Genomic DNA, 72,089 nt, shown 5'->3' on the forward strand with positions numbered 1-72,089 from the left:
GGTGATAGAAGGAGCTGTGCTCTCTGCCTTCCCTGGCTTCCAGAAGCCCACCATCTGCTCCCAGAGCCTTGAGGCCTGGCCTCTGAGAACAAGGCTGTGAGGGCAGGGGCTGGGGATGGCGTCTAGGACAGGGATGCCCAAGTTTTGGGTACTCACAGTTGTGAAAACATAAAAAGTATGGGAATTGATGATTGGCCAGCTTTTTAAAAATAAATAAATAAATAAATAAATAAATAAATAAATAAAAAGTAAATAGGGGAAAAAAGTTGGTATCCACCTCAAAAAGATCATATCCCTTTTCCTGAAGAGCAATTCATAACATACTGGTTATTTCATAATAAAAAGGTAGGCAAAGAAGAAAATGCAAGGCACTTGTACCTTGGGAAGAAAGCCCTTTCTGGTACTTGTGTATTCCTGTACTTTGGTTGGCATACCATAGGTGGCCCACAGTGTTCAGTGACTTAATGAACGATTGGATGGATCCACATTACTCTTGAAAAAAATAACAATCTCAAAACAATGATTTCCTGCCACTGCATACTGGCTGGTACAGTTTCAGGCAATATAATAGAATTTGGTTAATAATAATGGGAATTATAAATAAAACAAAAAAAATTCTGCTAAAATACTGCCAGATATCCAGTTGTATGATTGAGTTTGGTAGCTCTGACAAGGAGTTCTTACTTTCTCTAAAATCTAAAATCTTTCTTCTCTGCCTTTACTCACTTACAAATGATGTCTGATGCCTGAAATTCCACTGTTAAATCTTTTTTTAAAATATTTTTTTAAAGTTTATTTTATTTATTTTGAGAAAGAGTGAGAGAGGGAGAACCATGGGGCCTGAACTCACAAACTGAGAAATCATGAGCTAAGCCGATATCAAGAGTCGGATGCTTACCCAAGTGAGCCACCAAGGTGCCCCTCACTGTGAAATCCTTGTTCCTTTAAACCTAGTTTTACAACGATGTTTAAGTGCAAATGTCCTTATACAAGTCAACATGGGCACTTAATGCTTTTCTCAAAAATAAATTTAATTAAGATTATTTCAGTGGATTTCGGTTTGCCCTTGGAGCAATAGGGTAAGGAAGAGGCCTCAGGATATGATTATGGAGCTGTTGCCAGATTTTTCCTCATGTACACTAAGTTACTAACATTTTGAGAAGGTTGGTATCTGGTGGAGAGGAGAAAGATGGGCTGAGGGCGGTAGGAGCTGAGGGACAAGGGCAGAGGACTGAAGACAGTCACATACCTGATGGAGACTGAGAGCAGAACATGGTGACAACGTCCACATGTGCCAAATCAAAAAATGAATACTTTTTAGATCATTTGGCACTTTTGATAAGCCACATGAACTGTCCCCTCACTTGGGTGGTTTAAATCACAATTGATTTTAAAATCTGAATACAAGAAATAGCTGTGTCACTTTACTGGAGAAAACAGAGACTTTCTGAAGTTATAGGACAGACAAATCAGACTATTTCTAACTGTGTGACAGGTTCAAAATAATTGTCTTAGAAATTTTAATATGTTCATGGATCTCATTCTAAATGGAGACATCATAAAATTACTTTTCCAAAGTTTTAGTCAATACATTGTTTTGAAATTTCTTTTCTTTTTTTTTCATTTGCGCGGATGTTTACAAGCAAATTGGCTTCTTGACAGATTTGTGCACAGATATGTAGAATCCATGGATTTCTTCTCCTGGTAGTGTGTCTGAGCTTTGTCCACTTCAAGAAGTTGATGATGCATTCTATTTTCCAAGGCTTTTATTTTGGATACCAAACTAAATATCTTGGGGGTAACCTCTTTTTAACTCTCACAAACTATTTAAATATTAATCTCTATTTGGGTCTAATGTCTATTCATGAAGTTTTAATTAATTAATTAATTAATTAAGTCACTCAATGTTTATTTTTGAGAGAGAGTGAGGAGGGAAGGGGCAGAGAGAGAGAGGCAGACAGAGTATCTGAAGCAGACCTGCACTGTCAGCTCAGAGCCTGATGTGGGGCTCGAACCCATGAACATGGAGATCGTGACCTGAGTCGAAGTCGGATGCTTAACCAACTGATCCATCTAGGTGCCTGTTTCATGGAGTTTTACTTCATTCTTTAGTTAGATCCTTCTATCACAAATTGGAAGCATTATCAAGAATAAAATGAATATGAAATTAAAATGAAAGATGAGAACAAATACTTACACGTGTCTAAAACTTTCAGATATATTAAACTTACCACAAAAATAAAGTGAAGAGCTAAACAGATACAAAGAAATAATGCTTTACACGTAAATGTCACATGTGCTAAATGGGAAGAGCACTGGATTTGGAGAGTCATATTAGAAAACTATGAATTGGGACGCCTCGGTGGCTCAGTCGGTTGAGAATCCGACTTCGGCTTAGGTCATGATCTCACAGTTCGTGAGTTCAAGCCCCGCGTCGGGCTCTGTGCTGACAGCTCAGAGCCTGGAACCTGCTTTGGATTCTGTGTCTCCCTTTCTCTCTGCTCTTCCCCTGCTCACACTCTGTCTCTCTCTCAAAAATAAATAAAGATTAAAAAAAATGAAAACAAAAGAAAACTATGAATTAGGTAACTTACATGTTGTGTGCTGATGGATAATCACAATATACCTTAAATTTACTTTCTATAAAAGGGCGGGGCAAATCATACCTCACACAAGTGGAGAACACGAATTTTAATGTCTTCCACAGGAGAAAAAGGATATTTTATGATACCAGTAAATAGAAAGTTTAATGTTTAATCTTGTCTTGTACCTCTTATCAGGTTCTTTCCATGGGTCATAAGGGGGCAGGCAACCACTCAGATGTAACTGACTTCATTCTTATAGGCTTCAGGGTCTGTCCAGAACTCCACATTCTCTTCTTCCTCCTATTCCTGCTGGTCTATGGCATGGTCCTTTTGGGTAACATTAGTATGATGGCAATCATTGTGACAGACTCCCAGCTGACTACACCAATGTTTCTTTTGAGGCAATCTCTCCTTCATTGACTTCTCCTACTCCACTGTTATTGCCCCGAAAGCCATGGTCAACTTCCTGTCTGAGAAAAAGACTATCTCTTTTGTAGGTTTTGTGGCTCAGCTGTTTCTTTATGCATTTTTCATGGTTACAGAACCTTTTCTCCTGGCAGTCATGGAATATGACCGCTTCATTGCCATAGGCAACCCTCTTCTTTACAGTGTGCACATGTCAAGACACCTTTGCACTCAGCTGGTGGCTGGTTCCTATCTCTGTGGCTGACTCAGTTCCATCCTCCAAGTCAGCACAACATTCTCAGTGTCTTTCTGTGCTTCCCGAGTCATTGATCACTTCTGTGATTCTTACCAAATTGAGAAGATCTCCTGCTCTAATCTCTCTGTCAATAAGATGGTGTCTCTTAGTTTGGCTGCCTTCATTATTTTGCCTACCATAGTTGTTATTGTAGTATCTTACATGTACATTTGACCACAGTCTTGAAAACCCCTTCCAGTGGAGGGAGAAAGAAAGCCTTCTCCACCTGCAGCTCCCATTTGGGAGTGGTAAGTTTGCTCTATGGGACTGTCTCCTTTGTGTATCTCACACCTCCAAGCAATCCTGAACTGTGTAAAGTGGCCTCAGTATTTTACATATTGGTCACACTCATGTTAAATCCTCTGATCTACTCTTTAAGAAACAAGGATGTCAAGCAAGCTTTGGGAAAAATCCTATGGAAGAAAAAAATCTTTACACTAATTCTACTTTCTTGTGATTTTCTCATTAATGCTCCCCCTTTCATTGTTTCATTCTGATTTGCTTTTCATATGGGGTTAAGCATGAGCCACGTATGAGTCCTTTAAGTTGATTATCCCACAATGAATTATTTTCACTGAAGGAATAGTACATCCATTATTTACTTTTCCCTAAAAGCAGTGTTACGTCTTCAGCATCAATGCAATTTGTAGCCATTCTACAAACAGAAATAAACTTCTCACTCTTTCTAGGTATAACTTTATGCTAGTGGGTAAAGGAGGATACAATTTAGTAAGATGAAAAATTACTTTGGTGGAAAGTTGAGCAGTCTCAGACACTCATGGTAACTTCTCGTATCTATCAGTGATCAATGTCCAATGTGTCCAACATTGTATTCACTACCCATTACCATGTAAGTAAAGGTAAGTTACATCACCTTTAAAAATACAAAATTTTCCCTTCTCCACCTTATTGTAATCTATTTCCCTTGATATTCGGAGTTAATAATCTCAATCTATTCCATAATCCACTTCTTTGGCTAGTGGCATTTGGAATCTAAAATCAGTATGCATCTTAACTACTACTTTTAATTCAACTGAAATACATTATGTCTCTTGGTAAGAGTATTCCTCCAATAGGTACTAAAATTCTCTAAGCCAATAAATATTACAGCCCTAGACATAGGAATCTGATATTTTTAAATGGGTCTTCTGGTATAAATGAGAGATACCACCCATATCTTTACTCCTTGTTCCTCAAAACAGTATATTCTGGCAAAAATTATTATCAGTGTGAAAACATTAAACTGGTCGTATAATCAGAGAAAATAATTCAAAAATAATGGATAACTTGATAATCTTATAATGATTTGTCTCTTAGCTGAATAGTGGTAATTCAACAGATGATTCTGTTTTATAAAGGTATTTATTTTGAGTAATCAGGTACTTGAAAAGACAAGGCATCTGGAAAGCAAGCCTGATTTTTTTTCTAAGTCAATTTTTCATAGAGAACTCTCAAAGAAGCCACAGACGTGTGTTATTGGGCCAGCCATGTGACAGAGCAGGTGTGTTGGGAGAGTGAATAACCTGTTAATGGAAATTGCATATGATTTCAGGCTCTGTTAGTTTTCCAGTTCCACTAATAAAATGTGTGATTTGGAGTACTTCTGGAAATGCCCACTTTATGATTCAGCTTAAAATGCCCAGTTTTTGGGGCGCCTGGGTGGCTTGGTCGGTTGAGCGTCCGACTTCGGCTCAGGTCATGATCTCGCGGTCCATGAGTTCGAGCCCCACGTTGGGCTCTGTGCTGACAGCTCAGAGCCTGGAGCCTGTTTCGGATTCTGTGTCTCCCTCTCTCTCTGTCCCTCCCCTGTTCATGCTCTGTCTCAAAAATAAATAAACGTTAAAAAAAAAATTAAAATAAATAAATAAATAAAATAAAATGCCCAGTTTAGGTGAGCAGCTCAGGTTCCAGGGTTGTCTAGTGCATTATGAGCAGGCATTCAGAGTCCACTAGAACTCTTTTGAAAACCACACCTTTTCACAACATAGTATTTGATTTTTTTACATTTATTTATTGAGAGAGAGAGAGAAAGAGAGCGAGCAAGCACGTGAGCAGGGGAAGGGCAGAAAGAATGAGAGAGAGAAATCCCAAGCAGGCTCTGCACTATCAGCAGACAGAATGCTGTAGTGCTGCTTGAACCCACGAACTGTGAGATCATGACCTCAGCCAAAACCAAGAGTCAGATGCTTAACCGACGGAGCCACCCAGGTGCCCCATTTTTTGAGGAAGAAAAACCTTTGTTTCAAAATGTAGGATTATTTTTATTTAAAATCTTATTGGAGCATATCATTGACTCTAGGCATATTGATCTACTATAAAATGTTGTAGCTCCATTGGATTTACTAGACCAGGAAAGCCAAGCAGCAGAGTCTGGACCATGTGGCAAGCTTATTTAAAAAAAAAAAAATCCGGGAAGGTCAAGTGCTTTTTGTCAAAACCTCTTAGAAAAGAACATATGAAACAGTTTGCTTTCAGTTTGAAAGGCCAGCAATACAGGTTCAATACTATGTCCTACCTCAGGAGAACATCAGCTCTCTAGCCCTTTGTCATAACTTAGTTGGCAGGGATCTTGATCACCTCTCCTTTCCATGAGATATCATACTGTTCCCTTACATTGCTACCATTAAGTTGACTGGATGTAGGGATAAAGGAGTAGCAACTACTATAGAGTTATTGGTAAGACATTTGCATGGCAGATGGTGGGAAATAAATCCAGCTAAAATTCAGAAGTCTTTTACGTCAATGAAATTTCAGGTGTGGGGCATATCAAGATATCCCTTCTGAGGTACAGGATATTTTGTTGCATCCAGTCCCTCTTAAAACCAGAAAAGAGGCACAACACCTAATGGGCCTTTTGGAATTTTGGAGAAAGCTTATTCCTCATTTGGGTTCGTTACACGGGCCCATTTATGGAGGGACTTGAAAAGCTGTTAGTTTGGAGTGGGCCAGGAACAGGAGAAGGCTGGGCAACAGGTGCAGGCTGCTTGTGCAAGCTGCTCTACCATTGGGAACACATGATCCAGCAGATCCAGTGGTGCTTGAAAGGTCATGGCAGCTAGAGATTCTGTTTGGAACCTTTGGCAGGTCTGTATAGTTGAGCCACAGCATAGGTCTTTAGGGTTTTGAAGCAAAGCCTGCCATATTCTGCAGATAACTACTTTCCTTTTGAGAAATAGCTCTTGGTGTGTTACTGGACCTTGGTAGAGACTGAACATTACCATGCAACCTCAGGTGACAACCATGAGCTGGGTATTTGTCTGACTTGCCAGGCCATAAATTTGGGTGTGCTCCATCATCAAATGGAGGCAGTATATATGTGATCAGGCTCAAGCAGGCCCTGAAGGCACAAGAAAATAACCCGAAGAAGCAGCCAAACACCCATGTTTCCCATTTCTGCTACACTGCCTTCCTCTCCCAGGCTGCTCCTATGGCTTCATGGGGAGTTCTCTGTGGTCAACTGACAGAGGAAAAGAAGTCTTGGGCCTGCTTTAGAGATGTTTCTGCATGATATGCAAGGACCACCTGAAAGTGGATGGCTGTAGTTCTCCAGCCCCTTTCTGGGACAGTCCCGAAGGACAGTAGCAAACAAGGATCTTCCCAGTGGGAAGAACTTCAAACAGTGCATCTGTTTGTTCACTTTTCTTAGAAGAAGTGGCCATACATGCAATGATATACAGATTCATGGTCTGTGTTCAATGGTTTCTGTAAATGGCTTGGCACTTAGAAGGAACATAATTGGAAAGTTTGTGACAAGGAAATTTTGGGAAGAGTTATGTAGAAAGATCTCTCTGAATGGGCAAAAAATGTGAAGATATTTGTGTTCCATGGGAATGCTCACCTTAGGATGACCTCAGCAGAGGAAGATATTAATAATCAAGTGGAGAAGATATAGCCCATTCTGTGGACATTAATCAGCATCTTTCCCTAGCCACCCTGTCATTGCCTAATGATTTCAGGAACAAAGTGGCCATGGTGGCAAGGATAGAGTTTATGCATGGGCTCGGTAACATGGACTTCCACTCACCAGGCTGACCTATTAGGGCCACTGCTGAATGCTTAATCTGCTAGTAGCAGAGACTAAGACTGAGTTCCCAGTACGGTCCTTTCCCTGAGGTAGTCAACCAGCTACCTAGCAGCAGGTTGGTGGTAACAATGGACCGTTTCCATCAAGGAAGGGGCAGGGTTTTGTTCTAACTGAAATACACATTCTAGATATGAATTCACCTTCCTTGAGTGTAAAGCTTCTGCCCATACTACCATTCATGGAGAAAGAGAATACTTTATTTACCATCATGGCATTACATACAGCATTGCTTCTGATTAGTGAATTCACTTCATAGCAAAACGAGGTTAGCAACATGCCCATACTCATGGAATTCTCTGGTCTTAACATGTTTCCCACCGTCTTGAAGCAGCTGTCCTGCTAAAATGGTGGAATGGCCTTTGGAAGACCTATTTATATCACCAACTAGGTGACAATATCTTGCAGGGCTGGGGCATTGTTCTCCAGAAGGCTGTATATGGCATAAATCAGCATCCAATGAATATCACTGTTTCTTCCCTAGCTAGGATTCATGGGTCCAGAAATCAAATGTGTGGAAATGAGAGTGGCATTGCTCATTATTACCCCTAGGCACTTACCTGCCAATTTTTTGCTTCCTCTGCCTGAAGTTATATGATATGCTGGCCTAGAGGTCTCCAATGATTGGATGATTTGGGGTTACCGTGGCCTTGGACCTTGGCAGAAGTTTGATTGGGTCCAGGGTTCTACAACAGAAACCATTCCATTGTGTGGGTGCTTGGGCCTCCTGGAATGCTATAGATTTCTGGCCGTGACACTCCCAGTTTATTCCCTCCTTCTGGCCTGGTGAGGTCCCTCAGCTGCACAGTCTTTGGGCCAGAGCCCCTTTTCTATATCTACCAGAGCCACTGGGGAGAGGGGCTGATGTGCTGTGATTCTGAGTTGGGGGAGAGAGGTATCCATGAGGATTGGGGCTTGCTTGATAGATGACCTAATCCAGACTCCTTATAGATGATCAGGTACCAGGGGGCTTCTGGAACCCAGGACACCCAGGGGTTTCTCATCCCAGGATTCACCTGCCCAACCCATCCCACCCCCAACTCTGAGATCCTGCCTGAGATCGGGCTTCTTCTGGGAAGTGTGGGTCTTGGCAGCTGCTTCTTAGGCCTGAATGCGCCATTCGCCCAGCTGCTCTTGATGCTCAATGCTTCCCAGCTCATGCTCTGCCTGCCCCTCCATCAGGACCTGTGCTTCCACCTCACACTCCTGAAGCCGCACAGTACATCCTGCAGGCTCCAACTACACCCTGTTTGCCTTCCTGGGAAGCCCTGAATTCCACCAGCTCTACCTGTGCTCTGGTTCTGGCCTGCGGGAGTCCTCCATCACATGTTTTTAATTTATTTTTATTTTTATTAAAAAATTTTTTAATGTGTATTCATTTTTTTGAGAGAGGGAAGAGAGAGAGGGGGAGAGAGCGAGTGCACAAGTCAGGGAGGGCAGATAGAGAGGGAGACACAGAATCCGACGCAGGTTTTAGGCTCTGAGCTGTCAACACAGAGTCTGACCTGGGGTTCAAACCAATGAACTGTGAGATCACGACCTGAGATGACATTTAACTAACTGAGCCACCCAGGTATTCTTTAATTTTTTTATTAATGTAAATAATCTTAAGATGATTTTGATTTTTGCATCATAGCCACATTTAAGCTTTGTACTACCAAAATTAAAGCTAAAATGAAAACAAAAAATATTATTCCTATGGTTTTATTTATTCTTTTTGATAGGTCTTTGATATTGATTCCTTGTATAGAAATGCTAACCTACGAATTAATATGATAAAGCTAATGGCACACCAGAACATAATTTTAAAAGAAGTGCCAGAAAACTTTCAGAGCCCCAGTTATTCTTGACTGTGGATTTACAAACACATACATCGGCTATGAAGTAGTTCTCTCTCCGAACATCAATAACCATAAGCAAATCACATAGACTAAAGTTGTTTTTGTCGTTCCTTTGTCAAAAGAAAATTATTACATTTGTCGGTTATTCCATGTATCTTCAGATATATATTTTTTCCCTTGTAGTTATAATTCTTGAAAGATTATTTTGGATTCAATTGGGTGAATATTCATCTTGAAAGTTATTTATGAAGAAATCTTTTCTTCAATTATACAATGAACTATTATAGCTCAGAATGGAACAGTACAAGCAAAATACTCAACGTGTTCATACGTTGATAAATAACTGAAAAAGTACTACCCATAAGTATGATATGCAATTCTAGGTAGTGCCCTACTTACCTATATTAAAAAAAAAAACATCAGAGGAAGGGATAGCATACTTATCAATTTATTGATTTATAGGTCAGTGCAAGCAAGGAAACTTTGATGAAAATGTAATGGGAGCCTTATATACCCGCTCCTTGCAACTCCCCCCGCCCCTGGTGTGACTGTGCAGACTCTAAAATCAAGTACAATTCCAAAGTACAATGAAAAGGAGACAGAGACAGAGAAACAGAGGGAAAGAGAGGTTTGCTAATTTGAAAACAAGTCAGTGAACTATAACTGAGGAAATAGTACAAAGTTAATCTTTGGTCCCTCCAACACACTGGATACTGACCAATAACATAGACCAATATAAACACACCACAGTTCTTGTGAGGGAAGCTTTAGTCTGTTAAGGGAGCTTTTTTTTTTCTTAAACAGGTTTCATTTATATTGTATTAAATTTGTACAACACATTGTGTTTGCCACAATGCTGCACAGTGTGGATTTTGGGCTAAGTCGTGTCACCAACACCCACAAGAGCTCTTGAAGGAGTATTTGATGAATTCATCTAGCTGTCAGCCCACGGTCTGTCTTCACAGTCACACAGTATGTTCACTGAAGGAACAGTCCCTCAGAGTAGCCACACAGAGTAACAGGTACAATCCCCTCAAATGCTCTCAATCTCACACCCCCTGACTGAAGTTCACTGAAAATCAAGTTAATTGGAAAGCCACTGTCAATGGGTAGTACATTTTATTGGTTGAGAAAATGCTCAGAAGAATCTTACAGTACCAGAGACCAGGAATAGTTTGTCACTTTTTCAATGATCTTAGGAATTTCCAGACACACAATCTCCATTATTCAACTTCATTTAAACAAACAAACGTGGATGGAACTGGAGAGTGTTACGCTAAGTGAAATAAGTCAGTCAGAGAAGGATAAATATATGTTTTTACTCATATGTGGATCTTGAGAAACTTAACAGAAGACCAGGGGAGGGGAAGGGGAAAAAAGTTACAAACAGAGAGGGAGGGAGACAAACCATAAGAGACTCTTAAATACGGAGAGCAAACTGAGGGTGGATGGGGGGTGGGGGAGAGGGGAAAGTGGGTGATGAGCATTGCAGAGGGCACTTGTTGGGTTGAGCAGCGGGTGTTGTATGGAAGCCAATTTGACAATAAATTGTATTAAAAAATAAACAAACAATTCATGAGCATTTCCTCCTTATTTTGTTGTGAATACATGTCTTTATGTTAATGCAACGTAAGATGTATTGACTTTCTGTCGTAATATCTAAATATTGGCTTTTGTTGTTATCACTGTTTTCCAGTGTTGTTGAGGTAGGTTTGACGTGTAACACTGTATACATTTAAGGTGCCCAGAATGATGACTTGGTATGTGTACATTATGAAACGATTTACCACAATAAGATGAGTTAAAAAAAAATCCATCACCTCGCACAGTTACTTAAAAAAATGTGTGTGTGTGTGTGTGTGTGTGTGTGTGTGTGCGTGTGGTAAGAATCTATAAGATCTATTCCATTAGTAACGTTCAGGTATATGGTAGCATAGTGTTAATTATAGGCACTTACTGTATAGTAAGTTCCCAGAACTTACTCATAACTAGAAGTTTTCACCCTTGAAGTTTGACTATCCTCAACCGTTTCCCCACCTTTCAGCCCCTGGCAACCATCATTCTATTCTGTTTATGTTTGGCTTTTTAAAATGCCACCTATAAGTGAGGCCATATAGTATTTGTCTTTCTCTGCCTGACTTATTTCTCATAGCATAATGTCTCCACAGTTCACCCCTGTTGTCACAAATGGCAGGGTTTCCTTCTTCTTAGTGGCTGAATGATAGTCCTTTGTATATATGGGTCACGTTTTCTTTATCCGTTCATGTGGTGATGGACACATAGATCCAAGAGAACCACAAGGGAGAGATATTCAGGAGCTGGGGAGGGTTTCTGAAGAACCTACAGAAACCCATTAGTGAAATAGTCATTTTTTCAAGATTTACGAGGTGTGTGAGCGGTTTGGGTAGATCATAATAACAGTATCCATCAAATGAGAATTTCTCTGCTCTCCTTTTGCCTTCCTACACTCTAGTTATGGAAGGCTAGCAAGATGGAAGAGAAGAATTCCTACACAACGAAAGAGAGAATTGAAACCCAGTTCTGTTCTGCTACTGTAGGTGACTTTTGTTCAGCAAGCTCAATGTAGGTGAAGTGTTATAAGTTGTGACACAGGTATTTATCCATTTCTTTGGTGAATTTTACATCATGATATGACATCTATTCTGATATGTGGTGTATATTGTATGTGTATTTCCAGCTAAAATGTCCATGACACTAGCTTCATACACCACTCCCTTTCTTTAATCTGTAGATCTATAGTTGCCTATCAGTACCATCATGGTGAAATCTGCCAGGGACCTTCTAATTCTACAACTTCTACTAGCCTTTTAAATAAGTAATACTTGAGATGCTACACTATTAAAACAATAGTATCTTATGTAAAAGTTTTTCCTATTCAAAACATAAAATACATATTACACATAAAAGCTTATTTTCCAGAGATATCTACTTTTAGCACTAGTGTGTCTTCATATATCTGTATAAATATTATTTTTCATTAAATTTTTTTTTAATATTTAGTTTTGAGAGAGAAAGAATGTGAGTGGGGAAGGAGCAGAGAGAGAGGAAAACAGAATCTGAGGCAGGCTCCAGGCTCTGAGCTGTCAGCACAGAGCCTGATGTGGGGCTCAAAGTCACAAACTGCGAGATCGTGACCTGAACTGAAATTGGATGCTTAACCAACTGAGCCATCCAGGTGCCCCTTATTTTTCCTTTAAGGGGAAAATTAATAGAAAGGGGAAAAACACATATAGAGACAAGTTTTAAATTCAATTTTTACCTATTTATTAATTTTATTTAGTGGTTACATTGTTTTTTTATCATTCATTTTCTATGACTTATCATTGGCCTTTTACTTCAAGTGTGGGTTAACCTGCAAAATTTCAACATAATTTTTAGGATCTTTAATTATATAAACATTTGGTGAACTCATTGTGTGCCAGAGACGGTGTTTATGCTGTTTCAAAATCTCCATCTTAAAATTTATATTCATAGCAATGCAGGGTCTTTGTCACATCAGATTTTGATCCTAAATGTGATAGAGTAGAGCTACATTTTTTTCCTTTTAAGCTAAGTTAGTGTCATTCATTCTGTTATCTGGAGATTTTTTTTTTTTTGTAACCAACATATTCATGTAGGCATTTAGATATGCATGCTGCTCAGAAAAGTGGACACATCAGAATAAGTTACTCCTAACGTTTACTTGCAAAGTTTCCATTCTCAAAAAATGTCTCACTGATTTTATTCCAGAACTCTGTATAATAAATCTTTTTTTAAGTTTTATTTTATTTATTTATTTTTGGATTTTTGTTTTTTTAATATGAAATTTATGTATAATAAATCTTAAATCTGGTTATATTTGGAACAGATCCAAAACTAAAGAAAAAAATTCTGCCTTTTTTTCCTGAAGATATTTGAAGTTCTACTCCATTGCAGATGTACAGTAAGCTTTTTCACAAGCACGAATTTTTATTACGTTCTTTAGCTGTAAGTAGGCTACCACCTCATCTGCTTATTTAGTTTCAGTATGAGATTTAGATTGGGGAAGAAATGTCTTCAAACTTGGATAACCAATGTAGCAGTAAAAATAGTTAAGAAGGGATGGATCTGGTGGTGATTTTCCAGTAAAAAATGAAAAAAGTATTGATGAAATTTAACATAGAGCACAGAGAAAGTTTAAATATCACCATTATCAGCTTTCATTAGAAAACAGAATTAATCTTGTCTATTCTGAAAAGCTTAACTGTTGTAAATATATAATTAGTGCCTGTTATCATCACCGTAGTTATTACAAATTGAATATTTGGATCAAGAGGTTAAGAATATTGTTTCTGAAGCTAGAATTCCTGGGTTAGCATGGGCTCCTCCCATTGATATTAAATTGTTGTACATATCAGTTTTATCACCTCTGCAACGACAAAAATAGTACCAAAGAAGTTGAGACTAGTAATAACATTATTTTGAGATTAAAATATGCAGTCTATAAAAGAGCTTAGAAAAATGCCTTACACAAACTGAGTTTTCAGTACATTTAACATAAAATTTTTTCACTGCTGTTGCTGCACATTACTCCAAAAGCCTTTTTTAGAATAGGGAGACATAAATGAATTCAATAAAAAAACAATAAATGAGTATTTATGATGCACTCCAATTTGTGGTAGGTGCTAAAGGCCTTGCAAAGCAATGAATTCCATCCTAAGGAAGCTCAAAATCCAGTTGGGAATGAAAAAATTATACACATGAAGCAATCAAAGTATAGATAGGTACTATAATATGTGGAATAACTATAACTATATTTAAAGAGTATGAAAAAGTGGTACTGAAATTGGTTACTGAAGCAAGACAGTCGTATATAGTGCACAGATCTGAAGTGGGTCTTAGATGTTGGTAGGATTTAGACCTAGACTCAAGGAGAAAGAACCAGGGATAATTGAAGTCAGGGTGCTAAGCCTAGACAGAGCAAGATGAGTGGATTCAAAGTGAGGCAGCCCATTGATTTCATGAGGTTTTAATTTGGAGAGTAATAAAAAGCCAGATTTGTTAAATAAAAATTGGGAACTAACAAAATTTCTTAAGAAAGGAGGGACATGGGAATGTTAATTCAGATGGTGGAGTAATAGGAGGACCTCATGCTTGCCTTGTCCCTCAAACACAGCTAGATAAATATTGAATCATTCTGAACATCCATGAAATCGACCTGAAGACTGATAGAACAAACTGCACAATTAGAGGGAGAAAAGAGGCTACCTCATGGCAGGTAGGAGGTGCAGAGACATGATTTGGGGAGGAAAGAATCACCTGCATCTCCTGCATAAGGGAGAGAGCCCTGATCAGGGAGAGTGGAAAGAGAGGAGGGAAGGAGGGAGAGAGAGAGAGAAAGAGAGAGACAGAGAGAGAGAGAGAGAGAGGGAGAGAGAGGAAGGAGGGAGAGAGAGTGAGGGAGAGAGAGTGAGAGAGAGAGAGGGAGAGAGAGATAGAAGGGCACAGAGCATTGCATAAGAAAAATGCTTCCCTTAAACCATTAACAAAGAAAATGAGAGGAGCTGATAATCACAAATTTTTATAAACAGCAGAGCTCAAAGTCTGAAGTTTTAGAAACATGCGCCAATGCCAAGGTGGAGCCTGACAGGCAAAGAAGTGCTCCTGTGGAGAAGGAGGGCAGAGGCCTGGGAGTGGACAGCATGATCTGAGAATCCCCTGGGGTTGCACTGTAAGACAGTTTCCTTTCTTGGAGTACATCTGGGAGAAGTGACAATGCCTCTCAGGGGTCAAAAGAGATGGCAGGCACCATTGAGTTGCTCCATTCACTGACTGCTGAGGGCAACTAACCTGGACGCTGGACTTTTTGTTGCACTTTGCCACAAACTGCAAACCCGTATGTGGTCATGTGACTGCCCTTCTAGGACAAACTGGCACAGAGGATCAGCATGGTTCTGTGGCATGCTGGCTCCCTAAAATTTGGAGTTTTGAAACCTAGTTGGTGTGCCTGAGAGAAAACACAGGAGCATTGGGCCACTTGGTGGGCAGATGGCTCAGACACAGACATGGTGAAGACGGGGATCTGATGGAAGCCTGGGACACAAGAAGCAAGAATGTTTGCTCTTCTTAAGGGCTTCCTAAACTGGCAGGCCTGAACTCCCCTCTCTAGGGACAAGAGAGAAAACTGACGCCACTTTTACCCCTGCCCATCATCATGGAAGGACTTCGGTGAGTAGCACAGAGCTAACAGTGGAGACTTGAGCCACTTACACCAAGCCCCACCACCCTGCACTCTGCAGGTGCTTCTGAACTAGGGCAAATATGCCTGATAATCAAAGCAGCAGCAAGCTTCCTCCCCAGAAGACTGGCACAGACACTCTGAACCCACCAAGTCTACTGGCCATAGAGTGCTGCAAAGCTTCAGCTCTAGGGGGAATAGGATCTGGTCTGTTTTAGCAAGCAGACCAAAACACACCTAGTTAACACCTGCCACACAGTGGATAAAGTTCAAATAGCCCCCAAGGCAGGCAAGGAGAAACTCTGTGGAGGATTGATCTGAGAGAAAGAACAGCCAAAACACATCAGCAGAGTGAACATAGCATATGCCACAAAAACTTCCTGAAGCACCAGACACTGGCCAGTATATGATCTTTTTTTAAAAAATTATTTATTTATTTATAGAGAGGGAGAGAGACCAAGAGGGAGCTAGAAAGAGAGAGAGAGAGAGAGAGAGCACGAGCATGGCACAGAGAGTGGGAAAGAAAGTCCCAAGGAGGCTCTGTGCTGTCAGCCCAACATGGGGCTTAATCTCATGACTGCAAGATCATGACCTGAGCAGAAATCGAGAGTCAAACACTTAATAAACTGAACCACCCAGACACCCCAACCTCTTCTTAATATAGCCATTACTAACAGGAGCAGGAAACATAACAGGCTTTTCTAACACACAGAAGACAGAAGACAGAGATCTAGGCAAAATGCCAAGATGGAAGAACTCATCCCAACTGAAAGAACAAGAAGAGGTCACAGCCAGGGATCTGCTCAAAACAGATATAAGTAATATGCCAGAACATGAATTTAAAACAACAATCATAAGGATACCAGCTGGGCTTGAGAAAAGCATACAAGACACCAGGAGGTCCTTTATTGCAGAGATAGAAGAACTAAAAACTAGTCAGGCTGAAATAAAAAAATGCTATAACAGAGGCAAAACAGACTGGAGGTAATGAGCACAAGGATGGAAGAAGCAGAGGAATTAATTAGTGATATAGAAGATAAAATTATGGAAAATAATGAAGCTGAAACAAGAGGGAAAGAATATTGGATCATAAATGTAGACTTGGGGAACTCAGAGACTCTATAAAGCACAATAACATTCATATTTTAGGAGTCTCAGAAGAAGAGAAGGAAAAGGGGCAGAAAGTTTATTTGAGCAAATTAGACCTGAAAAGTTCCCTAACCTGGGGAAAGAAATAGACATCCAAATCCAGGAGGCACAGAGAACTTCTATCAAAATTAACAAAAACAGGCCAACACCAAGACATATTGTAGTAAAACTTGCAAAATACAGAGATAAGGAAAGAATCTTAAAAGTAGCAAGGGAAAAGAAATCCCTAATCTATACATGAAGACAAATCAGCTTAGCAACAGATCTCTCCACAGAAACTTGGCAGGCGAGAAAGGAGTGACATGATATATTCAATGTGCTGAATGGGAAAAAATATGCAGCCAAGAATACTTTATCCATCAAGGTTGTCATTCAGAGTAGAAGGAGAGATAAAGAGTGTCCCAGACAAACAAAAACTAAAGGAGTTTGTGACTACTAAACCAGCTCTGCAAGAAATATTAAAGGGGACTCTGAGTGAGTAAGAAAGACCAAAAGCAACAAAGACTAGAAAAGAAGATAGAAAATCTCCAGAAACACCGACTTTATAGGTAATGCATTGGTACTAAATTCATATCTATCAATCATAACTCTAAATGTAAATGCAATAAATGCTCTGATCAAAAGACATAGGGTACCAGAATAGATTAAAAAAAAAACAAGACCAATCCATATGCTGCCTACAAGAGACTCGTTTTAGACCCAATGACACCAGCAGTTTGAAAGTGAGGAGATGGAGAACAACCTATCATGCTAATGGATGTCAAAAGAAAGCCAGAGTGGCAGTACTTCTACCAAATGAACAAGATTTTAAACCAAATACTGTAACTAGAGATGAAGAAGTGCACTACATCATAATAAAGGGATCTACCCAACAAGAATACCTATTATAAATATTTATGCCAACAACTTGGGAGCACCCCAATATATAAAATAACCAACATAAACACATTGATAACAAAACAATATTAGCAGGGTACTTTAACACCACATTTACATCAATTGACACATCTTCTAAGCAGGAAGCCAACAAGGAATCAGTTGCTTTGCATGACACACTGGACTGGATGGACTTAATAGATATATTCAGAACATTTCAATTTAAGGCAGCAGAATACACATTCTCTTCAAGTGCACATGGGACATTCTCCAGACTAGATCACACACTGGGTCACAAATCAGGCCTCAACAAGTACAAAATGATTGAGATCATACCATGCATCTTTTCCAACCACAATGTTATGAAGCTTGAAGTCAACCATAGGAAAAAATTGGGAAAGCCCTAAAATACATGGAGGTTAAAGAACATCCTACTAAAGAATGAATGGATTAACCAGGAAATTAAAAAAGAAATTAAAAAGTACATGGAAACAAATTATATGAACACATGGTAGTCCAGAACCTTTGTGATGCAGCAAAGGTGGTCATATGAGGGAATCATACAGTAATACAGGTCTATCTCAAAAAGCAAAAAAAGTCTCATACACAGTGTAACCCTACACCTAAAGGAACTAGAAAATCAAATAAAGTCTAAACCAAGCAGGAGAAGGGAAACAATAAAGATTAGAGCAGAAATAAATGATATAGAAACAAACAAACAAAACCCCCACCAAAACAGATCAATGGAACTAAAAGCTGATTCTTTGAAAAAATTAATAAAATTGATGAACCCCTAGTCAGACTTATTAAAAAAAATAAAAAGAAAAAAAGGCAGAAATCATCCAAATAAGTAAAATCACAGAGAGGAGAGATCACAACTAACACCACAGAAATATAAATAATTATGAGAGAATATTATGAAAAATTATATGCTTAATAAACTGGGCAATATGGAAGAAATGGATAAATTCATAGAAACATATAAGCTACCAAAATTGAAACAGGAAGAAATGGAAAATTTGAACAGACCCTAACCAGCAATGACATGGAATCAGTAATCAAAAATCTCCCAACAAACAAAAGTCCAATGCCAGATGGCTTCCCAGGGGAAATTCTACAAAACATTTAAAAAAGAGTTAATATCTATTCTTCTCAAGCGCTTCCAAAACATAGGAAAACTTCCAAACTCCTTCTATGAGGCCAGCATTACCTTGATTCTAAAACCAGGCAAAGATCCACTACAAGGAGAATTACAGGCCAATGTCCCTGATGAAAATGGATGTAAAAATTCTCAACAAGATACTAGCAAACGAGGGGCGCCTGGGTGGCGCAGTCGGTTAAGCGTCCAACTTCAGCCAGGTCACGATCTCGCGGTCCGTGAGTTCGAGCCCCGCGTCGGGCTCTGGGCTGATGGCTCAGAGCCTGGAGCCTGTTTCCGATTCTGTGTCTCCCTCTCTCTCTGCCCCTCCCCCGTTCATGCTCTGTCTCTCTCTGTCCCAAAAATAAAATAAACGTTGAAAAAAAATTAAAAAAAAAAAGATACTAGCAAACGAAATCCAATAGTACATTTAAAGAATTATTCACCACAATCAAGTGGGATTTATTCCTGGGCTGCCAGGGTCATTCAGTATTCACAGATCAATCAACATAATACACCACATTAATACAAGAAAGGATAAGAACCATATAATCTTCTCAATAGATTCAGAAAAAGCATTTGGCAAAATACAGCATCCATCCTCAACAATGTAGGGCTAGATGGAACAAACCTCAACATCATAAAGGCCATATACAAAAGATCCACAGATAATATTATCCTCAATAGGGAAAAACTAAGAGCTTTCCCTCTCAGGTCAGGAACAAGACAGGGATGTCCACTCTCATCTCATATCTTATTCAACACAGTACTGGATGTCCTAGCCTCATCAAACAGACAGCAAAAAGACATAAAAGGCATCCAAATCAGCAAGGAAGAAGTCAAACTTTCATATGTTCATGATACTCTACGTAGAAAACCTGAAAGACTCCACCAAAAAATTACTAGAACTGATATATGAATTCAGCACAGTCACAGGATATGAAATCAAAGTCCAGACGTCTGTTGCATTTCTATATACCAATAATGAAGCAGCAATAATGAAGAGAAATCAAGGAATTGATAGCATTTACAATTGCACAAAAACCAAAAGATACATAGGGAAAACCTAACCAAAGAAGTAAAAAGTATGTAGTTTGAAAACTATAAAACGCTTATGAAGGATATTGATGATGACTCAAAAAAAATGGAAAAACATTCCATGCTCATAATTGGAAGAATAAATATTGTTAAGATGTCTATACTACTCAAAGCAATCTACACATTTAAGGCAATCCCTATCAAAATACCACTAGCATTTTTCATAGAGCTAGAACAAAGAATCCTAAAATTTCATGGAACCACAAAAGACCCCAAATAGCCAAAGCAATCTTGAAAGAGAAAAGCAAAGCTGGAGTCATTACAATTCCAGACTTCAAGCTATATTACAAAGCTGTAGTCATCAAGACCGTGTGGTGCTGGCACAGAAACAGACACATAGGTCAATGGAACAGAATACAAAACTCAGAAATAGACCCACAACTATATTGTCAACTAATCTTTGACAAAGCAGGAAAGAATATCCAGTGGAAAAAAGACAGTCTCTTCAACAAATGGTGCTGGGAGAACTGGACAGCAATGTGCCGAAGAAAGAACCTGGACCTCTTTCGTACACCATACACAAAAATAAATTCAACATAGTTGAAAGACCTAAATATGAGACAGGAAGCCATTAAAATCCTTCAGGAAAACACAGGCAACACCCTCTTTGACATTGGCTGTAGCAACTTCTTACTAGACACATCTCTGGAGGCAGTGGAAACAAAAGCAAAAATGAACTATTGGAAGTTCATCCAGATAAAAATCTGCACAGTGAAGGACACAATCAACAAAACTAAAAGGCAACTGATGGAACGGGAGAATATATTTTCAGATGACATATTAGATAAGGGGCTGTATCCAAAGTCTATAAAGAACTTATGAAACTGAACACCCAAAAAAATAATCCAGTTAAGAGATGAGCAGAAGACACGAATAGACACTTTTCCAAAGAACACATCCAGATGGCTAACAGACACAAGAAAAGATGCTCAAAGTCACTCATATTCAGGGAAACACAAATCAAAACCACAATAAGGTACCACCTCACACCTGTCAGAATGTCCAAAATTAATAACACAAGGAACAACAGATATTGGTGAGTATGTGGAGAAAGGGAAACCCTCTTACACTGCTGGTGGGGATGTAAATGGGTGCAGCTACTGTGGAAAACAGTATGGAGGTTCCTCAGAAAGTTAAAAATAGGACTAGTCTATGATCCAGCAATTGCACTACTAGGTATTTACCCAAAAGATACAAAAATACTGATTGGAAGGGGCATGGGCACCTCAATTTTTATAGCTGCATTATCTACAATAGTCTAATCATGGAAACAGCCCAAATGTCCATTGATTGATGAATGGATAAAGAAGATGTGGTATGTGCACACACACACACACACACACACACACACACACACATAGCAGAATATTACGCAATTACTCAGCTATAAAAAGAATGAAATCTTGCCATTTACAATGAAGTGGATTGAGCTACAGTATTATGCCAAGTAGAATAAGTCAGCCAGAGAAAGACAAATACCATATGATTTCACTCATAATTGGAATTCAAGAAGCAAAACAAATGAACAAAGGGAAAAAAGGAGTGGCAAACCAAGAAACAGACTCTTAACTATAGAGAACAAATTGATGGTTACCAGAGGGGAAGGGGGCAGAGGATGCATGAAATAAGTAATGGGGATCAAGGAATGCACTTGTGATGAGCACTGGGTGATGTATGGAAGTGTTGAATCACTATATTGTACACCTGCAACTAATATTATACTGTATGGCAACTAAGTGGAAATTAAATAAAAAGTTAAAAAAACAAAAAAAGAAAAGAGTGAAAAAATTAAAAGAACATTTTAGAAAGACAAATTTGGAAGGTTAAATAATACGAATGTTCAAGAGAATAAGATAATTATGTAGGATAATTTTTTTTGGTTGTATCCAAGTTGAGGTGCAGGTTTCCAAGTATCAATTATCACTGTAGCAGTATACTTTTAAAAATTATACTGCTGAACTTGATTAGCAGTGTTGAACTTGATTATTTTAAGTAGTGGATTACAAATATTTTCTCATAAGCAGGAAAAAACCTCTCTGACCTCAGCTGCAGCAACTTCTTACTTGACACACCCCCAAAGGCAAGGGAACTAAAAGGAAAAATGAACTATTGGGACCTCATGAAGATAAAAATCTTCTGCACTGCAAAGGAAGCAATCAACAAAACTAAAAGGCAACCAATGGAATGGGAAAGATATTTGCACATGACATACGGACAAAGGGCTAGTATCCAAAATCTATAAACAACTCACCAAACTCCACACCCAAAAAACAAATAATCCAGTGAAGAAATGGGCAGAAAACATGAATAGACACTTCTCTAAAGAAGACATCCGGATGGCCAACAGGCACATGAAAAGATGCTCAACGTCGCTCCTCATCAGGGAAATACAAATCAAAAGCACACTGAGATACCACCTCACGCCAGTCAGAGTGGCTAAAATGAACAAATCAGATGCTGGCAAGGATGTGGAGAAATGGGAACCCTCTTGCACTGTTGGTGGGAATGCAAACTGGTGCAGCCACTCTGGAAAACAGTGTGGAGGTTCCTCAAAAAATTAGAAATAGATCCCTATTTCTATGACCCTATGACCCAGCAATAACACTGCTAGGAATCTACTCTAAGGATACAGGAGTACTGATGCATAGGGGCACTTGTACCTCAGTGTTCATAGCAGCATTTTCAACAATAGTCAAATTATGGAAAGAGCCTAAATGTCCATCAACTGATGAATGGATAGAGAAATTGTGGCTTATATACACAATGGAATACTATGTGGAAATGAGAAAGAATGAAATATGGCCTTTTGTAGCAACGTGGATGGAACTGGAGAGTGTTATGCTAAGTGAAATGAGCCATATAGAGAAAGACAGATACCATATGTTTTCACTCTTATGTGGATCCTGAGAAACTTAACAGAAGGCCATGGGGGAGGGAAAGGAAAAAAAAAAAGGTTAGAGAGGGAGGGAGCCATACTATAAGAGACTCTTAATAACTGAGAACAAACTGAGGGTTGATGGGGGGTGGGAGGGAGGGGAGGGTGGGTGATGGGCATTGAGGAGGGCACCTGTTGGGAGGAGCACTGGGTGTTGTATGGAAACCAATCTGACAATAAATTTCATATTAAAAAAGAAAACATATTTTCTCATATAATAGAAAATATTGTGTTATTAGTTACAGTAATTTAATAAATAGGCTAGGAGCTCATTAAAAGTTGTTACCATTAGTAATTTTGAATTTTATCACATAATGTATCTGTATTTTAATGAGATATTTTAGACTTTGTGAAAAAAGGCTGGATTTACAGGGATTTAACAAGTATATATTTCTTATATTGATTAACAAATCTTCATAAACCTGTAGGGAAGCTTTCTCAAGCAACCTTGAATTATTTATGTCCAAAAATTATATCAATGAAGACTTAGAAGGCTATATGATATAAGTCCATATGTCTAAAAACATGAGGAACTCACTAATATTAGTGTCCCCAAATATATTTGAATTGGTTTTTATAACAGAAATATAGGCTAAAGCCAACAGTCTAAAATATAAAAAAAAGTTAAATATAAAATACTGCAAACTTGGGGGAAATAGTTGAACAGACAGAAGAAGGGGTAGCAAAAATCCACAGAACAAGAACAGGGAACATTAGGCTTAGGAGCAATTCACATAAGGCCAAAACAGAACAAAGCAAAACAAGTTTCTTTTGCCTGCAAGATTATTAAAAGGCAATATGCTAAAAAAAACCTTCAGTCTTATATGCCTTAAAAGAGTTATAAATCACAAGTAATTAGGAGTGATATTTCAAGGGGATAGATTATATGCAGCCTGATCTCAAATACTGGCAATGGATTATTTGACAGACCCCACCAAGATAGCAATCATTTAGTTGCTATTGAAGGAAGATCTAAATAAAAAAATAAGAACATTGAGTCCAGAAATGAGAAAACTATAGGGCAATAGTGTATTTGTCTTTTTAAATTTTGAAAGGATGTCATTTAGAGGATCAAATGGAGGGATGCCTGGGTGGCTCAGTCAGTTAAGCATCCGACTTCAACTCGGGTCATGATCTCACAGCCCCGCATCGGGCTCTGTGCTGACAGCTCAGAGCCTGGAGCCTGCTTCAGATTCTGTCTCCCTCTCTCTCAGCCCCTCCCCCTCCTGCAATCTGTCTTCTCTCAAAAATAAGTAAACATTTGAGAAATTTTAGAGGATCAAGTGGAGATATTCAGTGTTACTTTAGAAAACAGAATTTTGGGTAGAGGCTTTGAAAGGTGGGGAGAAGTTACAAAGAATAAAACAATCAGGTGTGTAGACATTACAGAAGAGCAAACTGTAGCTTAATATAAAGAAGAAAACTTTCTAACAAGGAGTCTTGTCCAAAATAACTTTGTAATTGTCCCGAGAGTATTCAACAAGTGCTCATCATGTAGTTCTCATGGGATGGCCCTGGAGTTTGCTCTTGTTACAAAATTATAATTGACTTATTTTCAGTCCTCTCTCAGAGGGACTTCTTCCTCCAAAAACTTGGTGTCTTTATTTTAAAACTTTATGCTGCAATTCTCTGAAATAGTTTCATGGGATTGGAAAACACTGTGACTACCATCGATTCTGGTTAGTGATATTTTTGTAGGTCATCAGGGACTGGGGAGTCTTGTTACTGGTCTTAAATTTCCATTTGCCCCATCGTCATTCTAAGGCTGGCAAAACATGTCAGCATGGAGGCAGAGATTTTCATGGCGTTTGATTTCATAGATTCATTGGCTCTTATTTCAATTTTGGTAGAGAAATACCTATAATTCTCCAAGAGAAAGATTCCTAGTCTATCATTTTCACTCAGTGTTCAGGAAGACAGATACAACAGGTTTTCAAACAAAATTATATAAAAGAAAGAGCAAACTTTAATAATAGGTAATGGGAAGTTATGGACCTATGGGCAATGCCACTAACAAAGAACATAGTCATGCCATGCTTAAGGAGGTTGTTATTTTATTGGGGATTAAACAATGTTTGAGATGTTTACTTTTGGGCATTGTCATTGATAGTTTTATTCTTAAAATACATCTTCTTTCCTAGACTGAAAGAAGAAGAATTTGAATCTCTGCAGTGTCACATGAAAAAGTTCACAAGATAGAAAAGAAATATAAGTTCAGGTAAGAATAATTATAAAGCAATCTTATCTATTTTTGTCACATAAAATAGCCATGGACATTTTCTACATGCTTAAAAGATATTTTTTTGAGTATCAGAATGTGGTATGCCATATATTAAAGATTATCAAGGTGAGAAGAAACCCCCGTGATTTATATTCCATTGCTTGAGGAAAAAAGCATGGCTAAATCAGACTGGCAATATGATAACTGATTTTTAAATACAGTATTAGTGACATATATTCTATTTTCTCTTGTTCTTTCTCCTTTCCACTGCTTAGAAGACCTCACAGTCATAAAAATCCACCATTATCACTGTTTTGAGTATTTCATACCTAATATTAACTATTTTTAATTCATTTATGAACAGAGATGAATCTTTCATCATCCATATTCTCTAATTTTGTATAAAAGCAATAAACAATATTATCTTACTATATTTTATTACTCTAGGTTAGACTCATCACCTTTTCCTTAAAGGTACATTGACAACATTTTCTGAACCAAAAATCGTGACGCAATTTGGTCCGAATATAATATGGAGCATTTAATGTGAGGATTGTCCATACTAAGGTTGCTGTGGTCATAGACGCTCATAGCTAAAACTTTTATTATCCTTAGTTTGGCATTAAAAAAATGTGTTCTTGGGGTACCTGGTTGGCTCAGTTGGTTAAGCATCTGATTTCGGCTCAGGTCATGATATCACGGTCGTGAGTTCAAGCCCGGCTTTGGGCTGCATGCTGACAGCTCAGAGCCTGAAGCCTGCTTTGGATTCTGTATCTCCCTCTCTCTACCCTTCCTCCACTTGACTCTGTCTCTCTCTCTCAAAACTAAATAATAAAACGTTAAAAAATGTGTTATTTCAAAAGCTAGCAGTGAATTTATTATTGAGCATTTAGTAATGCATTAAATGTAGTTATAATGCTGTAATAAATATTTCATATCTAGTATCATTTCATGCCATAAATTAGTATTGCATTCATTTCTCTTTATCTTCATAGTCAGTGATAAGCACAATACTTGGCACAGAATTGATGCTCAAAAATATTGAATAAACACATTAATGGATAATAATCAGACAGATGAAAATGCATATCTTTGAACTATTAATAGCTTCCTTTTATTGATATAGCATCAAAAAAGCAACACCTGATTTGGTATATGAACTTAAGAGTTTTTCTCTCCTGATCTATCTCCTTCTCTAACCCCTTCTCCTTTTTTTTTATTTATTTATTGTTATTTATTTATTATTTCTCATTAAATTTTTTTTACATTTGTTTAGTTTTTTTTTTTCGTTTTTTTATTTATTTTTGGGACAGAGAGAGACAGAGCATGAACGGGGGAGGGGCAGAGAGAGAGAGGGAGACACAGAATCGGAAACAGGCTCCAGGCTCTGAGCCATCAGCCCAGAGCCCGACGCGGAGCTCGAACCCATGGACCGTGAGATCGTGACCTGGCTGAAGTCGGACGCTTAACCGACTGCGCCACCCAGGCACCCCGTGTTTAGTTTTGAGAAACAGAGTGAGACAAAGCGTGAGCGGGGGAGGGGAAGAGAGAGAAGGAGACACAGAATCTGAGGCGGGCTCCAGGGTCTGAGCAAGCCCTCAGCACAGAGTCTGATGCGGGGCTCGAACCCACTAACTGTGAGTTCATGACTGGAGTCGAAGTTGGAAGCTCAACCGACTGAGCCACCCAGGTGCCCCCCCTTCTCCTTTTCAAATAAGCCCAAAGGACAAGATCTATGAAGCTTGTGCCTCCTTGCAGAAAGAAGATTTATGTATGAAAAAATTTTAGCATGTCTTTAAAGGGCTTCCTATTTTCTTTAACAATCATCTTTTTCCCATTCCAACCAAACCAGTAAACGATGACTGATGCTTGAAACTGCTCTATTCAGCTTTATGCCTAAAAAAAAGGCTTTATTCTATTACTTCTAGAATAAAATATAATCATTCTCATGTATGTTAACCTGTAAACCTAATTTATTCCCCCACTTCCTAACAAAACCATATTACTATGCAATTACTTGAATGGGTTTCAAATATATAGCTGGTGAGTGGAGTGAGGAGAGAGAATAGTAATATATTTCATTAATATTTCCCCCCCTTGTTTTGAATCTATATGAAATAATTTCGTGTCCTTCTTTGACAAAGTTGTTGGGAGAGGCAACAAATGAAAGAAACAACATCATGAAAGCTTTTGGATCTGAGGGATTTTTGTGGACAATTGAAAAACAAAAAGGTAAACTTCTTACAATTGAAGAAGGATAGAAAGTCAAGGAGCAACTGAGTACTCTCTAATTTTGATTGCTCCTAAATCATCCATTTTAAATTTACTAAAGACATTTTGTGGATTATTTGCTGGTTTTCATTATTCACACCTCTCCTAGAAAACATGAATGACACCTGGTTTAAATGCCACCAAAGAGGAAAAGATGTGTGAGGGAGGTCATTCTTAATTGACAGTGAGTGTATTGTTTCATAGAAAAATAACAAAAAAATGTTTCAAATGAACTAAAGTTGCCTTGGTTGCTTAGCAAGTCACCCAAAACCAAACAGATTAATTTAGATGCTGCTAGAAAATCAAAATTTATTTTGAAAGCTCCTGAGCTTTTACTATCAGGTTAAGAGTTTAATAAAACTTGCTATCTAATCTATTTTTTTTTATACAAGCAGGCTTTTGGTTTGTTCCTCACCTTGAAGTTTCTAATTTTCTTTCAAGTTCAGAAGTTGGAGATGACATGGATTTATTGACAGACTTATTTGAGAAAAACAGTATCGATAAACTTTACAGGATAAAAATTATGAAGGCATCGATCACATTTTACTTTCTCATGTAAATAAAATTAGATGATTTCCAGAAGTTGAAGTCTGATTTTATTTTTAAAGATCTCAAGTAAGACAATTAAGTCTTTAGTAACTTACTTGCTGTTGTAAGAGCTCTTTTTGAAAGAAAGTTCATATTATCTTGAAATGAACTTTTAGCTTCCTTTTCTTTCATTAATTATTTTTATTACTGTGTTGAAACAAAGTATTATTACAAAAAATAAATATAAAATTATAAATCAAATTTAACGAAGTGTCTTTTTCTTAGTATGAAGAGTTAGACTTTACTATTTTTGAAATAACAAATGACATCTCACAAACCACCCATATGACAAGGTAGTTAGATATAAGGAAATATCAAATTTTGTTGTGTTGAAATTAACAGTAAACTTGAATAATACATATTTCACTTGGAGTTCAAATTCTTGTTTGAACCTTAACCAGTTGTGTTACCTTAACCAGTTGTATTACCTTAGGCAAGTCTAGTATCTTTCTTTAATTTACTCATGTGTGTAAACTTAATGGTGTCATAGATTTGAGAGTATTCTGTCAACTATGAGGTCTTTATAATGTGAGTGTTATGCGTGATGAGAGAGAAATAGCGGAAACTTTATTTGTTGACTTTCTGTTATACTTTTAAGCAGAAATTTGCCATGGGTGACAAGGGAGGAGACAACCACTCAGAAGTGACTGACTTCATTCTTGTAGGCATCAGGGTCCGTCCAGAGCTCCACAGTCTCCTCTTCCTACTATTCCTGGTTGTTTATGGGATGGTCCTTCTGGGGAACCTTAGTATGATTGGCATCATTGTGACCGATCCCCGGCTGAACACACCAATGTATTTCTTCCTAGGCAATCTCTCCATCATTGACCTCTCCTACTCCACTGTTATTGTACCCAAAGCCATGGTCAACATCCTATCTCAGAAAAAGACCATATCCTTTGCAGGCTGTGTGACTCAGCTATTTCTTTATGCACTTTTCATGGTCACCGAGGCCTTTGTCCTGGCAGCCATGGCCTATGACCGCTTCATCGCCATCTGCAATCCACTCCTCTACACTGTCCGCATGTCAAGAAGCCTCTGTATCCAGTTGGTGGCTGGTTCCTATCTCTGTGGCTGGGTCAGTTCCATCCTTCAAATCAGTGTAACATTCTCAATGTCTTTCTGTGCTTCCCGAGTCATTGATCACTTCTACTGTGATTCAAACCCCATCGAGAAGATCTCTTGTTCCAATATCTTTATGAATAAGATGGTGTCGTTCAGTCTGGCTGTCCTCATTATTTTGCCCACAATAGTTGTTATTGTGGTATCTTACATGTATATTGTGTCTGCAGTTTTAAAAATCCGCTCCAGTGAAGGGAGGAAGAAAGCCTTCTCCACTTGCAGCTCACACCTGGGAGTTGTAAGTTTGCTCTATGGAACTGTTTCCTTTGTCTATCTCACACCTCCAAATAACCCTGAACTTCGTAAAGTGGCTTCAGTATGTTACATTTTGTTCACACCTATGCTGAACCCTTTAATCTATTCTCTGAGAAATAAAGATGTTAAAGATGCCATGAAAAAAGTCATATGGAAGAAAAAAGTTTTACTTTAAATCTGCTTCCACTTGTTTTACTGTTTCTTGCCCCAGTTGATTTTGTCTGCTTGATCTTCCAGACTCAAGCGTTTAAAGCTAGGGTTAATTTAAAAAATAAACACCCCCACTAAAGAAAAACCCACCTTTAACTGTTTTTATTCCGCAGCATTAATAAATAATATCCTATAAGGAAAGCTCCAAACAACATATTCACTTTTTTGCAAGGCAATGTTAAATCTGAAAGTTCTGGACACCATGAAAATTTGCTGCATTTCTACAAAGAGTTATGAATTTCTCATTCTCCAGGTAATACATTGTTATGTACATGGGGAAGTATAGAATTTTATAGTTTCTCTTCCTTGTATGCCAAGGTAAAATTGAAGTACAGAAAATACCTAGTATAATGATTAACTCAGAAACTGTGTGAGCCAATGGTTTATATGCAAATGATATTCCATATAAATGTTAGTGTTGTATCTTGTTTTCGATGTCATGCAAAATATTAGAAAGCATGTGCATAAGGAGGAGGAAAAGGAAAGGTAAAATAACCAGCGATCTTTGTTAAATTAAAGTGGCTAAAGTAGAAGAAATATGTGAAAATTGCATTGATTTTGTAAACTAAGATATTCTATTTGACTTTCCTTGAATGGTACGGCCATTTCTACTTTGCTGTCACACAATGAAAACATTTTAGGATGTTTATGATATTTTACAATTCATGTCCTCTATCGTTTGGGTAATAAAAATTATTGGTAAAGGGTATGCAGTTAGTGAAAGCACCATATTGAAATGAAGTCAGCTTGAAAATCTCAGTTAAAAATATCACAAGGCCTTCCAATAACCTTTATGAATAGTTGGATTATGTGTGTACATGCGTGTGTTATGTTTGTGTATGTATGAGTATGTTCATTTTTATTTTTCTATTTTTATTTTTTAATGCTTATTTATTCGAGAGAGAGAGAGAGAAAGAGAGAGAGAGAGCATGAGCAGGGGAGGAACAGAGAGAGACACAGAATCCAAAGCAGGCTTTGAACTGTCAGCACAGAGTCTGGTGTGGGGCTCGAACCCATAAACCACGAGATCATGACCCCAGCCGAAGTTGGACACTCAGCCGACTGAGCCACCCAGGCGCCCCTGTATGAGTGTATTAGTTTGGTGAAGGGGTAATAGAAATATGATTAATCCTAAACATCAAATGTCAATTGGGAGAAGAAGAGTGGTTCATCCGACAGATTTGAGAGGTATCGAGGGAAGACCAGTTCCAGAGAGAGTCATAGCAAGTTACTGTTTTTACAAGTACTGTAAGTAATACTTCTACTACATAATCAGTGCTTACATCCAGACAATGGCAAATGTGAAAAATACTCCCATCCTAAGAAGTAAAATACAGTGAATAGTTTTGTCCGTGTACTTGGTATTGTGAAAACCTAAAATATGAGTATCTTATTAGGTCTTTTTTCAGCTTTTGTTTAGATAGCTAAGCCTTCTTTGATGAATGCACAAGGGCATGCATTTTGTGGGTCAATGTTTGTTAGGGTGAGAGACTTGATATATAGTTATTCTTAATTAAGAGATAAAGAGAGAAGCAAAATGATTTTAAAAATCAAGGTTATATTTATCCTCTCCATCTTAAACCTGTGAATGAATTTACCATCTTTCTTGGTACTCAGATGCTACTGTTTAATTGCTATTCAGAAAAACATCATTTGAGAGCAAAATAGGAAACCAGATTGGCTTGGGAAAGTGATTGTTGGCATTGATTGTTAGTAGTCTGGAAAACATCCTTTTAGGCTTAGGTTTTACTTATTTCCCTTGGATGCCCATTAGTGTTACAACGTTGCTCTGTGGTAGATCTAACAAGTGTGGGTTACTAAGGACTGCTGGGAAACGATTAGAATATTGGATAAGAATATAGCCTAGATGTATGTGTTTGCTTGTTAGTTTTTAGTCTGGTCGATTCTATTTCTTGTTTTATAGCCATAACAGAGAACAGTATTCCAGTGCATAACTTTCACGAGTGGCATTGCTGAAACCATTTCCAATGTCTGAAGGAATCTGAGAAAGTTGAAAACCAAGGCATAATACTTTCAAAGGTGCTAAATAAGATCCCTATATTTTTCTTTTAATTTCAATGAACATTTTCCGTAGTAGCTTTTTTCTGGGTCTTATATGAAAAGTAGTACCTAATTTATATATCTTGTTATTTGTGCCATTAAGATCCCATCAGGACACCCCAATGTCTTATCAACATTTTGTTGGCTTTCATTGACAAGGTCTTTTTTTTTAATGGTACATGGATTGTTTGTGAAACACTGATATATCCGAGTGACTTTGAAGATTACATTTTGCGACATATACATCATAAGTTGTTATTTAGAGTGGACTTTAAAATTATACGCAAAAATCCATATGAAGAAATCTTTTAATAGTGATACTGTCTTGAGAGGCTGAAGATTGAATTTGCTATCTCAAACATTGTTAACTTATTTGTACTGTATGATTCATCTTCCTTGATTATAAGTTTTTGGACATGCACATATATTTATTGTTCTGTAACATCATGTATTGCATTTTGTCTTTAAATTTTATGTATTGTTGATGCTGACCTAACATTTAGTGTAACAATGCAGAACTTTGGTGAGGGCATTTATTATTTTTTTATTATTATTATTTTTTTAATATATGAAATTTATTGTCAAATTGGTTTCCATACAACACCCAGTGCTCATCCCAAAAGGTGCCCTCCTCAATACCCATCACCCACCCTCTCCTCCCTCCCACCCACCATCAACCCTCAGTTTGTTCTCAGTTTTTAACAGTCTCTTATGCTTTGGCTCTCTCCCACTCTAACCTCTTTTTTTTTTTTTTCCTTCCCCTCCCCCATGGGTTCCTGTTAAGTTTCTCAGGATCCACATAAGAGTGAAAACATATGGTATCTGTCTTTCTCTGTATGGCTTATTTCACTTAGCATCACACTCTCCAGTTCCATCCACGTTGCTACAAAAGGCCATATTTCATTTTTTCTCATTGCCACGTAGTATTCCATTGTGTATATAAACCACAATTTCTTTATCCATTCATCAGTTGATGGACATTTAGGCTCTTTCCATAATTTGGCTATTGTTGAGAGTGCTGCTATGAACATTGGGGTACAAGTGCCCCGATGCATCAGTACTCCTGTATCCCTTGGGTAAATTCTTAGCAGTGCTATTGCTGGGTCATAGGGTAGGTCTGTTTTTAATTTTCTGAGGAACCTCCACACTGCTTTCCAGAGTGGCTGCACCAATTTGCATTCCCACCAACAGTGCAAGAGGGTTCGGTGAGGGCATTTATAATAATATTTTCTATTGCCAGGATGCTAACATTCTCTGACTTAGATAGTTACAAATGATAATTATGCACTGATTGGAAACTTCACTAATGTAAGTTAAAATGACTACATTAAGCATCTGTGGATAAACACCCAAAACTTACTTTATTGTCTTTCACTATGATAGTTTCAACTTCGTATTATGAAATTTAAATTGTTATGGTGATTGGAGAAGCTGAACTGAATAGATACTGTAAAATGTAATGTTGAATTGATATTGGGCTGTTATTCTTACTCTTGTGAGTCAAGTATGAGATGTCACTTTGCCCAATCCCCTGAAAGCAGTATAGATCATAAAATCAATAAAAGTTTTGAGTGTGTGTATGCTATTCTTCTAGAGATGTCTTTGAGCACAAATTTACTTACTTGTGAGGTCTGGAGAGGGAGGGGCAGGAGTTGGAAGAGATGGGATAAGAAAAAGGCAAAATATTCTGGAAGTGAAAACATGAAAACATTTCAAAGTAATTTCCTAATTATTATAACTTGGTAAAGAAAAAAGACAAAAAAACCCAAAAAACTTTAATCAAAGACTGATTTTTATATTTGTTACTGTAATTAAATATGGATTCTAGATTTTTGAAATGGGTTCTTCTTCCCTTATCAACATTTAAAAATCATCCATTTATTCACACTGTTTGGCACCGTGGTGACTGTCACCAGTTCCTTCAATACAATGTCTTGTACTTAGGTGTCTTTTGTGACAACTTACAGGAATTAACTTTGGATGACTTAAGCAACAGCTAAATAATTAGATATATAAATTTTGTTTGGCTCTGGCTGCACATCCACAATTGTAAGGCTGGAGAGGATGAGTTGTTAGTCAGTATTCCAAGAAATTAGACAGTGGAACAAGACAAAGAATTTCTAAGTAGGATCCAAACTTGTCTAATGCCACACTATTGGAAATATTTACTTCACAAAGTTCAGCTCTTTGTCTCTCTGCTGATTAGTTCTGAGACAAGATCTAAATATTTTTAAAAGTCCAAAAAATGTTTGGTATATACTTTTCTTCGGTGTTTGTCACCTGAGAATTAGTTACCAAAATATTTAAGGAAGGCTTGTTGGGAGGATTTCAGTTCACACCTTACTCAAGAGTATTGAGCCTTCTCTACATTCTAGTGGCTGTGTGTGAACCAACTCAGTCTAGGAATTGGAGAATGAACATGATCTGAGTCATGGCGGCTTAAGTCAGATCTTTCCCTCTCTCTACCTCTCAGAAGACGCCCATTGATTTTATTCCTAGACACCTCATGATTAACTAACCTTACATGGAGATTATTGTACCACATTCATCCTTTTTTGACTAATAAGCCAGAGCTGCTACTATCACGTTAACCAAATCTTCCTTTGCTCTCTCAGTCAGATGCCACAATTTGAGCTCTGTCACTGCCCTGCTTCCAGTGAAGTCAGGGAGCCACTGAACTTTAATGTCTCCCACCAACATCCTTAGAAGCATCACAGATGCTTTGAAGGTTACTGGTTTTTCCCTCTGTCACCTGTGCAGGGAAAATTTTCTGACATCTGTGGGGCACCTAACCAGGGTGTATGAGACCAGAACATCTATGGTTAATCCTCCTCAGCATCACTATCTCCTAAAGAGATTGAATTTCTTTTTCTAAGGTTTTCTCAAAGTGTTTCTAGTGTCCCAGCTTTTTAAATGACATCCATTATTATTTAATGGTTTGGATTTATCAATCCAGCAAACTATTAGTCCTCTACTTATTTTCATGAACCAGCTCTTTAGTTTTCAAATCTCTGGTAAGTACAAATTCTACCCAATATCTTTCCCCCTCTCCAGTAAAAAAAGCCTTCAAAATTTATTCACACCAACATACTCTGCATTTTGCCAGTGCGTATCCAAAAAATATTCAAAGTTTTAAGCCATTTTCCAAAAAAATATGCATCTGCATTGGAAGAGCATTCCTGTCTCAGATTGCTGGGTTCTGATTCTAGTAACTGTGCTCACGAAAATTAGGAGTAGGATGAAAGGGGAATTTAACTTCTTCCTTCAAGAAATGTCCTCAGGAGTAGTAACATCTTAAAGTAAGTAGGAAAGAGCTCCAACAGGGATGTGAATGGATTTTGTTTCCTATGCAAAGGTGGTTGGGGTAGAGTGTCAAAAATATCAGGGGGGCCTGGGTGGCTCAGTTGGTTAAGCGTATGACCCTTGATTTTGGTTCTGGTCACGGTCTCATGGTTGTGAGATCGAGCCCCATGTCAGTCTCTGCATTAAGCATGGAGCCTGATTAAGACTCTCTCCCTCCCTCTCCTTCTGCTCCCCCCTTGCTTGTGATCTCTCTCTATCTTAAAAAATAAAAAAAATAAATAAATAAGAATAAAAAGAAATGTCAGGATATTCCAAGTGTTTTAAGTAATCTTACATACCCAGATGAGCAGAGTTTATTTGTGTAAGAGATATTGGAAGTATGAATTGACATATTTTGTAGTCAACAAACCAAAAGAAATCACACTCTGGGGGTGCCTGGGTGGCTTACTTGGTTAAGTATCCGACTTCGGCTCAGGTCATGAACTTGTCATCCATGAGTTCAAGCCCTGCATCGGGCTCTGTGCTGACAGCTCGGAGTCTGGAGCTGCTTCAGATTCTGTGTCTCCCTCTGTCTCTGAGCCCCTCCCTTGCTTGTGCTCTGTCTCTCTCTGTCTCTATGTCTCTCTGGCTCTCAAAAAGAAATCAACATTGAAAAATTAAAAAAAAAAAAAAAACGCCAAAGCATACTCTGGGATTGAATTTTCTGGTGTTTCATCTCTGCAACTATAAAACATAAGAGATCATCTTATAGAGCAACAGAAGTTTCCTGTACAGAGGTGTGAATTTAAAAATCTGAGCTTAATTTTTTTAAGTTATCAGAAGTACTCATACTATGTTGCAGGTCTTGAATCAATGATACCATGATTTTGTCTCATGATGGTGACTGTATTGCCTACCACGTTCTCGCTTTCATGGGCATAGGGTTCTATTTAAACATTTATTTAATATGATAAGTTAGTGGGCAATTTTGCCACAAATAATGTGAACATATAGGTTCTATTCCCAATATAAAATAGAGTTTATTCTTCTTATATTTTTGACTAATTTTACCTGATGTAGTTACATCTATGTACTCTGAAACCAATTTTGGGTATTTGTTTAGAGTTTTGGGTGCAAGTAATAAAAACCGAGTTCAGGAACCTAAGCAGAAAGTTATTTATTAGAAGGCTAAATGTATTGGTAACATACAGAATTGATAAAGAGGCAGAAGAAAAAGATTGAAAATAGGTCAAGACCAAACACACTGCAGAGAATGAAGTAGGACATTCAGTATGGTATAGCAGGGAGTCATTTGAAGAGAATGTCACAAGCCGGAAATAGTAGTATTGTCTGAGTCACTCTGCTGACTTCACATTCTGGTGAGGAAGCATTGTCTTGGCCTTCCTTTGTTATGAGCCCATCCACTTACCGAAGGAAGATGGGACACCTAAATTGAGTCCAGCAGACTCTATCAAATTGGAAACGGTTAATGCCTCAAAAATAAACCAGGCATTATTAAGAAAGGGGAAATAGAAACCAGAGAGCAAAAGAGCAATACCTAGCCACTATACAGTTACAATTTCTCAATTTTTAGAGGACATTCTATCAGAGCAATGCGTAGATAATAATAATTTTGTCTTAAAATGTATTATTGTTGGGCTGCCTAGCATCTTAATGCCTTCTTCTATGCGGGAAACTTGCTAGTGTACAGTTATTGGTGGGAAGCTTACTGTCACTACTTTTTATGGAAATCTGAAGATTGAGATGTTTGTCTCTCTATTCCTGGAAACTAGAACATGGGTATATGACCAGGAGTCAGACAACTTGTTGCTCTTGTCTGGGACTTTGAATTTGGAGAAACCTTAGCAGTTTAAAATGAACACTGTTGGTAGCAATGACAGGATCTAATGCATGAAAAACTTTGCACTGTTGCTTGTGGTGGCATTTCACTGTCCTGAGGTACTGATGATGGTGACACAAGGATGGTTCCCAATACAGAGCAGCATGGTGGTGGCATTTTTGGTTGTGAGTCTGGATGTCCAGAATTAGTTTCTACTCACTTTCTGAGTCAGGTTTTCTACCTTTCTGTAGATTTTTTTTAATTTCCCCTTATGTATTTATTTTTAAAAACAGCTTTATTATGGGAATGCAAGCTGGTGCAATCACTCTGGAAAACAGTATGGAGGTTCCTCAAAAAATTGAAAATAGAACTACCCTATGACCCAGCAATTGGACTACTAGGTATTTATCCAAGGGATACAGGTGTGCAGTTTTAAAGGGACACAGGCACCCCAATGTTTATAGCAACACTATCAGCAATAGCCAAAGTATGGAAAGAGCCCATATGTCCATCGATGGATGAATGGATAAAGAAGTTGTGGTATATATATATACAATGGAGTATTATTCGGGAATCAAAAAGAATGAAATCTTGCCATTTCCAACTATGTGGAGGGAACTAGAGGGCATTATGTTAAGTGAAATTAGTCAGAGAAAGACAAATATCATGACTTCACTCATATGAGGACTTTAAGAGACCAAACAGATGAACATAAGGGAAGGGAAACAAAAATAATATAAAAACAGGGATGGGGACAAAACAGAAGAGACTCTTAAATATGGAGAACAAACAGAGGGTTTCTGGAGGGGTTGTGGGAGGGGGGATGGGCTAAATGGGTAAGGGGCATTAAGGAATCTACTCCTGAAATCATTGTTTCACTATATGCTAATTTGGATATAAATTTAAAAAATAAAATTAATAAAAAAACAGCTTTATTGAAGCATAGCTGATATAAAAAACTGGACATATTTAATATATGCAATTTAATGAATTTGGAAATATGCATACACCAGTGAGGCCATCACTATCATCAAGGTAGTAAACATACCCATAACCTCCAACAGCTTCCTCCTGCCCCACTTTTGTTTGTTTGGTTGGTTTGGATTTGCTTTGCTTGCTTGGTTGTTTTATTTATTTATTTTTTTAATTTTTTAAAAATGTTTTTATTTATTTTTGAGACAGAGAGAGACAGAGCATGAGCAGGGGAGGGGCAGAGAGAGAGAGAGGGAGACACAGAATCCAAAGCAGGCTCCAGGCTCTGAGCTGTCAGCACAGAGCCCGACGTGGGGCTCAAACTCACCAACCGTGAGATCATGACCTGAGCCCAAGTCGGATGCTTAACCGACTGAGCCACCCAGGCACCCCTGCTTGGTTGTTTTAATGGTAAGAATACTTAACATGAGATCTACCCTTTAAAAAATGTTAAGTATACCGTATGAATGGTTAACTATAGGTACTTGCTAAGTGAAATAAGCCAGCCACAGAAGAACAAATACTACATGATTCCTCTTGCTGACGTCTCTAAAATAGTTAAGCTTATGGAAACAGAGTCAAAAAGGGTTCTCAAAGGCTAGGGGAAAGGAAAATGGTGAGTTGTCATTTTCCAGGGATCGAGCGTCAGTTATGCAAGGTGAGTCAGTTCTAGAGATCTGCTGTACAACATAGTGCCTATAGTTAACAATTCAGTATTGTACACTTAAAATTTTAAGAGGGTAGATCTCATGTTATATGTTCTCCTGATTTCTTTAACCATTCTTCTATTGTTGAGTGCTCACTTCGTTTATGTTTTTGCTACTAAAAACTGCTCTAGTAAACATCCTCTGCACATGTCCTTACATACTGTCAGGGTTTTTTCTGCATGAAATACATTACCAAAAGCAAGATTGTTAGAACCAAACTTTTATGCATCTCAATTTTCATAGATGTTTCTTAACTGTTTTCCATAAAAAAATATGTGTCATGTTGACATTAACAATGCAGGCATTTCCTTGTCTTACATCACACCCAACACTGGGTGCTATCAATCTTAATTTTGTCAATCTGACGGGTGAAGAATACATTGTTCAGACACTTCCAACACTTTTGCTCTTATTGTTCTGATATTTGAATGTGTAACTTGGACACAGCACATAGTCGTGTTGTTCATTTGGTCAGAAGATATTTGCCTTCAAAAAAAATTTTTTTAGACATTTATTTATTTTTGATAGAGAGAGACAGACCACAAGTGGGGGAGGGGGCAGAGAGAGGGAGACACAGAACCCGACGCAGGCTCCAGGCTCCGAGCTGTCAGCACAGAGCCAGATGCGGGGCTCGAACTCACAAACCACGAGATCATGACCTGAGCCAAAGTCAGACGCTTAACTGACTGAGCCACCCAGGTGCCCCAGATATTTGCCATTTGATTGCTATAGTTAGCCAAATTACATCTTATTTTTTGTAACACTGATTTTGGATTTATTTCTTTGACCAGATTTTGTGATTTCTGTTTCTGTGTGTCTTCTTTTTTCTTCCTATCATCTTTTGGGTTGGTTATTTTTAACATTATTATTTTTAGTATTTATCCGAGAAATTTCTGCAGGCTCATTTAACTTATCTAGGGTCAATTACTAAATGTTTAACATTTTCCTAAACAATACAAGGCCTTAGAGCTCTTTAATGACTTCATTTTTTACTCGGTTGCTTTCATTTTAGTCTTGTCTTACTTTTGAAACTTATATAACATTACATAATATTATGGTTCATTTAAATTTATCAATCAACTTAATCCTTTTTTTATTCATCATTCTTTTGCCATCACATATGCATTTGGGGATCACACTCCTCTTCCTGAAATTGGCCTTTAATATTTCTGCCACAAAATATTGTTTTGAAATATTATACACATTCATTTAAACTTAACTTGAATGAAAGCAAACCTATTCTGAAATTGTTATGCTTTGTTAATTTGGAGGAGGAATGAAATGATAAAGAATCTTGGTAGAGATAACTAATTGGTATATTGCATATATTTATATATATATATATATATATATATATATATACACACATATACACACACACACACACACACACTAGGATTTCCACAGGCAACATAATGTTTGAGATTGCAACCAATTGAATGAAGGAGGAGATAAGAAAATTTAGCTCTTTTCTATTAAGCAAAATATTAGAGAAATTTGCAAAAATGGAAAACAATGCTACTTGGGTGCCTGTGTGGCTCGGTTGGTTAAGGTTCCAACTCTTGATTTGGCTGAGGTCATGACCTCATGGTTCATGAGTTCGAGCACTGTGTCAGGCTCTGACAGCACAGAACCTTCTTGAGATTCTCACTCTCTCTCTCTCTCTGTGTCCCTCCCCCACTTGTTCTCTCTCTCTCTCTCTGTCTCAAAGAAATAAACTTAAAAAAAACACCCCAAAACACACAGCAAAAAAGCTCAATGTTTCTCTTCTTACTATTTTGTTTGGACCAAATAGCTATTGTTCATAAAATGTTATTTATGCTAACATGAAATGGTCTATTTTTACTTTTCTTTTAATAATTGGAGTCCATTCTTTTTTTTCTGTGAACACTTATTTTCCAGTTATTTTAAACAAACCATACATACAGAAGAAAATTTAAACTTCTCTGATGACTTATTTACATTGTCCTAAGTACTAATCACAATGTAATCTTTAAATTATTTGCTGAGACCTGGGGAAGATGGCAGTGTAGGAGGACACTGGGCTCACCGCGTCCTGCTGGTCACTTAGATTCCACCTACACCTGCCTAAATAACCCAGAAAACCTCCAGGAGACTAGCATAATGGAGTCTCCGGAGCCAAAGCAGACGAGAGTCCCACAGAAGAGGGTAGGAAGGGCGGCAAGGCGGTGCGCGCTACACGGACTGGCGGGAGGCTAGCCGGGGCAGAGGGGAAGCCCGCCAGTCAAGCAGAGCCCCGAGTCTGGCTGGCAAAAGCGGAGGGGCCAGACGAAGGGTGTTCTGACAGCAAGTGGGACTTAACATCTGGAAGGTAATAAGCTAACAGCTCTGCTCGGAGAACAGGAGGGCTGGAGGACAACGGGAGGGAGAGTTGTTGAGCCCCGGACAACGGAGCGCAGCTTGGCGGGGAACAAAGGCACTCTCCAGCACCATCTCCCTCTTCCATCCCCCAGCCAAAATCCCCAAAAGAACCGGTTCCTGCCAGGGAACTTGCTTGCACCGTGCAAACACCCAACACTGTGCTTCTGCGGATCCATCCCTCTGGCGGGTCTCCGAAGGTTCCAATTCTTCGCAGGGCCGCAGGGCCCCTCCCGAAGCAGATCTCCGAAGGAAAAGCGAGCTGAGCCTGCCCCTCTTGCCCCTGTGCACTTTGCCGACCAACCCCAGCTAATATGCCAGATCCCCAGCACACCAAGCCTGGCAGTGTGCAAATAGCCCAGACGGGCCACACCACCCCACAGTGAATCCCGCCCCTAGGAGAGGGAAAAGGAAGGCACATACCAGTCTGACTGTGGCCCCACTGGTGGGCTAGGGGCAGACATCAGGTCTGACTGTGGCCCCGTCCACCAACGCAAGTTATTCAAGACAGCACAGGGAAAGTGACCCGAAGTTCCGCACCACTCAAGGGACTATCCAAAATGAAGAAACGGAAGAATTCCCCTCAAAAAAGTCCAAGAAATAAAGACAGCTAACTAACTGATCAAAAATGATTTAAACAATATAACAGAAAGTGAATTTAGAATAATAGTCATAAAATTAATTGCTGAGCTTGAAAACAGTATAAAGGACAGCAGAGAATCTATTGCTACAGAGATCAAGGGACTAAGGAACAGCCAGGAGGAGCTAAAAAATGCTATTAATGAGCTACAAAATAAAATGGAGATGACCATGGCTCGGATTGAAGAGGCAGAGGAGAGAATAGGTGAACTGGAAGATAAAATTATGGAAAAAGAAGAAGCTGAGAAAAAGATAAAAAAATCCAGGAGTATGAGCGGAAAATTAGAGAACTAAGTGATGCACTAAAGAGAAATAATATATGCATAATTGGTATTCCAGAGGAGGAAGAGAGAGGGAAAGGTGCTGAAGGTGTACTTGAAGAAATCATAGCTGAGAACTTCCCTGATTTGGGGAAGGAAAGGCATTGAAATCCAAGAGGCACAGAGAACTCCCTTCAGACGTAACTTGAATCGATCTTCGGCATGACATATCATAGTGAAACTGGCAAAATACAAGGATAAAGAGAAAATTCTGAAAGCAGCTAGGGATAAACGTGCTCTAAAATATAAAGGGAGACCTATAAGACTCGTGACTGATCTCTCTACTGAAACGTGGCAGGCCAGAAAGGAATGGCAGGATTTCTTCAATGTGATGAACAGAAAAAATATGCAGCCGAGAATCCTTTATCCAGCAAGTCTGTCATTTAGAATAGAAGGAGAGATAAAGGTCTTCCCAAACAAACTGAAGGAATTTGTCACCACTAAACCAGCCCTACAAGAGATCCTAAGGGGGATCCTGTGAGACAAAGTACCAGAGACATCACTACAAGCATAAAACAAACAGACATCACAATGACTCTAAACCCATATCTTTCTATAATAACACTGAATGTAAATGAACTAAATGCGCCAACCAAAAGACATAGGGTATCAGAATGGATAAAAAAACAAGACCCATCTATTTGTTGTCTACAAGAGACTCATTTTAGACCTGAGGACACCTTCAGATTGAGAGTGAGGGGATGGAGAACTGTTTATCATGCCACTGGAAGTCAAAAGAAAGCTGGAGTAGCCATCCTTATATTAGACAAACTAGACTTTAAATTAAAGGCTGTAACAAGAGATGAAGAAGGGCATTATATAATAATTACAGGGTCTATCCATCAGGAAGAGCTAACAGTTATAAATGTGCCGAACACGAGAGCCCCCAAATATATAAAACAATTACTCATAAACATAAGCAACCTTATGATAAGAATGTGGTAATTGCAGGGGACTTTAACACTCCACTTACAGAAATGGATAGATCATCTAGACACACGGTCAATAAAGAAACAAGGGCCCTGAATGAGACATTGGATCAGATGGACTTGACAGATATATTTAGAACTCTGCATCCCAAAGCAACAGAATATACTTTCTTCTCGAGTGCACATGGAACATTCTCCAAGATAGATTATATCCTGGGTCACAAAACAGCCCTTCATAAGTATACAAGAATTGAAATCATACCATGCATACTTTCAGACCACAATGCTATGAAGCTTGAAATCAACCACAGGAAAAAGTCTGGAAAACCTACAAAAGCATGGAGGTTAAAGAACACCCTACTAAAGAATGAGTGGGTCAACCAGGCAATTAGAGAAGAAATAAAAAAATATATGGAAACAAACGAAAATGAAAATACAACCATCCAAACGCTTTGGGATGCAGCGAAGGCAGTCCTGAGAGGAAAATACATTGCAATCCAGGCCTATCTCAAGAAACAAGAAAAGTCCCAAATACAAAATCTAACAGCACACCTAAAGGAAATAGAAGCAGAACAGCAAAGACAGCCTAAACCCAGCAGAAGAGGAGAAATAATAAAGATCAGAGCAGAAATAAATAATATAGAATCTAAAAAAACTGTAGAGAAGGTCAACGAAACCAAGAGTTGGTTTTTTGAAAAAATAAACAAAATTGATAAACCTGTAGCCAGGCTTTTCAAAAAGAAAAGAGAGATGACCCAAATAGATAAAATCATGAATGAAAATGGAATTATTACAACCAGTCCCTCAGAGATACAAGCAATTATCAGGGAATACTATGAAAAATTATGTGCCAACAAATTGGACAACCTGGAAGATATGGACAAAGTCCTAAACACCCACACTCTTCCAAAACTCAATCAGGAGGAAATAGAAAGCTTGAACAGACCCATAACCAGCGAAGAAATTGAATCAGTTATCAAAAATCTCCCAACAAATAAGAGTCCAGGACCAGATGGCTTCCCAGGGGAGTTCTACCAGACCTTTAAAGCAGAGATAATACCTATCCTTCTCAAGCTATTCCAAAAAATAGAAAGGGAAGGAAAACTTCCAGACTCATTCTATGAAGCCAGTATTACTTTGATTCCTAAACCAGACAGAGACCCAGTAAAAAAAGAGAACTACAGGCCAATATCCCTGATGAATATGGATGCAAAAATTCTCAATAAGATACTAGCAAATCGAATTCAATAGCATATAAAAAGAATTATTCACCATGATCAAGTGGGATTCATTCCTGGGATGTGGGGCTGGTTCAACATTCGCAAATCAGTCAACGTGATACATCACAATTAATAAAAAAAGACAAGAACCATATGATCCTGTCAATCAATGCAGAAAAGGCATTTGACAAAATTCAGCAACTTTCTTAATAAAAACCCTCGAGAAATTCGGGATAGAAGGAACATACTTAAAGATCATAAAAGCCATTTATGAAAAGCCCACAGCTAACATCATCCTCAATGGGGAAAAACTGAGAGCTTTTTCCCTGAGATCAGGAATACGACAGGGATGTCCACTCTCACCGCTGTTGTTTAACATAGTGTTGGAAGTTCTAGCATCAGCAATCAGACAACAAAAGGAAATCAAAGGCATCAAAATTGGCAAAGATGAAGTCAAGCTTTCACTTTTTGCAGATGACATGTTACTATACATGGAAAATCCAAGAGACTCCACCAAAAGTCTGCTAGAACTGATACATGAATTCAGCAAAGTTGTAGGATACAAAATCAATGTACAGAAATCAGTTGCATTCTTATACACTAATAATGAAGCAACAGAAAGACACATAACGAAACTGATCCCATTCACAATTGCACCAAGAAGCATAAAATACCTAGGGATAAATCTAACCAAAGATGTAAAAGATCTGTATGCTGAAAACTGTAGAAAGCTTATCAAGGAAATTGAAGAAGATATAAAGAAATGGAAAAACATTCCATGCTCATGGACTGGAAGAATAAATATTGTCAAAATGTGAATACTACCCAAAGCTATCTACACATTCAATGCAATCCCAATCAAAATTGCACCAGCATTCTTCTCAAAACTAGAACAAGCAATCCTAAAATTCATATGGAGCCACAAAAGGCCCCGAATAGCCAAAGTAATTTTGAAGAAGAAGACCAAAGCAGGAGGCATCACAATCCCAGACTTTAGCCTCTACTACAAAACTGTAATCATCAAGACAGCATGGTATTGGCACAAAAACAGACACATAGACCAATGGAATAGAATAGAAACCCCAGAACTAGACCCACAAACGTATGGCCAACTCATCTTTGACAAAGCAGGAAAGAACATCCAATGGAAAAAAGACAGTCTCTTTAACAAATGGTGCTGGGAAAACTGGACAGCAACATGCAGAAGGTTGAAACTAGACCACTTTCTCACACCATTCACAAAAATAAATTCAAAATGGTTAAAGGACCTGAATGTGAGACAGGAAACCATCAAAACCCTAGAGGAGAAAGCAGGAAAAGACCTCTCTGACCTCAGCCGTAGCAATTTATTACTTGACACATCCCCAAAGGCAAGGGAATTAAAAGCAAAATGAACTACTGAGACCTCATGAAGATAAAAAACTTCTGCACAGCAAAGGAAACAACCAACAAAACTAAAAGGCAACCAACGGAATGGGAAAAGATATTTGCAAATGACATGTTGGACAAAGGGCTAGTATCCAAAATCTATAAAGAGCTCACCAAACTCCACACCTGAAAAACAAAAAACCCAGTGAAGAAATGGGCAGAAAACATGAATAGACACTTCTCTAAAGAAGACATCCGGATGGCCAACAGGCACATGAAAAGATGCTCAACGTGGCTCCTCATCAGGGAAATACAAATCAAAACCACACTCAGATATCACCTCACGCCAGTCAGAGTGGCCAAAATGAACAAATCAGGAGACTGTAGATGCTGGAGAGGATGTGGAGAAACGGGAACCCTCTTGCACTGTTGGTGGGAATGCAAATTGGTGCAGCCACTCTGGAAAACAGTGTGGAGGTTCCTCAGAAAATTAAAAATAGACCTACCCTATGGCCCAGCAATAGCACTGCTAGGAATTTACCCAAGGGATACAGGAGTACTGATGCATAGGGGCACTTGTACCCCAATGTTTATAGCAGCACTCTCAACAATAGCCAAATTATGGAAAGAGCCTAAATGTCCATCAACTGATGAATGGCTAAAGAAATTGTGGTTTATATACACAATGGAGTACTACGTGGCAATGAGAAAGAACGAAATATGGCCCTTCGTAGCAACGTGGATGGAACTGGAGAGTGTGATGCTAAGTGAAATAAGCCATACAGAGAAAGACAGATACCATATGTTTTCACTCTTATGTGGATCCTGAGAAACTTAACAGGAACCCATGGGGGAGGGGAAGGAAAAAAAAAAGAGGTTAGAGTGGGAGAGAGAGCCAAAGCATAAGAGACTCTTAATAACTGAGAACAAACTGAGGGTTGATGGGGCTGGGAGGGAGGGGAGGGTGGGTGATGGGTATTGAGGAGGGCACCCTTTGGGATGAGCACTGGGTGTTGTATGGAAACCAATTTGACAATAAATTTCATATATTGAAAAAAATTATTTGCTGAAAATATAGACACACCAATAGATTATTTAAGCATAGGATGATTGAGACAGCAGTGATGAGACTGGATTTATTTTCATACTGCATCTTATTTTTTGTTTTTTTAAAGTTTTTAAAGTTTTTGTTTAAATTCCAGTCAGTTAACCTACAGTGTAATATTAGTTTCAGATGTGTATATAGTGGTTCAAATATTCCATACATCACCCAGTGCTCATCACAAGTGCATTCCTTAATCCCTATCACCTGGTTCACCTATTCCCAACAGCCCCCCTCTCCCCTGACCTCCCCTCTGGTAGTCATCAGTTTGTTCTCTATAGTTAAAAGTCTGTTTCTTGGTTTGTTCTCTCTGTCTCTCTTTTCTTTTTTTCTTTTGCTTGTTTGTTTTGTTTCTTAAATTCCACATGAGTGAAATCATATGGTATTTGTCTTTCTCTGACTGACTTATTTCACTTAGCATAATACTTTAGCTTGATCCATGTCCTTACAAATGGTAAGATTTCATTCTTTTTTATGGCTGTGAAATATTCTATTGTATATATATACACATCTTTATCCACTCATCAGTCAATGGACACTTGGGCTGTTTCCATAATTTGGCTATCGTAGATAATGCTGCTGTAAGCATCATGGTATGTTTATCCCTTTGAATTAGTATTTTTGTATTCTTTATGTACATCCCTAGTAGTGCAATAGCTGTAACATAGGGTAGTTATATTTTTAACTTTTTCAGAAACCTCCATACCGTTTGCCACAGTGGCTGCATTAGCTTGCCTTCCCACCAACAGTGCAGGAGGGTTCCTCTTTTTCCACATCCTCGCCAACACGTGTTGTTTCTTGTGTTGTCAATTTTAGCCCATATATTTTCTATTCTGGGTGCCACTTTATGCTTTAATATAAGTCCTTGGCATTGCACCTTGTATCATGACGGGAGACACATATTGTAAATATTTAAAAAAAACCTTCTGTATATTATGATGTTTGACTATTATTGATTATTGATTATTATTATGTTGACATCATAAAGACTCTTCTGGCTGGGGAGAGACTGTCCCTCCTGGGGCTAGCAGATCCGAGGTAACCAGCCAGCAGCATACTTTTGATAGGTAAATAACCAATCCAGAGCCATACTTCCCCTATCAGGCCCTTACCTCCAAGAGGGGATATTCCTCTGCCTCAGTCATTTCAGGGCTGGGTACTGAGCAAGTGGGGACCACAACTATAGTTAGAGCCGACAGAAATTATTCAAACTAGCCAATCCTAAACCATTTATGTGGTCCTACCTTGCCTTTCCTGTGGAAAAGCCAATAAAACCTATGGTCTAAGCCCTCCACCTCTACCTAATTTGAGGAGGGAGTATCATGAAGTGATTTTATTCAACAATAAGCCATAGCTGATGAGGACTTCCTGAGTTCTATCTTGGGGTCTTCCCCATGGTCCTCCAAGGCATAGGGTAACCCCTGCCCCTTTCCCCCTTCTTCATGGGACCTGTGAGCAAAATAAATTTTCTTCTAAGCCTCCTTGTTTCCTCCTGCGGCTGCACCAACTTTACCATATCGTATCCAACAGGCATATTCTTAGAGCAATGAATCTACAGTTAGTAGCAGAAATGTTCCTGGAAATCATTCCCAGCTAGGATAGCTAGCATTGCCTTATTACATATAAGTGTGACTGAGAAACATAAACTATACCTCACTGAAAGTTTTTAAAATGTATTCTCAACTCAAAGTCCCATTACCTGGATCCAAAATGCAATTGCTACTTCAATACTTCCTGACCTGAAAGGAAATATCAGAGAATGGAGCCAGCAGGTTTAATTGATTGCAGGTAACATATTTTTGCAATTTTTAAACACATTGCTAGATAAACATATTGCTAGGCGCTCCCACCCCTTAAGTGACTTCAAAGGGGATCCTGCAGGTTGGGGCCCTTAACCCTGTACTTCTTCAGCTTCATGACGAATATGCCTCTGATCATGGCATATCTTTCACCTCCTTCATGCCTTATTTGATATCTTTCGCTCACTTTATAGTGTTCTTTAAAAGACCTTGTTCTTTAAAAGGTCTTGCACACCTATTAAAATCTATTTCTAAATATAACCCAATTTTTACTATAAAAGGGATATTTTCTTTCTCTATTACATTTTCTAATTGCTTTCTGTTTGTATAGAGAAATATTATCTTGAGCACATTGACCAAACTCATGTATTAGTCCTCATAATCTCATACAGATTTTTTGTATATTTTATTGTATGGCATTGTGGGCAATTATTTTGCTATATTAATACTTTTTACCCCCTTCCAATTCTTATGTGTTTTCCTTACTGCATTAGCTATCACCTGCAGTGAAATGTTGAAAGACAGTGCCGATCACAAACATCCTTAAGTTGCCATGACTAAGGTGAAATATTTATGAACTTTTACTATGATTTTCAGTATAATGCTTTTGGAGAAAAATGTTTAAGTTAAGCAGCATTCTTTCTAGGCCAGTGCAGTAACAGATCATTTTTCTATATCATCCAGGGCAATCATATGTTCTTGTCCTTTAATCTACTGATACTGGGAATGAAATGGATTTTTCTCATGCTGAATCTTTACATCTTTACAAAAAATATCTCTCTTGTGCATAATATAAGTTTTATAATTTAATGTCTCATGTCTTTCTCAATTTTTCTTTCCAGACTATTGGTATAACTGGGACTCACATTTTTTGGTCTATTTTTCTTAATATATAAGGTATATTATATGAGTTAAGTATCATTTATTTATTTTTTATTCCCTGCAAAAGAATGCCTTTATGCTAGGCTGCCCTGTAAAATCTTCAGCATATGATAGGTAACGTGAGATCTTTTCAACATTTAAATTTCTTCTTTACTAAAATTTTGTATTTTGTAGAAAGATTGTATTTTGAAAGTTTTTTCTTTTGTAGAAAATTATTCTTTTTTTCTTTGTAATATGTCATTCAGAATTTCTGTTGTAATTAAAACTATCTATTGATTTGTAGAGGTGAGATATATATATTTATATTTTTTATATTTATTTACTTTCCTTTATGATTTGTGAGAGAATGAAAATAAATGCTTATGATTTGGAAGGTCATTTTATTATTTAGTTTCATTGTTATAATTTTAAGGTCATTAACTGTCATCGGGTTATTTATTTCTTCCCTGTTATTTTCATTCCTAAACATTTCATAAGTTATATTTTTGTGTTATTTTAATATGTATAAATTATTTGGGAGCTTTATCATTAGAAAAGCTCTCCTACCTGTGCAAAACTGCCCATTATATACCCTTATGATATTATTTATATCAATACATTTGTCACATTAAATATGAAGTTTGGGCATAGATTTGTAGTCCCATCATGACTTTGGCTACACTATACTGCTATATCTGTTATGTTTTTCCCAACTACTATATTTTTAATTTACTATAGTATTTTTGTTGTAGAAAAATCTCCTGTCAGCAATATATAATTGGACTTTGTTTTACATTTTTAGGTATTTCAATCCAACTTAGAGTGCTTTAAAAATAATCATAGAGGCACCATATAGATGGGTCTTGTGTTTTTATTCATTCCATCACTCTATGTCTTTTGACTGGAGCATTTAGTCTATTTACTTTCAAAGTAATTATTGACATGTGTATATTTATAGCCATTCTGTTACATGTTTTATGGTTGTTTTGTAGTTCCTGCCTCTTGCTCTCTTTTGCTCTCTTGTCTCATGATTAGTTACTTTATTCTTCTCTCTCTCTTTTTAAATATAATTTATTGTCAAATTGGCTAACATACAGTGTGTAAAGAGTGCTAGTGTTTTTTGGGATAGATTCCCTTGGTTCACTTCTTACGTAAAACACCCAGTGCTCATCCCAACAAGTGCCCTCCTCAATGCCCATCACCCATTTTCCTCTCTCTCCTGCCCCCATCCACTCTCAGTTTGTTCTCTGTATTTAAGAGTCTCTTATGGTTTGCCTCCCTCCCTCTATGTTTGTAACTATTTTTTCCCCTTCCCTTCTCCCATTGTCTTCTGTTAAGTTTCTCAAATTCCACATATGAGTGAAAACATGATATCTGTCCTTCTCTGACTGACTTATTTCACTCAGCATATTACCTTCCAGTTCCATTCACGTTGCTGCAAATGGCATGATTTCATTCTTTCTCATTGCCAAGTAGTATTCCATTGTATTAAACCACATCTTCTTTATCCACTAATCAGTTGATGGACATTTGGGCTCTTTCTATAATTTGGTTATTGTTGAAAGCGACTGCTATAAACATTGGGGTACATGTGCCCCTATGAATAAGCACCCCTGTATCCTTTGGATAAATTGCTAGTAGTGCTATTGCTGGGTCATAGGATAGGTCTATTTTTAACTTTTTGAGGAACCTCCATATTGTTTTCCAGAATAGCTGCACCAGTTTGCATTCCCACCAACAGTGCAAGAGGATTCCTGTTTCCCCATATCCTTGCCAGCATCTCTTGTTTCCTGAATTGTTCATTTTAGCCACTCTGACTGGTGTGAGGTGATATATCATTGTGGTTCTTATTTGTATTTCCCTGATAATGAGTGACGTTGAGCATCTTTTCATGTGTCTGTTGGTCATCTGGATGTCTTCTTTGGGAAGTGTTTATTCATGTCTTTTGCCCATTTCTTCACGGGATTATTTGTTTTTTGGGTGTTGAGTTTGGCAAATTCTTTATAGGTTTTGGATAATAACCCTTTATCCAATATGTCATTTGCAAGTGTCTTCTCTGATTCTCTTGGTTGCCTTTTAGTTTTGTTGATTGTTTCCTTTGCAGTGAAGAAGACTTTTATCTTGATAAGGTCTCAATAGTTCATTTTTTTTAACGTTTATTTATTTTTGAGACAGAGAGAGACAGAGCATGAATGGGGAGGGTCAGAGAGAGAGAGAGGGAGACACAGAATCTGAAACATGCTCCAGGCTCCAAGCTGTCAGCACAGAGCCTGACGCGGGGCTCGAACTCACGGACCGCAAGATCATGACCTGAGCCAAAGCCGGACGCTCAACTGACTGAGCCACCCAGGTGCCCCTCAATAGTTCATTTTTGGTATTATTTTCCTTGTCTTTGGAGACCTGTTGAGCAAGAAATTGCCGCAGCTGAGGTCAAAGATGTTGTTGCCTGTCTTCTCCTCTAGGGTTTTGATGGTTTCCTGTCTCACATTTAGGCCTTTCATCCCTTTTGAGTTTATTTTTGTGTATGGTGTAAGAAAGCGGTCTAGTTTCATTCTTCCGCATGTAGCTGTCCAGTTTTCCCAACACCATTTGCTAAAGAGATTGTCTTTTTTCCATTGTATACTCTTTCCTGCTTTGTCAAAGATTAGTTGGCTATACATTTGTAAGTTCAGTTCCGGGTTCTCTATTCTATTCTATTGGTCTATGTGACTGTCTTGTGCCAGTAACATACTCTATTGATGAATACAGCTTTGTAATACATCTTGAAGTCTGGGATTGTGATGCCTCCCACTTCGTTTTTCTTTTTCAACATTACTTTTGCTATTCAGGGTCTTTTATGGTGCCGTAAAAATTGTAGGATTGTTTGTTCTGGCTTTGAGAAGAATACCAATGCAATTTTGATTGGGATTGCATTGAATGTGTAGATTGCTTTGGGTAGTATTGATATTTTAACAATGTTTGTTTTTCCAATATATGAACATGGAATGTTTTTCCATTTCTTTGTGTCCTCTTCAATTTCCTTCATAAGTTTTGTATAGTTTTCAGCATATGCATCTTTTACATCTTTGGTTAGGTTTATTCTTAGGTATTTTATGAGTCTTGGTGCAATTGTAAATGGAATTGATTTCTTGATTTCTTTTTCTGTTGTTTCATCATTGGTGTGTAGAAATGCAACCTATTTCTGTACATTGATTTTGTATCCTGCGACTTTGCTGAATTCATGTATCAGTTCTAACAGCTTTTTGGTGGAGTCTTTAGGGTTTTGCAGGTACAGTATCATGTGATCTGCGAAAAGTCAAAGTTTGGCTTCTTCTTTGCCAATTTGGATGCTTTCTATTTCATTTGGTTGTCAGTTTGCTGAGGTTAGGACTTCCAACACTATGTTAAACAACAGTGGTGAGAGTCGACATCCCTGCTGTGTTCCTGATCTCAGGGGAAAAGCTCTCAGTTTTTCCTCAACGAGGCTGATATTAGCTGTGGGCTTTTCATATATGGCTTTTATGACGTTGAGGTATTTTCCTTCTATCCCGACTTTCTTGAGGGTTTTTATTAAGAAAGAGTTCTGTATTTTGTCAAATGCTTTTTGTACATCTAATGACAGGATCATATGTTTCTGATCCTTTCTTCTGTTTTGTGATCTATCACAATGATTTGCGAATATCGAACCCCTGCATCCCAGGAATGAATCCCACTTAATCATGGTGAATAATTCTTTTGATATACTGTTAAATTCAATTTGCTAGTATCTTGTTGAGAATTTTTGTATCCATGTTCATCAAGGATATTGGCCTATAATGCTCCTTTTTAGTGGGTTCTCTGTCTGGTCTGGAAATCAAGGTAATGCTGGCATTATAGAATGAGTATGAAAGCTTTCTTTCCATTTCTGTTTTTTTTTTTTTGAACAGCTCAAGAAGTATAGGTATTAATTCTGCTTTAAATGTCTGGTAGAATTCCCCTGGAAAGCTATCTGTCCCAGGATTCTTATTTCTTGGGAGATTTTCTTTTTGGGAGATTTTTGATAAGTGATTCAATTTCTGGTTATGGGTTTGTTCAAATTTTCTATTTCTTCCTATTTGAGTTTTGATAGTGTGTGGGTGTGTAGGAATTTGTCTATTTCCTCCAGGTTGTCCAGTTTGTTGGCATATAATTTTATTTTTTTATTATTTTTTTTCAATATATGAAATTTATTGTCAAAATGGTTTCCATACAACACCCAGTGCTCATCCCAAAAGATGCCCTCCTCAATACACATCACCCACCCTCCTCTCCCTCCCACCCCCCATCAACCTTCAGTTTGTTCTCAGTTTTTAAGAGTCTCTTATGCTTTGGCTCTCTCCCACTCTAACCTCTTTTTTTTTTTTTCCTTCCCCTCCCCCATGTGTTTCTGTTAATTTTCTCAGGATCCACATAAGAGTGAAAACATATGGTATCTCTCTTTCTCTGTATGGCTTATTTCACTTAGCATCACACTCTCCAGTTCCATCCACGTTGCTACAAAGGGCCATATTTCATTCTTTCTCATTGCCATGTAGTACTCCATTGTGTATATAAACCACAATTTCTGGCATATAATTTTTAATAGTAATCTCTGATAATTGTTTGTATTTCTGTGGTGTTGGTTGTGATCTATCCTCTTTCATTCGTGATTTATCTGTTTGGATCCTCTCCATTTTCTTTTTGAGAAGTCTGGATAGGGGTTGATCAATGTTGCTTATTTTTTTTTTTAAAACCAGCTCTTAGATTCATTGATCTTTTGTACTGTTTTTTTTTATTCTATATTGTTTATTTCTGCTCTGTTCTCTTCTTCTTCTGACTTTGGGGTTTCTTTGCTGTTCTGCTTCTAGTTCCTTTATGTGTGCTGTTAGATTTTTTAGTTGGGATTTTTCTTATTTCTTGAGATAGGTCTGGATTGCATTATATTTTCCTCTTAGGACTGCCTTTGCTGCATCCCAAAGGGTTTGGACTGTCATGTTTTCATTTTCATTTGCTTCCATATATATATTTATTTCTTCTCTAATTGCCTGGTTAACCCATTCTTTAGTAGGATGTTCTTTAACCTCTATGCATTTGGAAGCTTTCTAAATTTTTTCTTGTAGTTGATTTCAAGTTTCATAGCATTGTGATCAGAAAATATGCATGGTATGATATCAATTCTTTTGTATTTATTAAGGGCTGTTTTGTGACCCAGTATGTGACCTATCTTGGAGAATGTTCCATGTGCACTTGAAAAGAGTGTGTTCTGCTGCTTTTGGATGAAAAGTTCTGAATATATATGTTAAGTCCATCTGGTCCAGTGTATCATTCAAGGCCACTGTTGCTTTATGAATTTTCTGTCCAGATTTTCTATCCAATGTTGTAAGTAGAGTATTAAAGTTCCCTGCAATTACTGTATTCTTATCAATAATATTGCTTATGTTTGTGATTAATTAATTTATGTATTTGGGTAAATCCATGTTGGGAACATAAGCATTTATAATTGTTAGCTCTTCTTGATGAAGAACCCCCGTAATAATGATATAATGCCCTTCTTCATCTCTTGTTACAGGCTTTAGTTTAAAATCTAATTTGTCTGATATAAGTGTGGCTACTCTGGCTTTCTTTTTGCTTCCAGTAGCATGAGAGATGGTTCTCCATCCCCTCATTTTCAATTTGAAGGTATCTTCAGGTCTAATGGGTTTCTTATAGACAGCATATAGATGGATCTTGTTTTTTTTTAAATTTTTTCTGATACCCTATGTTTGTTGATTGGAGCATTTAGTCCATTTACATTCAGAGTTAGTGTCTATATCAGAGATATAGATTTAGTGTCATTGTGTTATCTGTAGGTTTTATGTTTGTGGTGATGTCTCTTGTTCTTTGTAGTCTTTGCAGCATTCAACTCACAGAGTCCCCCTTAGGATCACTTGCAGGGCTGGCCTAGTGGTCATGAACTCCTTCAGTTTTTGTCTGGGAAAGCCTTTATCTCTCCTATTCTGAATGACAGCCTTGTTGGATAAAGGATTCTTGACTGCATATTTTTCCTATTCAACACATTGTGTATTTCCTGCCACTTCTTTCTGGCCTGCCAAATTTCAGTAGATAGGTCTGCTACTGCCCTTATGTGTCTACCCTTGTAGGTTAAGGCCCGTTTGTTCATAGGGGCTTTCAGAATTCTTTGTTTATCTTTGTATTTTGCCTGGTTCAGTATGATATGCCTTGGAGATGATCTATTCCTGTTAAATCTGAAGGGAATTCTCTGTGCCTTCTGAATGTGGATGTCCATTTTCTTCCCCAGACTAGGAAAGTGCTCAGCCATAATTTATTTAAGTAAACCTCCGGCCCCTTCCAGAACTCCTATGGTACAGATACTATTAGGTTTTATTGAATAATTTAATTCTCTAATTATCCCCTCATGGTCTAGTATTTTCTTATCTCTCTTTTTCTCAGCTTCATTATTTTCCATAGTTTTATCTTCTACTTCACTTAATCTCCCTTCTGCCTCCTCTGTCCTTTCTGTCACTACATCTAATTTATTTTGCACTTCATTTACATTTCCTTTTTTTGGTTTATCTTTTGTTTATTTTTTTCCAATATATTAAATTTATTGTCAAATAAGTTTCCATACAACACCCAGTGCTCATCCCAAAAGGTGCCCTCCTCAATACCCATCACCCACCCTCCCCTCCTTCCCACCCCCCCATCAACCCTCAGTTTGTTCTCAGTTTTTAAGAGTCTCTTATGCTTTGGCTCTCTCTCCCACTCTAACCTCATTTTTTTTCTTTCCCCTCTCCCATGGGTTTCTGTTAAGTTTCTCAGGATCCACATAAGAGTGAAAACATGGTATCTCTCTTTCTCTGTATGGCTTATTTCACTTAGCATCATACTCTCCAGTTCCATCCACGTTGCTACAAAGGGCTATATTTCATTCTTTCTCATTGCCATGTAGTACTCCATTGTGTATATAAACCACAATTTCTTCATCCATTCATCAGTTGATGGACATTTAGGCTCTTTCCATAATTTAGCTATCATTTACAACATTTCCTAATTGGTTGTGACTATTTCTTAGTTCTTTGATCTCTGCAGCAATAGATTCTCTGTTGCCTTCTATTTTTTTCAAGCCCAGCTATTTGTCTTATGACTATAATTCTAAATTCTTACTCAGTTATATTGTTTATATCTGTTTTGAGCAATTATCTAGCTGTAATTTCTTCCTGGAATTTCTTTTGAAGAGAATTCTTCAGTTTTGTCATTTTGGCTAGTTTTCTGTCCCTTATGTGTTTTAATACTTGTTCTGAGTCCTGCAACCATAAGCACTACTATATTAAAGAGGGGTCGGGGCGCCTGGGTGGCTCAGTCGGTTAAACGTCCGACTTTGGCTCAGGTCATGATCTCACGGTCTGTGAGTTCAAGCCCCGCATCGGGCTCTGTGCTGACAGCTCAGAGCCTGGAGCCTGTTTCCGATTCTGTGTCTCCCTCTCTCTCTGCCCCTCCCCTGTTCACGCTCTGTCTCTCTCTGTCTCAAAAATAAACGTTAAAAAAATTAAAAAAAATAAATAAATAAAAAGGGGTCATATGATATTCAGGACTTGGCTCTTCAGAGGTGTTTTGGAGTGTTTCATGCTCTCTGTTGTTGTGACTCTGGTTTCTTTATCTCCCTACTCATAGTGGTGGATTGTACTTTCCACCAGGTATGCTTTGATTTGTTCATTGAAGTATCCCTGGAAAAAAATTTAATAAAAGGGAGGGGTGGTGGAAGAGGCCTTATCCAACACAAAGAGAGAAATGACAAGGGCAGGGAAAAGGAAAACAAGCAAACAAACAAAATTGACGAGGCAGAGTATCAGAGAAACCATATGGCTTAGGCCAGAGAGAGAGAGAGAGAGAGAGAGGAAAATAAAGAAGAAAGAGATACAGAAGAGGTGTAAAAAGAATAGATTCAAAATGTCTGCATAAAGAAACCAACAGTCAGAGTAACCAGACAGGAGAAAGGAAGAAATAAGAGGAAGAAAAGGAAGAATATATATATATTCATGCAAAACCACTGTACCGGTATCTGATGGTGCCTTGGAACTGGTGGCTGCAGGGGTTTGGTCAGTGTCAATCTTGCTCTGTTAGATACACAGTTACCAGGCATGAAGGGACATGGTTTGGTGTAGGTGGGTCCTGCCTCCACTGTGGGCCAGTTGTCCCTTCCCTGAAACCCCACCTTGTTGGTGATGGGGAGAAAATGGTGGCAACCCAGTCTCTCCTCCCCACACTGGGTGTCCCAAACCAGTCTGTTCAGGCCATCTTCACAGTGCCAGGCAGGTGCTAGTGAGCCAGTTCTATTCTGCTCCATAGTCTTCTGTGCCTCTCAGGTGCTTGGCTAGGAATCAAACCCTGATGTCTTAAAGGATCCCACTCCAGTGTGTTTTGGTTCCAGGGAAGTGCCACTCCTCCCAGTCAGCCAACTAAGGGCCTCTGGCTCCTCACAGTGCTGAGTGGGCATGAGCAGCCTGCTACCTCCCACTACACTGTCTCCCAGATCTCCCTGGTGCTCTGCTGGGATTCAGCCCTGATGTCTTAAAGGATCCCACTCTGTGAGCCCTGGTTCTGGGGTACTGTCATTCTGCCAGGCAACTGACAAAGGGCCTCTGGATGGCCTGCAGGGTCTTTTGTTCTTGGAATGACTATTTACCTTCTTCCCACAGCACTCAAGGGAGAGGATTGCCCTCTCTGGCTATGCCTGGAGCCAGCTACAGAGCTTGGATCTGGCTCCCTTCCTCTCCAAATGCACGAATAGGGCACAGAAAGTCCTGCTTTAGAAATTGCTTCTTTCTCCATTTTTTTTGCATTCCCCAGTCCGTGGTTTTTCTCTTGTTCAAGTAGAATCCTACACTTCCAGAGCCTGTCTTCTTCTTCCCTTTGTCTCTCCACAGAAGGGAATCTCTTCCCTCCATTCCTATGCCACCCATTCTGTTTCTTCCAGTTTGCAATCATGCACCTATGGCCCACCATGTTGTCCCCTTGGGCCTCTGGAGATGTTTCTTTCACTCTATAGCCAAGATTCCTGGAATTCCAAGTCTTCTGGCCTCAATACTGCTGTATTTGAGGGACAAGGGAACTTCAGTTCCCCTACTTCTCCATCATGTTGACTCTTCCTCCCCTAACTCATACATTGAAGCCTCAGCCCCCAGTACCTCAATATATGACTGTATTTGGAGATAGAGCCTTCAAAGAAGTCAATAAAATAAGTCTGTTACAGTGGGTTCTGATATAGTTTGGCTGATATCTTTATAAGAAAGTATTTGGACACAGAGAGAGACACTAGGGGTGCATATGCACTGAGGAGCAACCATGTAAAGAGAGAGCAAGAAGATAGACATCTTGAATCCAAGAAGAGAAGCCTCAGAATATTTATTTATGGCACCTCGATCATAGACTTTCAGTCTCCAGAATTGGGAGAAAAAATTGGTGTTTAATGCACTCATTCTGTGGCAGCCCTAGCAAATTACCATAAACATTATACAGAATAAAAAGGAAGATTAATATGTCTTTTTCCATAGGTGACATAGTTGTCTGTGTAGAAAATATGAAAGAGTTGCCAAAATACCGTTCTAAAACTAATAAGATATGTAGGAGTGTTGCAGGATACATGGTTAATATACAAAAGTTAATTGCTTTCTATACCACCAATGAGCAAGTGGAATTTAAAATTAAAAACACAATACTATTTATATTACAATTACTGGCAGTAAAATATTTAGATGTCAATCCCACAAAATATGAACATGATCTCTAGGAAGAAAAGTATAAAATTCTAATATAAGAAATCAAAGAAGATCTAACTATATGGAAAACTACTGAATGCTCCTGACAAGGAAAACTTAGCATTGTCAAGATGTCTTTTCTTCCCGACTTGCTCTATTCATTCAATTCAATCTAAATCAAAATTCTAGCAGGTTATTTTTGTGTTATTGGAAAACTTTAGATATTAAATGAAGTTTATCTGAAAAAGGCAAGACACTGGAATAGCCAACACAATATCAAAGGAAAGAACAGAATCAGAGGAATGACAATACACAAATTCAACTATACACAACCATACAACTATACTCATCCAGACTGTGGTACTGGTGAAAGAATGAATAGTCAATGAAATAGCGTAGAGAAACTAGAAATAGAGCCACACTGAAGAAGAAAAGCATAATGTTCTCAATAGGAAAGGAAAAGTATTTGATACAATTCAACATGCATTTCTGATATTAAAAAAAACAAAATTAATTGAAAGTAGGCATAAAAGACAGAATTAAAGAAAATTTTTATAAACATTTTTTAATGTGGAATCATTGGAAACTTTCTATTTGAAACCAGGAATTAAGAAAAGATATCCACTACCAAAGACTCATCTTCATTTACCAAAGGATTATAACCAATGACATAAAAAAACAAATTAAATATATAAGGGAGGAAAAACACTCATTATTTTAAGATATAACTATCTTCTCAATAGGAAATTTATGTACACATTATGAGGGTAGAATCTTTTTAAATTTACTATTGATATTTGAAATTGATACCAAATTCGGAAATTTGGGTTTAGACCTTCGAGTTTTTGTGTGGTGAATATTATAACCATGAGTTATCCCCTTTAACAAGAAAGAATGTTATTATGCTATTTATGAATTGTTTTTTTATGTATGTAATGCTTTTATGAAAATTAATAATGACCGTGTTTCTACTGATAATGAGTATTATATAATGAATAAAATATATTTATATTCAATCCATTTACCTACATATAATTTTAGGAAGATCGAGCTTTTCTTTTTGATCTATTAATCATTTTGTGGACTTGCAAACAAGGCTATTGAAATAACTGTAATGGGCTAATTAAACAGAGGGAGCACAAACGTTATAAATAATTATTTATATCATAATTTCTCAATCGTTACCACTATGTCATCATGAATTACAAGGATTTGGAGCGACCATCTTAAAATCTCAAAAAAATATTTATTTATTTATTTATTTGATGTTTATTTCTTTTTGAGAGAGAGAGAGAGAGAGAGAGAGCATGAGTAGGGCAGGGGTAGAGACAGAGGGAAACACAGGCTCTGAAGCAGGCTCCAGGCTCTGAGCTGTCATCACAGAGCCCGACACGGAGCTTGAACCCACGAGATGTGAGATCATGCCTGAACTGAAGTCGGATGCTTAACCAGCTGAGCCACCCAGGGACCCTTTCTCAAAAAATATTTTGAGTACAAAATACGTTTTAAAGTTTGTTTTCCATGTTAATTTGGTGTCTTAAATTGGGGAAAGGAATTCCAAAATATTACCAAATTTGGCTGGCCATTTATGAATATTTAAGTATAGATCATACATAGTTTGAAATAATATTGGAATCTTAAACATTATTAAGTCCTGAGAAAAAAATAAATTGAAGCAGGTTTATAGTTGGTGCTGCATGTGATATGAGCATCAGCTGGAAATAGACTACTATTGCAGCATTCTAGTCCAGCTCAAAGTTATTTCATATATCACTTAGAAAGAAAATATTCAAAATAGGCACAATTTCAAGCTGCATAGTTATTTTCTTGTCTGGACTACAGTGTCAGACACATATTTTTAGGGTCAGTAAGCTAGTGGTTGACATGGATAACTAGGAACTTGAAATCAGCAAGCTTGAAGGATTACTGACATGGTGGTCTGTTTGTAGAGGGACCTGCCTGAATGGTAAAAGGAATTGAGAATATAAATTTCCCACATGAATGCTCAGTAATTTATATCAAGATATGAGGTAGCTTATCAATAATCTGAAGGCAATGATCCATTATCTTCCAGATTCTTTGCCATCCAATTTATTGTTCATTCACTAAGTTCTCATCAGTAATATAACCATAGTAGAAGAGATAGAACTCACAACATGGATGGCTCAACATTGGCTGACCTGGAAACTATCCATGCTAAGTGCACAATTTTCTGATAGTGGTTATCAAAAATATAGGGAGAAAACCAAGATGTCTACTGATGCATGAATGGATAATGTTGAATATGCATACAATGGAACCTTATTTGTCATTAAAATGAAGGGAAATTCTGGCTTTTGATAACATGGATGAACATGGAAGACATAATGCTAAAAGAAAATGGCAATCCCAGACAAATATTCTATAATTCCTATTATATAAAGTATCTGAAAAAGTCAAGCTCTTAGAACCAGAAAGTAGAATGGTGATTGCTGGGGTTGAGTAGAGGGGAAAATGAGGAATTGGCATTCAATTGGTTTCAACTTATCTAAATTATGCAAAGTGAACAAGTTCTAGAGATCCGTTGTAAAACATTGTGCCTATAGTCACAATACTGTGTTGTACACTTAAAACTTCTTTAAAAGGGAAGGTCTCATGGTAAATATTCTTACTACAACAAAAAATTTTCCTGATAAATATAGTATAACCTGGGCCTATCAGCCAGTCATCATGCTTCAGTTTGATTACATCGATTTTTCCATGAAGGAGAAGTAGTGATTTGTCCAGGCTCTGCTCTAGTTATAATTTTGCCCTTCCTGCTCAAATTACTTATGTCAATACCACTATATGAGATGCAACAAATGCCTTATTTGTTACCATGTCTATTGCACTAGGGCTTTGGTGTAAGACACTCACTTTACAAGAAGAGAAGTGAGGGGATACACTCCTATCCATGGGATTCAAAGGAATTATCATGCACCTCGTCAGACAGAATCAGGTGAACTCATGGAATGGTAGAATCACTTATTGAAGACTCCGTTTTCAGATATAACTGTCTGTCAGCACTTTACATAGTTGGGTTATTGTCTCTAGAATACTGTATTTATACTGCGTTAGCAAATAATACATGAGGTTATTTATTTCATAATGTGACTATTGGCCCAAGTACCGTGGGTCAATGTTGGAATGTCAACTACCACTCTAAAACCTGTTAACCCACTTTTTTTTCCTTGCTGCCCCTATGACATTGGATTTTGCTGAGTTATTATACTTACTACTCAACAGAGGGCTAATTTTACTGGGGGTCACAGCAATTGCTCCTGTCTCCTGGGTATTCATTTCACTGAACAGACAGGTAAACAAAATGCTTTGTATACTTTTGGGTACTGATAATGATTAGCAAAAGATATTAATAGAAAAGAGAGGAGGAGGTATAGCAGTAATTAAGGAATTTTCCAGGATGCCTTCTAGCACCACCATGCCTGATGGTAAATATTAATGAACAAGTATGGTATGCTTTTGTACTTCTAATTATCAATTATCAATGACAAAATATAGCTAAAGAATAAATATGGAGAGTTTTAAGTGAAAAGGAAATTAACTTTATGACTAGGATACAAATATCTCTACAAACATATTTCATAATATAGTATTTTCTTTCACATTTATGTCAGTTTGCCTATGGCAAGTTTTGCCGTAATGATAAATTGAAATGCTTCTTTTTCAGTGGAGAATTTCAAGTTGAAAGAAAATTTTGCTCCCTCTAAAGGATTCACACAAGAAAAGAAAAAAAGAAAAGAAAAAAAGAAAAGAAAAGAAAAGAAAAGGAAAGAAAAGAAAAGGAAAAAAATCCAGCTGTTGTATGTATTTTGACACCTATTAAGTTTAGGCTCTTCTTTTTCCTTTCCTTTCCTCCTTTCCTTTTCCTTTCCTTTCCTTTCCTTTCCATTCCGTTCCGTTCCGTTCCGTTTCTTTCCTTTCCTTTCCTTCTTTCCTTTCCTTTCCTTTCTCTTTCTTTCTTATTTCCTCCAAATCTAGAGCATCTGTGATCCTGATGGAGCTTGGCTCTGGCACCTACGTACCTTAGTGACTTCCTTATGCTTCCTTCTTTCCCAGGAGAACTATCTCCCAGAAGGAAAGAGAAAGCTCAATGCTGTAATTATTTGAAAAAGTTACACTGTTATGGCAAAACCAAAGCCAGGATGGATAACTGGTGCTGATATTCTAGTAGATTATCAGAGATTCCAGATGGCTCAAGGCCTCTTACATATCCAAGACAATCTCCTTCACTTCTTTAAAAGCACTTAATATCCAAGAACGAAGGACAGAATATCCTGTGGATTGATTCCTCAGGTTCATTTTGCAAAACTATTGACTGGATCTGTTTCAGTCTTAGCAAAGCATCATTTAGAAAATTCACCTTGTGTCTCTTCTACAAAGGACCATAGCATTTTCCAAGAAGTCGACTACTTAAGAACAGTTGTTAATTAGAGCAATAAGGAGAATTAGTCTGATTTATCTATGGGAAGAACTAAAACTTGTATAGTAATCATGCATTTGGAATTTCTTTGCGGGGGGGGGTGATTAATTTTATCCTGACATAATGATTATTTAGTACTTGTACCACAGTCATTAATTAACTTTATGTTTACCCTTTCTAGAATTAAAACAATTACAAGAGGAAAACACTGGGATTCTGCTGCTTCATTTTCAGAATCTGACAAATTACCAGACCATGTAAGGTAAGAGTACATCTTGAAACATGAAAGTTTTGGGGTGCCTGGGTGGCTCAGTCGGTTAAGCGGCCGACTTCGGCTCAAGTCATGATCTCATGGTTCGTGAGTTTGAGCCCCGCGTTGGGCTCTGTGCTAACAGCTCAGAGCCTGAAGCCTGTTTCAGATTCTGTGTCTCCCTCTCTCTGACCCTCCCCTGTTCATGCTCTGTCTCTCCCTATCTCAAAAATAAATAAAACGTTAAAAAAAACAAGAAATATGAGAATTTTGACAAATAATAAGTCTCAAACTGACTATTTCTTTATTGGCTACTCCAGGAAAGACTCCCTTTTCTATCTATAAATGTCTTCAGGTATACTTATTAACATTAGAATAAGATTTATAGGAATAAATATGGATAATTAAAATGATGTACAATCTTACCCCTTACAAGATGAGAGGAAATAAATAAAATATATGATTAAAAATATTTCATAACTTCTTCAGGCTCTATTCCCACTGTTTAAGTATCTTATGTCTCTTCAGAACCTAAGTATTATATATTTAAAATTTTGCTCTTTTATAATACAATTATTGAAATAGTTAAGTTTTGATGGAGGTGGTGAATAACGAAAATATAACAGGGAGACACCATAACACTTTTCTTTAGCGATCTCCTTCTGGGGCAAATATTACACTTCTCTCAGATTTCTTTATTCTTTTTAATATTTTAACAGTTTCTCTGATTTCTTCCCTCAACATAGAATCGTTTATCCAAAAAGCCCATACACATATTATTTATTTTCAATCTAATTAGTGCCTAATATTTGGTATGCATTGTTGGATTGAACACAGAAAGATATGATAATTGATAATAGTTAATATTTGTCTAGTGCTTAGTTTGTCATAAATGATACTTATTTATGTGCATTATCCTTTTTTTAAGTTTATTTATTTATTTTGGGCACCTGGGTAACTCAGTTAGTTAAGCGACTGACATTTGATCTCAGCTGAGGTCATGATCTCATGGTTTGTGAATCTGAACCCCCTTCGGGCTCTATGCTGACAGCATGAAGTCTGCTTGGGATTTTCTCTTTCTCCCTCTCTCTTTATGCCTATCCTCCCTTGCTCTCTTTCTCTCTATAAAATATAAGTAAACATTTAAAGTGAGGTTTATTTATTTATTTTGAGAGTGAGGGAGAGAGAGAACCCCAAGCATGCTGCATGCTGTCAGCGCAGAGACTGAAGCAGAGCTCGAACTCATAATCCATGAGATCATGACCTGAGCTGAGATCAAGGGTCAGTCGCTTAACCAGCTGAGCCACCCAGGTGCCTCTTACATGCATGGTTTAAGTATATACCCCCAAGAAAACTTGGTAGTTATGTTGTTTTATCCTTGCTCTATGTGACGATACACTGGTATAGTAACTTGCCATATAATTACATCAGTAACTTAAGGAACATAAGGAGGTTGTACAGGAAACAAATAAGTTACATAAGTCACTTAGTCCAAGGTCCCAGTTAGTAAATGTGAGAAGCAGCACTGGCTCTTCCCTTACTTAAATCTAAACCCATGCTAACCACCTCAGTATTTCAAAGTCCTCAAGTTTTTCTGAGTCTGCATACTCAAATATCATGCAATATATTATCTATATAAAAAATATTGACTGCTATTTGCCAGACACAGAACACTGTGCTGAATTTATGGAGGACAACTTGAAGTTTGATCTTAAGGAAGAACTTATGAATATTTAATATGCACATTAAAATGTGGTGATCATAGCTACCATCCTTGGGAGCATGATCTATGCAGAAGTGTCTTAACCTAGGTTGACAATTGGAGAATTTATTTTGGAGATAAGAAACTTTAACTGAATTCTGAGGTACAAATAGAAGTCACCTAAAGGAACCAGAAGGGCTTATTATAAAAGGTGGTATCCTGCAGTGAATGAAAATGGAGGGATTCTGGAGCCAAGTTTTTACTCTACAAATTTGGATTCTGAGCCTAGTAAGTGGTATCAACAGACTTAATTTCTCTGGATCTCAGTTTCCTCTTCTGGAATATAATAGTACTCACCTCATATTATTGTTATGTGGATTAAATGAGCTACTAAAAAGCATTTAGAAAAGTGGCTGGCAGGCCAAAAGTGCAACATTATTGTTGTCGTTGTTTTTGTTATTATTATTGTTGTTATTATTTAGGCTGAAAAAGTTGCCATATTATTACTATAAGCAGTTCAAATTCTCAGTTGAGCTGTCTAGTAAATGAGGTATGACAACTATGAAAGTCATATCCAGCGTAAAGAAGAATACAGTCAAAAATCCCTCATATGTATCTTTTGTTCAGTATTTTTCTCTAAAGTAACTTTTCCATCTACACTACCTGGAGGTCTCTTCTTTAAAAAAATCTGAGATTCAAGCTGAGTTAATGCAGGGAAAATATTCTTATGAAAGGGTTATGGATGCCCATCTGGGAGAGACATCTTAGCACATGAGTCCTGATAATATTTGTGTTTATGTGTGCACAACTTTGATCTTAGTGAGCAAATAACCTATACCACAATTCAAAGTTTCCATTACCTACAAAAAGTATTTGCACCTTTTAAGTAATTTTTATTAAAGTCATTCACTTTCTCTAGATCTGTTTACATGTAATATAAGTCCTCAAAGATAGGGTTTCCTGAAGGAGGCTACTAAATCCCCTAATATATCCAAATGCAGACACTGTAATTCCTTCCCAAATGTCATGTGTTAAATTATTTGTGGTCTCTTTCCAGTCACCTTTTCATGACAATGAATTTATTGCACAAATCATGAGTCAGAAACATACACAGAAGTGATACTTGCAAATGTGAAAGGCCCTTGGGTGGAAGGAAACTGTATTAGATTCAAGGGAAAACATCTAATCCACCATTGCAGAAAGAAGGACATAAAACTAACATTTTGATTCATCCTCAGTTTCAATGGCTTAAAGTGAAGTCACATTAATTTTATAAAGTTAACAAGAATAATGATTATACAATGGCTTTGTAATCCTAATTCTGCAATGGTCAAAGGGCTGTGTTCAAAACCCAGAATCATTTGTTTATTTTTCCTTGTGCCTCTCAGCAGGTTTCTGCCATGGGTGACAGGGGACCAGACAATCAATCAGAAGTGACTGACTTCATCCTTGTAGGCTTCAGGGTCTGCCCTGAGCTCCACATTCTCCTCTTCCTGGTCTTTCTGCTTGTGTATGCCATGATCCTCCTAGGGAATGTTGGGATGATGACCATTATTATGACCGATCCCCGGCTGAACACACCGATGTATTTCTTCCTGGGCAACCTGTCCTTCATTGATCTCTTCTATTCGTCTGTTATTGCACCCAAGGCCATGATCAACTTCTGGTCTGAGAGCAAGTCCATCTCTTTTGCAGGCTGTGTGACCCAGCTCTTTCTCTTTGCCCTCTTCATTGTGGCAGAGGGATTTCTCCTGGCAGCCATGGCCTATGACCGCTTCATTGCCATCTGCAACCCACTCCTCTACTCTGTCCAGATGTCAGCACGTCTCTGCATGCAGTTGGTGGCCAGTTCCTATTTATGTGGCTGCATCAGCTCGGTTCTTCAGACAAGCATAACATTTACTCTGTCCTTTTGTGGTTCTCGGGCCATAGACCACTTTTACTGTGACACTCGCCCACTTCAGAGGATATCTTGTTCTGACCTCTTCATCTCTAGAATCATTTCCTTTTCCTTATCCAGCATCATCATCTTGCCTACCATCATAGTTATTATTATTTCTTACTTGTATATTGTGTCCACAGTTCTCAAGATACGCTCCTCTGAGGGACGTAAGAAAGCGTTCTCCACTTGCAGCTCACACCTGGGAGTCGTGAGTGTGCTGTACGGTGCTGTGTTTTTTATGTATCTCACTCCTGACAGATTTCCTGAGCTGAGTAAAGTGGCCTCGTTGTGTTACACCCTAGTCACTCCCATGTTGAATCCTTTGATTTACTCCCTGAGAAACAAAGATGTCAAAGAAGCTCTAAAAAAACTTCTGGAGAAGAAAAATCCTATTCTTTGATTATTGTTTTTTTCCTCCATTGATTTTGTGGCTATTTCTTTCATACTCCTTGTGTCCATTAATGAAAGTTATTGCATTAAACATCATAAATATCTTATTGTAACTGTTTTTTAGTGAGGTACCTTGAACATTGTTCATCTTGAATGTCTCAGATATTGGAGATGTCCTGGGTGTTAGAGAAACATTTTCACAATAATCCTTCCCACTATCTCAAATAACATTCTGTTTCACAAAATTGATCTGTATTTCTTTAATGGCTTGCTGCTGAGCACGACTTTTCTGTTAATATAGTGTATAAGCAATGTTTTGTGAGCTGATTGTTTTGGAATTTCTCCTTCCTTCATAACATAATCACTAATATTGACAAGAATATCCTACTTATTTTTAAAAATAATATGTTTTCCAATTACATAACTACTTTGTTTTAGCATTTTATGTAATAATTGAATTTTCTTTTTGAATCAGTGATGTGTACTATGTCAAGAGGAAGTGATAATAACAGAAATAAATAATACATAATCTTTGGTATAAAGATTAATTTGGAAATTTTTACATCAAACGATCAGGCATTGTAGAGTATTCTAAGACACTGTTAGTTGCTAAATCTGAATATAAAGAACCAAAAAGGAAGATAGAAACTTGCAAACATTTTTGAGCAATCATTGCTTCAATTTGGGTTATCATACATTGTTTTCCTAGGTTAATTATTGTGAAGAATATTTAATAAAGGAATAAAGCAAGTTAGTCATTAACATAGTGTTTTGTCCAAAATTTACTCAGCTATGCCTATGAATATTTATATATTTGATTAATTTATTGACAGTGTAATATGTCTTATGGTAGGCTTGGGTATAAATAACCTTATTTATATATTATATTAATTAAATTATATTATATTATATTTATATAAAAAGTAAATAAATTATTATATTTCTATTCTATTCTATTCTATTATTTAAAGAATATTATATATTCTTTAGGTAGCTTACAATTCAGTGTGACAATCACATCCTTGTATGCACAAGTAATCCAAATCCACAGTTTTTTATGCCAAAGGTAAACATACAGATTTCAAAGTGGGGTACCTGCGAGTGTTTTCTGGCAATAAGGGAAAGTCTTTATGCTGTATTGAAGATCTATTTACAGAGAATAAGATTGGAGTCAGTATGCTGTTATATCAGTTCATGTTATTGATGTGGGCTTGAAGTATACTAATGTAATTGAAAAAAAAGGTGATTTGAAAAATTGTAGGTTAGACAAACAGAACTAATTAATTGCTTAGTGTGAGGGGAGTACATGAAGGGAGGTATGTCTCACCATTTTTGGTCATATATGATGTTTCTGGTGATGGTACCAACAGATAAAAAGTTAAGGAACTCTTAGCAAATTAGGACTAGAGGGGCATTTCTTTAACTTGAAAGGGAACATCTATTAAAACCTACAACTGAGATTATATTTAATGATGATGAAACAGAAGCTTTTCCACTAAGGTAGGAATCAGGCAAAGATGTCCCCCTTCACCATATCTCTTCAGCACTCTTTTTGGGTGTCTTAGAAAATGTAATAGACAAAAAAGACATAAAAGTATTATGGGCTGAATGATGTCTCTCCAAATTCACGTGTTGAAGCCCTGACCCCCAGTATCTCAGTATGTGACTATATTTGGAGATAGAGCCTTCATAGAAATAATCTAAAGAAGACTGTTACAGCTGGGTTATAATACAGTGTGGCTGGTGTGTTTATAAGAAAATATTAGGACACACAGAGAGGCACTAGAGGTGCATATGCCCTGAGGGACCACCATCTGAAGAGGTAGGAAGAGGGCAGACATCTGCAAATTAAGGGCAGAAGCCTCAGAATATTTACTTAGGACACCTTGATGTTGGGCTTCCAGTCTTCAGAACTGGGAGAAAAAAATTGGTGGTGAAGGCATCCTGTCTGTGGTGTTTTGTTATGGCATCCCTAGCAAATTACCATAAAGCATTAAACAGCGTGAAAGGAAGAATAAATCGATCTTTGTTCACAGGTGACAGTTGTCTATGTAGGAAGTCTGAAATAATTGCCCAAACACCCTCCTAAAACTAATAAGAAATATAGGAGTGTTGTAGGATACAAGATTACTGTACAAAAGTTAATTGCTTTACATATACCAGCAATGAGCAAGTACAATTTAAAATTAAAATCACAATGCTATTTATATTATCACTTTCCCTAACAAAATACTTAAGTATAAATCTCAAAAAATATGTATAAGATCTCTAGGAGGAAAAGTATAAAATTATAATGAAAGAATTCAAAGAAGAACAATATAAATGGAGAACCATTGAATGTTTAAGGAGAGGAAGACAATATTGTGAAGATGTCATTTCTTGGAGGAAGGAAGATATGCACATGGCAGATAAACGTATGAAAAGGTGTTCCCTATCATATACAATCAGGGAATGTCACATAAAACAATGATGGGATACCACTATTTACCTATCAGAATAACCAGAGTGCAGAATACTGACAACATCAAATCATTGCATGTGGAGCAACAGGAACTCTTAAGCATTGCTAGTGGGTAATGCAAAATAGTACAGCCACTTTGGAAGACAGTTTGGCAGTTTCTCACAAAACTAAACACACTCTTACTGATCTATGATCTAGCAAATATATTTCTTGGTATTTATTCAAAGGAGCTGAAAATTTAGGTCTGTCCCAAACCAGCACATGGAAGTTTATGGAAGCTTTATTGATAATTGCCAAAATTTGGAAGCAACCAAGAATTTCTTCAGTAAGTGAATGGATAAATAAACCATGGTATATTCAGGGAATAAAATATTATTTAGTCTTAAAAAAATTAAACTATCAAGCTGTGAAAAGACCAGGAGGAATCTCGAATCCTTATTACTGAGTGAAAGAAGCCAATCTGAAAAGAATACGTTATGTATGAATCCAAATATGGTATTCTGGAAAAGGCAAAACTATAGAGTGAGGAAGAAGATAAGTGGTTGCCAGGGTTGTGGGTGGAGGAAGGGATGAACAGCAAAGTAGGAATGATTTTTAGGGCAAAAGATTGTATGGCTCCATCATTATGGATACATATCATTTATTGTATGTCCAAATCCATAAAATATATGATACCAAGGGTGAACCCTTAAGCAAACTGGATTTTTGATGATAATAGGTGTCACTATAGGTTCATCAGTTATAATAAACATACCAATCTGGTGGGGAATGTTGGCACTGGAGGAAGGTATGCATGTGTGGGGTCAGGGGATATCTGGTAAATCTGTCTACCTTAAATTTCTCTAAAAAATTGAAGTCTTAATTAAAAAAGAAACAAAAAGAAATAACAGTATACTACTCCTACTACACCCATATTAGAATGACCAAAATAGAAATCACTGACTCCACCAAATGTTGGCAAGATTGAAGAGGAATAGCAATCCTCACTCATTGCTATGGTGAATGCAAAATGGTACAGGTAATTTGGAATAAAGTTTTTCAATTTCATACAAAACTAAACATACCCTTACTATAAAATCCATCAATTGTCCTCCATGATATTTAGCCAAACAAGTTGAAAATTCTCATGTCCACACAAGAACCTACACATTAATGTTTCTAGCAGCTTTATTCATAATTGCAAAAACATGGAAATAACCAAAATGCCCTTCAGTAGGTGAATGAATAATAGACTGTGATACATCCAGACAATGGAATAATATTCAGCCCTAAAAAGAAATGAGCTCAGGGGTGCTTCAGTTGGTGAAGCATCTGACTCTTGATTTCGACTCAGGTCATGATCCTAGGGTCCTGGGATCGAGCCCCACACCAGGCTCTGTTCTAGGTGGGGAGCCTGCTTAAGATTCTCTCTAGGAAGAGCCTAGATGGCAGAACAGCTTGGAAGTTTTTTGTGTGTCCCGCATCCATGAAATATAGCCAGACCAACATTAAACCATCCTGCACACCTAGAAAACTGACTTGAGGATTAATACAACAATCTGCACAACCTAAACCACAGAATTCAGCAGGGACCCAGCGCAGAGAGGTGAACATGGGAAGAGAGAAGCTGCAGAGGGCAGGGAGCCACTTTTGTCTGTGGAGAGAGGTTGGAGGCAGAGGGATGGTGGGGAGAATATGGGAAAAGCACCTCTCCCCAAAAGCAGCTGGAGAGAAAGTGGAAAATTGGAAACAGCCATAGGGACTGAACTAAAAAGGGAGAAAGGAGAAAGGAGAAGGTTTAAATTCCATTAAGACTGTAAACAGCAGGAGTGCAGAGTCTGCAACTCCGCAACTCGATACCTGGCGATGCTCTGGTGGGAAGGGCAAATCCCCAGGACCAGAGTGGGGTTGGGGAGGTTCTTGGGCCACATAGGGAGAAGCAGTTCCACTGCTGGAAGGACATTTGGTAGATGTTGTGAGGACATCTGGGCCCAGCAGACCCCAGAGAATGGCCACAGTCGCTGGTGCTGGAACAAGGTCATTGGGGGTGAAGCCTGGTGCCAGAGTGTGTTGTGATTTTCCATAATCCCTGAGGCACTGCTGCTACACTGTCTCGTGAACTTTTTGTGGGGCAAGATGGCACCTGGCCACAGTCTCTGGGCATTGGCAGCAGCACGGTCCTGCAAATATTCCTGGGTGTGGCCATCACCTGGCCATTGTTTGGTGACACCCTTTGCAGAGGGACTGAGCAGGTCAAAGCTGCAGTCCCTCAGAAGTGGGGGTCTGGGGAAGGCAGCTGGATAAGAGACAAAACTCGGGAGAGAGGTGCTGCCTGGGGCTTTGTCATGGATGGTATGGAGGCGGTGAGTGTACAGAAGCCAAAGATGAAGGACGGGTGGGGGATTGCTG

General features: G+C 37.9%; 2 protein-coding genes and 1 pseudogene across 2 annotated transcripts; all 3 read left to right on the top strand.

The window, feature by feature from the left end:
* Positions 1-2,559: 2,559 nt before the first annotated feature.
* LOC106982791 (olfactory receptor 9K2-like) lies at positions 2,560-3,782 on the top strand (annotated as a pseudogene).
* Positions 3,783-28,230: 24,448 nt separating this feature from the next.
* Positions 28,231-29,252, top strand: LOC106982811 (olfactory receptor 9K2-like). Its single transcript, XM_027035561.2, has one exon. The coding sequence runs from the start codon at positions 28,311-28,313 to the stop codon at positions 29,250-29,252; it is 942 nt and encodes a 313-aa protein (XP_026891362.1). The 5' UTR covers positions 28,231-28,310.
* Positions 29,253-66,272: 37,020 nt separating this feature from the next.
* LOC113592964 (olfactory receptor 9K2-like) lies at positions 66,273-67,250 on the top strand. Its single transcript, XM_027035562.1, has one exon. The coding sequence runs from the start codon at positions 66,309-66,311 to the stop codon at positions 67,248-67,250; it is 942 nt and encodes a 313-aa protein (XP_026891363.1). The 5' UTR covers positions 66,273-66,308.
* Positions 67,251-72,089: the final 4,839 nt, after the last annotated feature.

Source organism: Acinonyx jubatus, chromosome B4 (genome assembly GCF_027475565.1).
Source record: "Acinonyx jubatus isolate Ajub_Pintada_27869175 chromosome B4, VMU_Ajub_asm_v1.0, whole genome shotgun sequence".
NCBI lineage: Eukaryota > Metazoa > Chordata > Mammalia > Carnivora > Felidae > Acinonyx > Acinonyx jubatus.

What these genes read in the sequence shown, in the direction of transcription:
- LOC106982811 (XM_027035561.2), top strand. Translation starts at nt 28,311, where the DNA reads ATGGGTGACAAGGGAGGAGACAACCACTCAGAAGTGACTGACTTCATT.
- LOC113592964 (XM_027035562.1), top strand. Translation starts at nt 66,309, where the DNA reads ATGGGTGACAGGGGACCAGACAATCAATCAGAAGTGACTGACTTCATC.